We start from the raw sequence: 71,222 nt of genomic DNA, 5'->3' as shown, positions 1-71,222 counted from the left end.
TAGGGACACGCCTGTGTGACTCTATGACATGCCCGTGCTTCAGGCTGTGTCTTACCTTGTGTAACTCCTTGACTTACCTCACACGGCCAAGTCATACTGATAAACCGTAATTTATACATATTTTTACCCCATGTTTAACGCATTTTATGGATGATTTCCTATTAGAATTGGTGAATTCGATGCTCCTAATGCTTTAATTTCATGTTTATACTTAGGAGAGCATAGGAGAGCGAAAGGAATGAGAAATAGGCTAAAAACAGAGAAAATAGGCCAAAGTACGAAATCAACACGGGCTGGATTTCCTCACACGGGCAACCCACACGGCCTTGTCAATATGGTAGAATCGAAGCACGACTCACACGGGTGGACCACACGCCCGTGCCTATTTAACAGGCTTGATTGGCCCCTGAAGTAATCGCACACAGGCGTGTCCCTGCCAAGCCCAAGTTTAGTCCAAATCGGAAAAGGCCAATTTTGAGGGTTCTTAGGCATTCCAAAGCCTATAAATACACCCTAGAGGAGGAGAAAAGGTGACACACAGAATAGGGAGTAAGGAATTACTCCAAGGAAGCTGATTGATCCATCTCAGAAGCTAGATTCATCATCAAGACTAAAGATCTCTCCTCAATTTCCCTTCAAGAGTTTTGGGTTTTCTTTATGTTTTGTATTAGTTATTATTTTGAGATGTTTTCTTATTCAGTTATGAACTAAATTCCCTAAATACCTAAGGGGAATGAAACCTAAGACGAATCTTGTTATTATTTTCTGAATTGTATGATAAATATTTAACTTGTTCTTAATTATGTGTTCTTAATTCTTGTTTTGATATCCTAGGATACTGATTCAAGATAAGCTCTTATTCAGAGGAGGAATAGACCCTATCTAAGAGTACATTTTTCATAATTAAGCAGAGTTGATTGCGCGCCTAGACATAGGGTGACAAGATTTTGCTGGATTAGGGTGAAACCTAATAAGGGGATCCATAGATCGAGTTAATGAACCCTAGGGTGTTAATTCAATTATTCAATCTAGGGATTAGACGTTATTAGTCTTGAATAGGGATAATAACATAACTTAGGGATCTCTACGGAACAAGTTAAATGAATAAATCGTCCGATTCGGAGCCAGACTAACAAGTACATTCTAGGTGGATTTTTTCTTAGGTATTGTCTTAATTCAATCGATTTTCCTAAAAGCAATCCCTCAATTCTATTCTCTTGAGTTCTCAGTTTAGATAATTAGTTAGTTAAAACAAAACTCAATTATTCTTAGGCTAGATAATAAAAAGACAGTCATTACTAGTATTTTTAGTTCTTTTGGGTTTGACAATCCGGTCTTGCTAAAACTATACTACTGTTCGATAGGTACACTTGCCCACGTCGCGATAATAGTTAGTTTCAAGAACGATTAATTATAAATATTTAAAACCTATCACGAAATCACACGATCACACACACTCACGTGATTGGCTATGTGATCAATTTATTTTTTGAAAATTTAGTGCAAGTTTCACATGGCCAAGGAACATGCCCGTGTTCTAGGCCGTGTTCCTCACACGGTTGAAACACAGGCCCATGTCTCTACCCGTGTAGAGAATCATGGACATTCTATTTTGAAATTTTTTAAGTTGCAGGGGACACACAGCCTATCCACATGCCAATATGTAAGCCGTGTGTCTCACACGGCCTGGTCACATGCCTATGTGCTAAGCCATGTAAACTCAAAATGTGCCTCATACATCAAGTTTACCAACCCTGCAAAGCTTGAACAACAAGCAATTAAAAATCCAATTGTTCAACCAATCTAAAATACATTCAAATACCTCTAATACATGCCAAATTCATCAATCTAAGAACCTAATCAAGTACCCTCATAGTTATTTTACACATATTATTCAAACAATCCACTTAAACAACAATTAAGTTAATTCAAATGTTCATACCATTTCAATATTAAATTTTGCCTATGCCATACTCACTTATATACCAACTAAAACATTTCGTATCAAATCTCAATATCACATACATATGTTTACATATAAGTAGCTAGTACCATCTAATAACATCATAAACAATCATTTTTCAAAATGACATACATAGGACATCCTAGGTACATGCCATTTACCAAAGAGAAATGTACTTCAACACAATGAGTTCGGAATAGGCCTTGGATGTTGATTCAACGATCAAAATTTAACCTAACCTATGCACGAAAACAAACCGTACGCTGAGTATAAAACTTAGTGGTATTTCTATAATCCGAATACTTAAAACAAAATAATTAAACATGTACTTTTAATTCATTCAATTTTCAAATCCGTTCAATTAATCAATTCATATATATATATATATATATCAATATCATACATTTCAATTCTCATTAATAACTATCTCAATAGGTTTTCTCAACTTTGATTCTCACATTTATTTTTCAATGACAATTTCCATTTCATGAATTCCATGAATTCCATGATTCATGTTTTTCATTTGTGTAATTCAATTCATTATCCATTCCACTTCATATACAATGACATTCAATATCAAATTTATTATCAATTCATTCATTTACCCCTACTAACATGACTCAGACTTTGGCAGATACACGGATCTAACCAAAATACACTTATATGGCACCCAGTGCCTCATCGGATAATTCGAAGTAATAAATTGACACCCAGTGTCTCATCGACCTTGTCGAACTAAATTGATACTCGGTACCTCATCGAATTTATCTGAAGTAATAATATGACACTCAGTGTCTCTTCGACTCATGGTCGAAGTATCCCTGAACACTTCTAATCCTATGGCATGCCAACTATATTCGACTCAGCCCAATACAGTTAATAGGGTTTTCAATTCACTTTTCAATTTCCAATCAATATACATTTCAAATAATAACATATACTTACATAATCAATTCAATTCAAGTCAATATCTTAGTGTCAATACTTACCTCATTGCTTACCATAAGCATTAAATGTAAATTTAACAATTTAATAACTAGTTTTCGAATTATAGAAATACAAACTGTAATTCTCGAGTTACTCCTCGTTAATCTTGTCTTTTCCTTTCTTAGGCGAGGTCTCCGGCTCAATGTTAGCTATGGAATTAAAACAATTAAAAATTATCAATACAACACCAATTCACATCAGCTATTTAAATCATACTTAAATTTTGCCTAAATTCTAACTGAGTCCTTAAATCGAGACTAGCTTAATTTCTCCAAAACTAATTCCATATTTTCATTCAATTACCACTTAAAACTAAATTTAACTCTCTAATTTCACCATAAATCCCTAATTTTAAAATTCTCTCAATTTAGTCCCTATTACTCAAAACTTATGATTTGTTTTACAATTCAATCCTTATCTCAATTCTAACTTGAAATTCTATCAATTTAACCCTCAATACTTTAACGTATTCAACATGAATAACATTTAAAAATTCACTAACTTTCAAATTTTCAACATAAATCAAGTAATATTTTTTTCTATGATTCTAAAAACATAAAAATTTTAAGAAAAAAGGGACTAAATTGACTTACCAAATTAAGCTTGAACCTTAAATCCTAATTTTCCTTTCTTTTCTTTCTTTCTTTCCTTCTTTGTTTTCGTTTCAACTTCTTCTTTATTTTGTTTTATTTCTTTTATTTACTTTATGTTTATTATATTAATATAACATTATATTAACATAATAATTATTATTTCTTAAGTAATAAGTAAATACATATATGTATTACAAATGTATATATGTATTTATTACACATGTACATTATTATTACCATACAATTGTCACAATTTGGTTTATTTATTTATTTAGTCCTTCAACTTTTCTTTAATCTATAATTAAGCTTTCACACTTTATTCAATTTAATCCTTATACCTAACTAACCTTAATTCAAACTAATTCTCCTAACTAAAACCTAATTAACCACACAACTAATTTTGTAAATATTTTTAATAAATATTTACGAATTCGTTTCACGAAAACTGTGACCCGAAAATGCACTTTTCTGATACCCGTAAATTTTGGGTCGTCACAATTCCCAACTAGTCTCTCTGTCGAGTAATCCCTTCTCTCGAGACCTTTGCCTTGGCTTATGTCTTTTTCGTCACCTAACTTGAACTATTTCTCACTTTTGTACATCTCGATTACAAGAGGTCATCACTCTTAGTTGCCATATTGTGACTTACCTTGATTAGGATCCCTTTAATCCTCACAAATAAGCTTCGGCACACCCACATTGAACACTGAGTTAACCTTGAGTATTGTCACTAAATCTGGTTTGTAAGTTACTGGCTTACACGCTTTAGAACTCTAAAAGGGTCCCTATGTCTTTTCCCAGTCAATGGTAAGTCATAATGTAAAACACTAGGAAAGTGTTTGAGATGTACCTCGCTCGTCGCATTTACACTATTCAATTGCCCAGCTTCCATTAACACTTTTACCACAAAGTTTGATGCACAACCCATATCTTTTATAGGTGGTAGCTCAACTAATAACTCAAAAAGCTTGATATTGCTTTTCTGCACCTCTACCATTTCCAAAAGGGTTTTCATAGCACTCCAATCTACTGAGTCACTATTCCCACCACACGAAACATCCTTAGCTAGTTGGATTGCCGACAATGCCTTGGTTTCATCCCTTATGTCTCAGCTCATCGCAAGATTCATATACAATTGACAAAAGGAACCAAAATATCATTAATCTTGTTAAATAAAATCAAGCCAAGCACGAAGTTATAATCAAAATGAATTACTTTAAAGTCTTCATTTCCTTTCCACTTACCGATTTGTAGCTCAATTCTTTGTGCTACTCCCGCAGTTGGGACCTCTTCAGAATTTACTATCTTAATGTTTTTAGTCGATTTGCTAATTGAAAGACCAATTTTATCACAAATTTCTTGAATATGAATAAGTCTGATACCCCCGTATCAACAAGAGCACTCCTCCTTTGGCCTATTCAGTTTGTTGTTAGGCTTCCACCTCCTGTTATATGGTTTTCCATTACCACTATTCTTACCACTTCCCTTGTTCCTTTTTTAATTGCCCCTCTTCCTCATGGTCTCCCCCACCATTTCCCTTCTCTTTAACCTTGGAAGATTCGAACTTGTCTATTCTCAGACCAAGCACGACAAAGGACTTTATCTCGTCCATGGCTACGGTAAGTTTAATGATGCCTTATCGGTACAACTTCTATTTTAGTCATGGCTTCAACCCATCCTTGAACAAATAGATTATTTCTTTCTCACTCAAGTTAGAGATTTGAAACATCAATTCACTAAAGTATTTGACATGCTCCTAAATAGTGCCTTGTTGCATAAGTTGAAAAAACTTAGCTCGAGCCTCATTATCGGCATACCATGGGTAAAACTACTTTTTCAATTCTTTTTGGAACTTCTCCTAAGTCCCAATCATGATGCCACCTCGTTTCTCAATTGTGGACCTAGGACACCATCATAAGAGAGCAACATCAGTAAAATAAATTGTAACAATATTTACCTTAGTGGCATCATCCTCAATGCCTATCGCACGGAAGTATTGTTTCATCCCTTGGAGAAAATTGTCCACATCCCTCATGAATCTTGTCTCCTCCCCTTAAACTCTTTTGGCTTGAGGACATTCATCTTACGCTACTTAAAAAATAAAGCCTACACCCACAGCAATTCTACAAATAACGAGCTCTCCCTTTATCTACTCAATTTTTGACACCATGGCTTCAGTTTCTTCATTCAAAGCCATAACTATAACTTCGAGAGCATTATTCCTCTTAGCCAACTTATTGATCTAATCATCCATGGCGACATTGAGGGCTTTTTTCATCACATCTCGATTGGATCTGAGAGCCTCCGCTATATAGTCCCTGAGTTACTCTTTCATCGAGTTTAACTAACTGATGCATCCCTCAACTACCTCAAGTGTTTCCTTCACATCACCCTTGAATTTCTCAAGATTGACATTAGACTTTCCAAAGTCGACATAATATCACTCAATCTGCTATTTTTCCTACTCCTCCCATGGGTTTCCATTAAGACATTCTGGTCATTTATTGTTTTCGTCATCTCAACCGATGCCTTCGAACATTGGCGTTGATACCAACTATCATAGGGCTAGAACTTTCGTCTAACAAATCACGTGGGCTTAAGCGATTTATTTACTTCAAATCTATCTAAGTTAGCCTAACTCTTAAAAAAGAGAATTCATATAGGAAATTCTTTAAAGCACCAAAATAAAGCTAAAAATGAGAATTCATATAGGAAATTCTTTAAAGCACCAAAATAAAACGAAAGCGAACTCAAAAGTGAAGAAGCAACGAAAGAATTGAAAAGCCACACAAAGCAATACACACTAAATGTTTGAGTAAATGCTCTCAAAGTATATTTAATACTCTGAATGGGATGGGATGGAATGGTTACAAATAAGAGGGAATGACTCAACTTATAGTTGAGTTCCCCTAGATCTAATGGTACAATTTAAATTACACCGATGGTTAAATTAAATCCTATCTACAATATAAGAGTCCTAAGGAATTTAAACTCTAAACAATCTTATCCTTTAGGATTTTACAATATTCACCATGGTAACTCTAATTTTATTGGAGTGTTCCACTAGGCCACCAAGGCTTCAAATAGATGAACTTCTCTATATGTTCCACAAGTCGAGCCAGTTCAAGTGAGTCAAATGAGCCTCATTTAATTAGTTGACCTTCATGAGATGCTCTGTGTGCATTCGTCACGAGCTTTGATCCGCAACCCGTGACACTAGCATCCCATTCCTTCTATGCCATCTTAAAGTGATGTGATATGTGTTTATGCCCATTGATCTTATTAGCATTATTTCTTTATCTTTGTCTTTCACTTTAGTGAAGTCCCAACTAGCATATGTTTTTTTTTTTATTTGTTTAATGTATTCCTCTGCTTCCTAGATTATTGTGAAAGTTGGATTAACTTGTCCATAAAATTATTTTGTTTCTTTGCACCCTATTTTCCATAATATAGTTGCCAACCCGATAAGTTTCATGATTTGTAGGATCCATTCCTTCACTTAGCTTATACTAATCTCGCCGGTGCGAATCTTGTATTACATTCTCCAAAAAGAGGTTTTCCATCCTCTTCAATTTAACATTAAAATAAATAATTTGTAAGAATTTATTAATATTATTATTTAAATTATAATATATTAATATTAACATTCAAATCATGATGAATTTTTATATTATTTTAATATTAATTTTTTAAAATTAAATAACATTAATGTAACTAATTCTAAATTAATTAAATATTTTTAAAATATTTATAATTACATTATTTTTAATTTATTAAATATTTTTTGAAGAAATTTATTAAAAATTAAAAACCTAATATTATAATAATAATAAGTGCATTGTATATGAATACAAACTAGTTTGGACTTTAAATAAGTAACTCTATACCAAAAGGGACGACTAAGAATCAACAAAAGGAGAGAAATTTCCTAAACTTCCAAGTCCTCAAACAGAGAAAATAAGGCTCCGTTTGTTTTACTGAAAATGATTTCCAGAAAATGATTTATGGAAAATAATTTACTTTTCTAGAAAAGCAAATATTTTTTTGTGTTTGGATGAATTTGTGTAAAATATTTTCTATTGTTTAGTAGATTTCTTAAAAATATTTCATAAAAGTTGTTTTCAATTAAACAAACATAAAGTTGTTTTCAATTAAACAAACATACATTTGAGATTTTCTTATTTTTCAATGTTTAATTGAATTATTTTTATCTATAATTTTATATTTTACATTGTTTTTGCATATATTAAAAATTATGTTAAATTGATTCATTGCAACATCATTTTTTAATTACATGACTACTAAGTGAGTATTTTTATTTAAAAATGTGACATTAACAAAATTGACAAAAAATTTAATGATGTCAACAATTGGACTTAATTTTCAAATTTGAAAAGTAAAGGGATAAATTCTTGAAAATAAAAGTACAAAGACTAAATTACAAATCTGTAAGGTGTACATAAATTTATGACATATTTTAACCTTTATACTATAAAACATTTATTATTAATATATTTATAATTGTAATAAATATTTATTATTAAAATATTAATATTGAATATTTTCAATAATATGTGAATAATATTATTCAAATTTATTATTTTTAAAATTTATTATTAAAATAAAATTGAAATATTAAATAATTTATTAAAATAATAAAAATATTTATTATATTAATAATTTATTATATGACTAAATATAAATAATTAAATATGTATATTTAATAATATTGAAAAATATAATATTTTAAATATTTTTAAAAATAAAATAAAATTTATTATCAATATAAAAATATTAAGCTTGATTTAAGTTAATTTTTATATAAAAATAAAATTATCTATAGCTAAGCTTTTTTACGGAAAATGATTACGCTTTTCAAATGGTAAGTTATTTTACAAGAAAAATGACTTATTTTACCTTGACCTGTAAGTCTTTTTTTGTTGACCAAACTATTTTCTGAGAAACAAACACAGGAAAATGCAGAAAATATTTTTCGTAAAACCTTTTATATGTAACAAAGAATTAATCAAAGCTTGAGAACTAAACTCTAAACCTTAAACCCTAAACAAACGAAGTCTAAAGTGCAGGTTGAAAATTGAGCCAAACACTTAGTCAAGTTGTTTGCTCACGTGGAGCAGTTGACATTTATTTGTTTGTGGGATTAATTGCTTGCAAGGTTCATCTGTGTTTGGCATGTTTACAATCAGGTCTTTTTCTTCGTTTAGCACTTTTTTTTAAAAAAAAAATCTAGTTTCAAATTTAATTAATTTTGTTTATCTGGTATCTGCTTCATTATTCAATTGTTTATTTTATTTTTGTTAGAATTAAGTGACTCGAATTCTTATTTAATAAAATACGATGGAAAATAAAATAAAAGTAAAATCCATATAGAACTAGACTTCTTTTATTTTATTTTAGAATAAGGTTTTAAACCTTATTAAACTCTATCTATTTTATATTGATTAGGATAAGGTGTTTCAATCCTACTAGAATATAGCTTTACAAGCCTATAAATAGACATAGTCTATTCCTCTTGTATTGATTCAAATTTTTCGACATAGTGAATTTTCTTCTCCTCTGCCCGTGGTTTTTTCCCGAAAGGGTTTCCACATAAAATTTGTGGGTTTTTTTTTTCACAAATTGGTATCTGAGCTTCCAGGTTGTTCATCTCTATCACGGTAATGGCGTCTTTGAAGTATGAAATTCCGTTGTTGGATCGCAACACCAGATTTGCGTTGTGGCAAATTAAGATGCAAGCAGTTCTTGCACAGATGGATCTGGAGAATGCCCTACTGGGGATAGATAAGATGCCTTCGACATTAACAGATGAAGAGAAGAAGCGTAAGGATCGAAAGGCATTAACACAATTACATCTGCATTTGTCCAACGAAATTTTGCAGAATGTGATGAAAGAGAAATTGCCGCTGCATTATGGAAGAGGCTAGAACAATTATGTATGTCGAAAACTCTAACAAGCAAGTTACATATGAAGCAACGTATTTATGCTCATTATTTGGAAGAAGGTGCGTCTGTACACGAACACTTAACAGTGTTTAAAGAAATTCTCTCAAACTTGGAGGCCATAGAGGTTCAGTATGATAAGGAAGATCTAGGGTTGATTCTACTTTGTTCGTTGCCCCCGTCTTAGTCAACCTTTAGAGACACGATTTTATATAGCCGCGAGTCTCTCACAATTGATGAGGTTTATGATTCTTTGACCTTGTATGATAAGATGAAGCATCTTGTGGTTAAACTCGACTCTCAAGGAGAGGGTCTCATTGTTCGTGGAAGACAAGATCGGAATGCTGATAATGAACGTGGAAGGACACAGGAACGGAATCCTCACGGTAATTCTAAGGGTAGATTAAAGTCTTCAAAAAGAGGTAAAACTTGTAACTTCTGCAAGAAGAAAGGGCACATTAAATCTGAGTGCTACAAGCTACAGAATAATATTAAAAGGGAGGCTGCAAATCAAAAGGGAAAACAACCAGAAAATTCTGGTGAAGCTGATTTTTGTAGAAGACTACAGCGATGGTAAACTTCTAGTCGCTTCTGTCAATGATTCTAAAGTAAGCGAGGAGTGGATACTTGATTCAGGCTACACCTTCCACATGAGTCCCAATCGAGATTGGTTTACAACTTACGAAACAGTGTCTGAAGGTATTGTTTTGATGGGAAATAATGCTTCGTGTAAAATCGTAGGTGTTGGAACATTTAAAGTCAAGATGTTTGATGCAGTTATCAGAACACTTAGTGACGTACGACATGTTCCAGAATTGAAAAAAAAAATTAATTTCATTGAGTACTCTTAATTCAAAAGGGTACAGATACATAGCTGAAAGTGGGATTTTAAAGATTTCCAAAGGGTCCTTTGTTGTGACGAAAGGGCAGAGAAAGATTGCCAAGTTATATGTTTTGCAGGGTTCTACTGTTACTGGCGATGCAGCTGTCGCTTCCTCTTCCTTGTCAGATGATGATATTACTAAATTTTGGCATATGCACCTAGGGCATATGAGTAAGAATGGCATGGCAGAATTGAGCAAAAGAGGACTTCTTGATGGGCAAGGAATTTACAAACCTGAATTTCGTGAGCTTGTGTTTGGGGAAGCAAAAGAGAGTTCGATTCACCAGAGGAATCCATAACACGAAGGGAACGTTGGAGTATATTCATTCTGATCTGTGGAGGCCATCCAAAGTGCCTTCGAGAGGTGGAGCTAATTATATGCTAACCTTTATTGATTATTTTTCTAGAAAAGTTTGGGTGTTCTTTCTGAAGTAAAAAAAGCGATGTGTTTTTCGTATTTAAGTCTTGGAAAATTATGATTGAAAAACAGATGGGAAAACAAATAAAATATCACCGCACAGACAATGGCTTAGAGTTCTGTTCTGATGAGTTTAATAGATTGTGCAAGTCAGAAGGGATCGTGAGACACTTGACAGTTCGCCATACTCCACAGCAAAATGGCGTTGCAGAACGAATGAATAGAACGATCATGGAGAAGGCTCGATGTATGTTGTCAAATGCCAACTTACCAAAGTCATTTTGGGCAGAAGCAGCCTCTGCTACATGTTTTTTGATCAACCGATCTCCATCCGTTGCCATTTAAAAAAAGACTCCATAAGAGGTATGGTCTGGTAATCCTGCCAATTATTCTGATTTAAAGATCTTTGGGTGTCCTGCTGTAATACCCCTAACCCGTATCCGTCGTCGAAACAGGGTTTCAGAGCATTACTAGAATTTGCAAATCACCTAAAAAAATTAAATACTTACCGATTCAATGCATCATATAAATAAATATATTGCCATTCAATCAACAGCTTGGCACTTGTATAAGCATCAAACAACAACATTGTTAGTATACTAGTACATATTTCATCTAAATTCAACATTGATATACTTAATTTCTCGACGTGTCACACTTGAGTTTAATAATTGTTTTTACTTACATAATTTCCTTGTATCAACATATCAAAGATAATCATATGTACATGTCATGAAACATATCATTCTCTTACCGTTTCTTCATAAGTATATATCAATCATTTCATTATATCAATATTTCAGGCTTCATCATTTCCATATATTTTATGCATATTTATTCTGGTAAAGTTTATATCAAACTTAACACAAATTATATTCCATGTACTTATTCTTATTTCGTTTATCTATCTTCATAATTATTTCATTCAACTATTTTGTACATATATTTCCATATGACCAATTCTTGTAAACATTTCACAGAACCATTTCATATAACCATTCATCATCTGATACATATTACCTGAATATCAATTGTTCAACTGATGTCATAGCATCTCTCATCCACGGTCTTATTTATCTTCGACATGATGCCATAGTGTCTTTCAACTGTGGTCTTACTCATTTTCTGTCAGGTTGCCATGGTATCTTTCAACCATGGTCTTGTTCATTTCATGTTACATTGCCATGGTATCTTTCAACCATGGTCTTATTCATTCTCGTCATATTGCCATGGTATCTTTCAACCATGGTCTTACACATTTTATATCCTGTTGCCATGGTATCTTTCAACCATGGTCTTACACATTTCATATCATGTTGCCATGGTGTCTTTCAACCATGGTCTTACACATTTCATATCATGTTGCCATGGTATCTTTCAACCATGGTCTTATTCATTTCATGTCACGTTGCCATGGTATCTTTCAACCATGGTCTTACACATTTCATTTCGAATAAAGACACTCCATGAACCTCATCCTTACAGCGGGATTACCAATCCAGGCTAAATCCCCTGTAATATAAACTCATAGAGTATTGTCGGGATTACCAGTCTAGGCTAAATCCCCTGCAACGACAATTACTCTAATGAGTTTGGATCTGAATTATTAGTCCAGGCTAAATTCAGACCCTGATTCGGATTACCCGTCTGGGCTAAACCCATTTATACGTATTCTTCGGGAGGGCTTTATCAGGATAGGATCACCCGTCCGGGCTAGATCCTTTTTACCGTCAATTCCTTTTCCAATGATCCATCGAATTCCATTCCATTCTACCGGGATTTATTTTCAATTTATATCGAGTATTATCAATATTTCATCAATTATCATGAATGGAACAGTCAAATCATATTTTCATCACATAACCACATATTTCAAGTATTTAAAAATACAATTCAAGTTACACAAACTTACCTCATTGCTTGTTTGTGTTTATAATTTCATTAATCTGATATCTTTACTTTTCCACGATCAAGTCTCGTATTTGAGTCGTCCGGATCTTTATAAATAAATTTGATCATCATTTTCATTCATTTCATATTCTAATGCATTTAATTAATGCTCTAGGCAAAATTACCATTTTGCCCCTAAACTTTTAATTAATGACAATTTCATCCTTAGGGTCAGGAAAATAAAATTCTTACAATTAAATCCTTATTTCTAGCTATTATTCTCATACATATTGATAATAGTCCATGGATTCTATAAAATATCAAAATTTTCCATAATTTCAACTCTTTTCAATTTAATCCCTAAAACATGTTTTCCCCCGATCTTGAACTAAATTAATAATTTCATTCAATTTTATAATTTAAATAATAAAATAATCCATTTCATGCAATTTGGTCATTTTTGACATTTTTACAAAATTGTCCATAAAATTTTACTTTTATTCAATTTAGTCCCTGAGCCTAAAATATGCAAATTAGCCATGCTAGATGAATATTCATACATATTTTTCCTCCTGCTCCTCTCCATTCCACACCCTTAATGTATATACACACCTGTGCTTGTAAGTAACATTATCTATAATTTTTATTATTTACTTTTATGAATATTCAACTTGTCTATCTACATCATAATCACTAAATTATTTATATCTGGAGCTATAGAACTCCAAATTAAGATCCGTTAATTTTCTCTGAAACTATACTCATATATCTTCTATAAATAAAATTTTAAGAATTTTTGGTTTAGCCAATAAGTATAGTTTATTCTTTAAATTCACCCTTATTCTGCTGTCTGACAGTTCCGACCCTTGTTTACTAAAAATTAATTATCTCATTATACAGGGTTCGGTTGATTTTCTCATCTATTTATATTGAAAATAGACTCATTCATAATTTTAAACATATAACTTTAAGAGCCTAATTATCTTTCTTCAATTTTTGATGATTTTCCAAAGTCAGAATAGGGGAACCCGAAATCATTCTGACCTTATCTAACTAAATTTGTTATATCTCATAATTTACAATTTCATTTCTTACACCATTTCTTCTATGAAAAACTAGACTTAATAAAATTTAATTTCATATTTTATTCAACTTCTAATTCAATTTCCACAATTTTTATGATTTTTCAAAGTTAGACTACTGTTGTTGTCCAAAAGCTGTTTTAGTGCAAGATATTAATTACCATGTTTATAACACCCTTATTTTCTTTTTCTACACTATTTCTCATCACTTTATCTTATTTTCTCTTCACTAACATGACAAGAATATAAGACCATATATAAGAAAACTCTAAATTAACATCAATTCCATGCTTTTTCAACAATATTAAACTAAAAAATATATTGAAATCTTAATGTTCTTACCTTTTCTTATTGACTTCAATCTTTAACTTAATTTTTCTCTCTCCTCCAGCTTCTATTTTTTGAATCCAACTTGATATTTTAACCTCCCATAGCCTCCTTAACATTTTTCTCTCTTGGTAGCTATGGAAATTCTTTTGATTTTTGGGTAAAAATGGTGAATTTTTGGTAGAAGGACCAAATTGTAAAGAAAAGAAAGTTTCTTTCTTCCTTTTCTCTTCATATGTTGGGTGCATGGGAAAAAAGATGATGATTCTTCATCTTTCTTTCCTTATATATACTAAATAAAATAATAATAAAATAATAAAATATCATTTAAAATTAAATTAAATTATTAATAAACTAATATTTATTTATTTATTTAATCTAAAATATCTCCAACATCATCATTGCTTTCTAGATTTCTCTCTCTTCCAATTGACCATTTTTCCCTTTATTATCTTTTAAAATTTCATCCTTGAGTCATCATTTAATTTGATAAAATTATAATTTAGTCCCTCATAGTTCTTCACCTATTCAATTTGGTCCTAATTCATCCATTTTCCTTAGTTTCTAGATCATTCCACTCTTAAAATATTTACACTATTGGTCCTTCAAATTTTTCATTTTTACACTTAACCCCTCAAATTTTGAGTATTTACTCTTGTGCAACAAAACTTTTATCACTTTTACAATTTAGTCCTTTCTTGAATTAATATATCATAATATACTTCTCAATTTTGACATAACTCAAAATTTTCCTTTTTGTCACTTTATTTCCTTATTTTACTATATCAAGGATAATATCTTACTGTAAAAATTTTCAGGGTACTACACCTGCGTATGCTCATATTGATAATGGAAAATTGAAACCGAGATCCATTAAATGCGTTTTTCTTGGTTATAAAGCTGGTGTAAAAGGGTATAAGTTATGGTGTCCTGAAAATAGAAAAGTTGTGATTAGCAGAGATGTTGTTTTTGATGAAACTGCTATGCTACCTAACTTATCTCTTAAAGACTCTTCCAATAAAGAAAACCAAAAGCAGGTGGAGCATCAGATTAATACAAAGTCAACTCCTCAAGCCAGAACAAAAATTGAGAATAGAGTTGTTTCTTCACTACAATACTCTATCGCCAAGAATAGAACTAGAAGAGAAATTAAACCTCCAAAGAAGTATGCCGAGGCTGATCTAGTTGCTTATGCTTTAAATGTGGCTGAAGATATAGATGCGAATCAAGAGCCATCTAATTATTCTGAGGCGGTTAGCTGTGAAGACTCAGAAAAGTGGATGTTTGCTATGCAAGAAGTGATGGAATCACTCCACAAAAACAGAACATGGGACCTTGTGAAACTTCTTAAAGGCAAAAAGGCTGTTCGTTGTAAATGGGTGTTTAAAAAGAAAGAAGGGACTCCAGGAGTTGAAGAACCCAGATATAAAACAAGGCTTGTTGCAAAGGGTTACAGTCAAATTCAAAGAGTAGACTTCACAGATGTGTTCTCTCCAGTTGTTAAGCATAGTTCGATTCGAGCTTTGCTTAGTATTGTGGCCATGCATGATTTAGAGCTTAAGTAGTTAGATGTAAAAACTACATTTCTGCATGGAGAACTTGAGGAGGATATTTATATGCAACAACCAGAGGGTTTTATAGTCTCAGAAAAAAAGAGGACTATGTTTGCTTGCTGAGAAAGTCCCTTTACGGTTTGAAACAGTCACCAAGACAGTGGTATAAGAGGTTTGATTCCTTTATTACTTCTCATGATTTCAAAAGAAGTAGTTTAGACAGTTGTGTTTACTTTAAGAAAAACAGTGATGGTTTTTTTATGTATCTACTTCTTTATGTTGATGACATGTTAGTAGCAGCAAAAGATAAATGAGAGATAAGAAAGGTCAAAGCCCAACTAAGTGAAGCATTTGAGATGAAAGATTTAGGACCAGCAAAGAAGATACTTGGTATGGAGATTCTTAGAGATAGAGAAGCAAATAAATTGTACCTAAGTCAGAAGGGGTACATTGAGAAAGTTCTTTGCAGGTTCAATATGCAGAGGGCTAAGCCTGTTAGTACTCATTTAGCAACCCATTTCAGAATTTCATCGGCTTTGTCTCCACAATCAGGTGATGAGATTGAGTACATGTCACATGTTCCATACTCTAGTGCAGTGGGATCTCTCATTTATGCTATGGTTTGTTCACGTCCAGATTTATCATATGCGATCGGTCAGGTTAGCGAGATACATGGCAAATCCGGTAAAGAACATTGGAAAGCGATTCGGTGGATTTTAAGATACTTACGAGGCACTCTTGATGTTTGCTTACAGTTTGGAAGAACTAAAGATGGAGTCATAGGGTATGTTGATGTTGATTTTCTTTGGAGACCTTGATAGAAGAAGATCTCTCACGAGTTATGTCTTTACAATCGGAGGTTGTGCAATTAGTTGGAAAGCCACTTTGCAAACTACGATCGCTTTATGTCCGCCATCAAGTTGAGTACATGACGATTACGAGGCTTGTAAAGAAGCTATTTGGTTGAAGGGACTATTTAGTGAACTCAATGAAGACCTTCAAATCAAGATCAAGATTTTGTGACAGTCAGAGTGCCATCTTCCTTACAAAAGATCAAATATTTCATGAGAGAACAAAACACATTGATGTTCGGTGCCATTTTGTTCGTGATATTATTGCTCGTGGTGATATTGTTGTGAGTAAAATTAGTACTCATGAAAATCCTGCAGATATGATGACTAAGTCACTTCCTATAACCAAGTTTCAGCATTGCTTAAACTTGGTTGGTGTTCATTGTTGAAGTTAAACCCTTAAGGGGTTTTATGGAAGAGGTGGAGAACTTGTTCATTAAAAGTTCGCGATGAAGAACTTGTTCATTGAGAGTTTGTGTCAAGGTGGAGATTGTTAGAATTAAGTGACCCGAATTCTTATTTAATAAAATACGATGGAAAATAAAATAAAAGTAAAATCCATATAGAACTAGACTTCTTTTATTTTATTTTAGAATAAGGTTTTTAAACCTTATTAAACTCCATCTATTTTATATTGATTAGGATAAGGTGTTTCAATCCTACTAGAATATGGCTTTACAAGCCTATAAGTAGACATAGTCTATTCCTCTTGTATTGATTCAAATTTTTCGACATAGTGAATTTTCTTCTGCTCTATCCCTGGTTTTTTCCCAAAAAGATTTCCACATAAAATTTGTGTGTTCTTTATTTTATTTTTTTATTTTATTTTATTTTTCACAATTTCATTCTTGGTTAATTATTTTATCTTGATGAAATTTATATGTTACAGGGATTATTAATTGTTCATTAATGCCCAAGCATATTTAGCTTTGTTTTTTATTTGATATTTGGTTTTGAACCTTGTTTAATATCTGTGTTTATCTTTTGTCTGATTTCTTAATTGAAGTCATTAATTTACAAAACTTTGGTTAAATAACTTAGAAAGCCCTAATTTATGTTTTTTTTAACATTTTCTTTGCAATACTGAACTTCCAAACCAAACCCAGTATATCAAATCTATTTTTCTAGCTAACCACGACAGTGTTAAATTGGTGAGCGGTGATTTAGAACTTATTATGGGTTACGTCCGATTTGGCTCAGATCAATATAAAATTTTAAGCTTGATTATTAAGTTCGGGTTCAGCTCAACTCGAAAAATAGACTTAAAATTTCACCCAAACTCGATTCAAATTAAAAAGGCTAAATCTGAGCCTGACTCACCTGTATTAATTTTTTTAGATTATTTTTATATAAAATAAATTTTAAAAATATAATACATCAAATACATTAAAATATTAAAATAAATGTTTCTCAATAAATTGAAAACATATTAAAAAAGTTTATATTTAAATAGCATTAAAATAATTACAACGTAGCAAGTAATATCTTAAAAATAATAATAAAATTAACAATAAAATAAGAGTTATACAACATCCAAATAATAACAACAAAATAATAATAATATAATAATAAAATAGTAGTAAAACAAACAACGAATCAAAAATAAAACAGCTGATTCAGACACAAGCCAAAAAATTCTACTTGAGGCCTAGTCTATTTAAACCATTTTTATACTTATATTTTTTCTACTTTAATCCTAACGTTACATAGTTTACTTATATTTTCATATCTAACTTGTTCGGAACTTTTTCAAATCGTGATGACAATTACAATAATGATCTAGTCTTACAACAAAATCCTAAAATCCAAATTTTAGTTTTTGCCCTGAATTACTACTAGCTTAATGGAAGGCCGAATAATATGTGCAAATACAAAAAAATGAAACACGGAAAAGCAAAGCCCAGTATTAACCAAAGTCTTAAATGATCCGATCCACACAACAAGCCAACCCGAAATATAATTTTCTCTTTTTTGGGTATGTTTTTTTTTCTATTTCTTCGGTCGATTGAGCTGACGGCTTTTCTTTGTTTTCCTCTTCAGAATTCATATAGAGACAGAGAACCAAAGTTGAAAAAAAGAACATACACATCTAAATCTTTAAGGCCTCAGCTTCTCTTTCTCTGTTTCGACTCTGTGGAGTAAATTTGGGATCGATGGCGGCCTTGCAGTACCTAGACTCTCTTCGAAATGAGCATCCAGAGCTAGGCGACTGGTATAATTCTCTTGCAGATCTGTATCAAAAGAAGCTCTGGCACCAGCTCACTCTCAAGCTTGAGCAGTTCGTTGCTCTCACCGTTTTCCAGGTCTCTCTCTCTCTCTCTCTCTCTCTCTATATATATATATATATATAGTCCGTGTTGTTTGGGTTTAGAGTTCGTAGATCTCTTTTATATTATGGTTTTAAGAATTTAGGAGTTAGGGTTTTTGAATGGAGCTGGTTACTTTTTTCTTTTCTTTTCTTTTTTTCCCCTAGGGGTTTATAGTAGAATTTGGATCTCATTGTCGCGGATTTATTAGGGTTTTTAATACTACTCTTACCATTTTGTTTTTATTTTACTTTTTACTATTTAGTCTTAAATTTGAAACGAAATAAATAAGAATTGTTTATACTTTATTGCTTTGATGTTCAACAACTCGGAGCTTTTTAAAGAAAGTATACTCACTCGGGTTTTGCCTTTTATTTTTTTATTGTAATGTTTTTGCATAGAATTGTTGCTAACTTGCAGCAAAAAAAGAATTAGTGGAAATCTTCAGTTTTGCACGAATTGCAAGCAGGATAAAGTACATGAATAACAATAATTAGCATCTAAAGCTCTGGCATGTTTATTTTAGGGCAAAATTCTTCTCTGAATTGTAAAAATTGGAAGTGTGGCGAGGTTATGTAACTTAGAGATGGCAATGGATAATGCGGATTGGGATATTTGTGGACATCCAACTTGCTTTTTATAGATTCAAATATTTTGGATTCTGATAATATTCAGATTCAGAAATTCTAATTACTATCCCAGCTATTCAAAGCTGATGCAGATTTTAACATTCGGTATTCATGATCCGAATCCACTTTACTTTCACTGGTAATGGATGTGGATTTGGATAACAGTATGTGAATTTACTTTACGTATATGAATAACGATTAGGATATTCAAATCCATTATCCTTTTTACTTTTTGAAATTTTTATTTAAAAAACATTTTTGTACTTATTTAGCCAATTCTGTTATTTGACTAATAATTTAATTAATTTGATTTCAGATTTGGATAGTAATACTCATATTTAAGCTGCTTATAATCATTTGGATTTTAAAGCAGATTTGCGGCTTCGAATCCAAATTTTACAGAAATTACAGATATCTAACCTATTGCCATCCCTAGTTATGTTCCTTTACACCTCTTGTTTTCGTAGAGTACATCTGGAAATTTCAGTTGTGGTTTCCTACTGCTCTCGTGCCCCTCGGTGAATAATATATGGATAACTAATCTGAAGTGTGGTTTACTTGATCATTTTCATTTACAAGAAAGTTGGCTTTCTATTTGTTTTAGTGATTCATATGTACGTAAATAATATGGTAGCAAATGAACTAATTGCACCCCTTGTGCTAGATATTGGCTAGGTCATCTAACTTCCTATGGCACTTGTTTCTCGTAAATTTCAGGCTGGAGATGCGTTGATAAAGTTGTATCATAACTTTATCACTGACTTTGAGACGAAGATTAATCCTCTCAAGCTTGCACATTTCGCTGTTATAGTTTCTCAGCAGTACTCAGAGAAAGAGGCTGCTATTAGTTTCCTTGAAGGGGTGATTGAAAAGCTTCAGGCTACTAAAGAGCAGCGCATAGAAGAGCCAATTCTTTATATTAAGATGCAGATTTCCAAATTCAAGCTTGAGCAAGGTGATCAAAAGGAGTGCAAGAAACTTCTTGAAGATGGGAAGAGTACCCTTGACAGTATGACCGACATAGATCCATCTGTATATGCTACCTATTACTGGGTTTCATCTCAATACCATAAATTTCGCCAAGAATTTGCTGAGTTCTACAGAAGTGCTCTCCTTTATCTTGCGTACACATCAGTGGAGTCTCTCTCAGAATCTTTTAAGCTGGTATGTTTCTATGTGTTCTCTGCCAGTCCAATAGTACTGCCTTGTGATATTATTGGAGCTCATTAATTTTACTCACTTATCTGTTTTTTAATATATTTTAGGCTGTGTGGAGTTGAATATGGTTAGTTGAAGTCCAACACTGTACCAACAAGCCATTTTACTCATATCAAACTTTTATGTTACAAAGTTCTTGTTATTCAGAGTCCCCCTGCTTTTTTTTTTCTTGTAATTATCGTTTTATCAACAGCAGTGCCTCCGAAGTCTGATGGCTGATGTGCTTAAATATTCTGTTTTCCAGCCCCTAACGCCCTAATCATAAAATTGATGGAAATAAATGAACTAAAGAAATTGCGAGGAATATATTTGTCCATTGACTTGATTTTATTTAATTTTATTTGAACTCTTTTGATATAGGATTTGGCATTTGATCTGTCCCTTTCTGCTCTTTTGGGAGATAACATCTACAACTTTGGAGAACTCCTTGCTCATCCAATTGTAAGCACATATTTATCAAGTTTCTTAAATTCACTATATATTGCTGCTGGTCCAATTGTTATGGAGATGATCGATACAGTCTTGATTAAGAAAGTGCCTTTAAGTGCACAAAGAAAAGGTTCATAGGCCTCATTTATGATACTCATGCTAATGTATGTGGAGGTTTAATGAACTGAAAAGTGCCTTCTATTAAGAGCCTCTTTTCATTTTGCATTTCTTTTCATGCTATTGTAATTACATGAATACATTCTTATTTTTCTTTGTGTTAGATTGATTTAAAAGGGAGCTTGTAGGTTGTAGTTGTTTTTCTTTTTCTTTTTTTTCCCTTCTGAATTTCCTTGCTTTGATGTTTTTATTTTGTTATGTTTGAGATGATGACTGTTGGCATCATTTACAGATAAAGAGTCTTCTGGGGACCAAGGTGGAGTGGCTTTATTATATCCTCCAATCCTTTAACTCTGGGAATTTGGTTCGCTATGAAGAATTGTGTCGCGTGCACAATGCTGCACTGAGTGCTCAACCAGCCTTGGTTGAGAATGAAAAGAAGCTCTTGGAAAAAATTAATATTCTGTGCTTAATGGAGATTATCTTCAGGTGTGTATTGTTTTAGTGTACCCTAAGGGATCAGGTCAAAGTTGCTGATAATTGTATGTGGTTAAAAACTAAAGTACAATATGTTTCAATGCAGCCGCCCATCTGATGATCGAACTATTCCTTTAAAAGTTATTGCTGAGAGAACAAAATTGTCAATTGAGGATGTTGAGTATCTTCTTATGAAGAGCCTGTCTGTAAGTTAAAATATTCATAATATTGTTGTCATCTTTGTTTTTACACGTATTCATTTTCCTTTATCTTCAGTTTTTTCATGACACCTTAATAGGGAATGCAAACTATAAGGGGACACAAATAAATTTTGGATATATGCCGAGGAATATACAAATTATTATGAATAGTGAACATTTGTGGAAGTCCAAGTCTCAATTTTTCGTATGGACGATGCACCACTGTATACATTTGATCCGAGGCCTGCATGTAGCAACTAGCTATACTTCAGAGGGTTCAAAATTCTAAAGATAACTTTATAATCTTTTTGCAAATAATGACTGCAGGTTCGTCTGATTGAGGGTATAATCGATCAAGTTGAGGGAACAATTCATGTCTCTTGGGTGCAGCCAAGAGTTCTGGGGATTCCACAGATCAAATCCTTGCGTGACCGGTTGGATAATTGGATGGGCAAAGTACATAACGCTTGGTTATCAATTGAGGCTGAAACACCTGATCTCGTTGCATCATGAATTTTTTTCTCCAGTTCCTTTCTGCCATTGTAACAATTTCGTTATTTGAAAAGGGCAAGAAAAAGGGAAAGTGAAACGATGAGCAATGAGGATAGAGATAAGCGTTAGTCATTTGCGGGTAGGGCCATCTTTGTATGATTCCTTTAGTAGGTATTGCTCGATCCTTAAATCTTTGTTCTGAAAGGAGCGGCTCATGTATTAAACTTTTCACTTTTTGGCATTTGTTGGATCTACAATGGTACTGGAGTGCCTGAGGATACGGTTAAAACTGCAAACATCATCCTTATCTTTCATTTTGTATTGGGATTTTTCATTAGATACAATCAGATATGATCCATTTTTATGTGGATGAAAGTGCATTTTCATTTCAGATTAGATATTTTTCTGCATGATGTATATATTGTTTGGCTTCAATGCATTACTAGACGAGCTGCTACTTCTTGGTTATTTAACTACAAATATGTTGATTAGTTTTTACAATTTACCTGTGATGTGAATGAATCTTTAAGATGATTGCCAATCTTGAACAATTAAATCATTTGATTCATATACCACCAGGTTGGGTTTTTATAATATAGATAACAGTATATGATTTCATACTCGCAAGTGAGAAAACATAAGCTGCATATTTCTTCAAAATAAGCCCAGCTTTAATCTCATAGTTTGCAAGTTTTACATAATTATGAATCACATGGTACACTTAATGCCTCAGCATTACAAAGCAGTAATAAATCATGCATAACAAAGAATCAAACCTGGAACACGGCCAATATCATTGAATTGATATTCTGGGAAAATGAAATTACATGGCTAGCAGAATGCTCCCGCAGCTTTCTTTACATTTTAAGAATACAAGCAAATTCCAAATGCAGTCATTCTTGCCGCACAAACGGCGAGGAACTAACGTCTGTGCTGTAAAAGGAGTCTTCTCCTCCATAGTAGTTTTCGTCTTTCTCTTCTTCCCATTTGAGAACCTCTCTTGTATATTTAAATGCTTCATCAACGGTCACCCGATGGTCCCTTGCCCTAGTTTGTGACACAAAAAGTTTCCGTCCTGTAAGGGAAGTATAAAGATCCTTGAACTTCATCGCAACGTAAAAGTAAGCCTGTTGAGCCAGAGACTGGTGACTATGGACTGGTCTCTCCGAACTGAAATCATTGAACCATTCACAAGTGCTTAAAGGCACCCGATTCACTTTGTCCTCAAAGAGATCATACTTGTTTAGTATCAACACAAACGGGGTATCCTTAAAGCAAGGATGCCTTATCATTGTTTCAAATAACTCCTTGGTCTGCATCATCTTATTTTGAAATAGCGGTCCACTGCCACTGCTCTCTGGTGCTACCGACATCAGATCATAATCACTGAGGGCCGCGCAGAAGACTACAACTCGTACATCTTCAAACATTTCCACCCACTTGCATCCTTCATTAATCCCCTTCGCATTTACCCTTATGAGTTGATACCTATAAAAGCAAAAAGGCTAAATTAGCTTTACTGATTCAAGATCAAATCTCATTGTCATATGCCTTGGGGTTGAAGTATGTAAGAGCGAATACTGGGGAATAAGAAAAGGATGGGAAGTGAATGCATTTTCTGAAATGATTTTTCATATGAACGATACGATAAAGAAATTATTGCAAACATTGGTGAAGTAACTCTATGTGATGCAATTGCTTGCATCTATGGAACATTATTGAGGAAATCTTTCATAAGGCAACAACAGAATGTCAGGAAAGAATTACTTGGTTAATGGCTGTGAGGGAGCTTCCAAATTGTCTGTGTAGGTTTCAGACATTGGACTACGATCATCGAGCAAAAACTCTATGAAAGCCAAGCCATTCCCTTGGGTGACCCCTTCAGCATAAAGAATGTCACGATCAGTAGGTTCATATTCATTGCTCGACACCTCTACAGCCTGAAGGAAACAAAAGCATATCACGTGTTACAGATGGAAAAAATCAATAGAATCAACGCAAGAATCAAGTATGCAATCAAGATCTCACAAATTAAGGCAGGAATATAAAATAATATCAGTTAATTATTCTATAATATTCTAGTCTTATTTATGTCTTTTAGTCAAGTCCTATAACAAAGGGATTAGAATCCTTATGATGTACTACCTAAATTAGTCAGCCTAACCTTGTTATTTAAACAACAAATGGAATGAAAGAGCAAGCAGAAGATGATTCAATTTTGAGATAGGCAAATAACTCTCTTTAAGCTCCAAGATTGGTAGCCCGTTTTGGAGAGCTCCACCCTTTTTTTCACAATTCTCTCACCATTGGTTCTCATGGAAGACCCTAGCCAAATCGTCCTGTGACTAGATCCCTATCTAAGGCTTGCAACACAAGATATTGCTGTAATTTGAGTTCACTTATTTCTTGCCTTTTCTTTTTTTTTTTATTATTATTATTTTTTTTTTTTTTTGGGGGAATCTTCTTCGAGATGAATAACTTGACATATCAACAACCATCTAAATTTTGGCAATGATTAGGCCAACATCAGACATAAAAATAAGTTGACATACCCTGCTTAAGAAGTACTCCGCAACATCAGGAAGAAAGTGAAGCTCATCTTTTCTTCTATAAGTGTGCTGTATAGCTGGATCTTTCCACAACTCCTCAACTAATGGTGCATACTCACGCGTTGCTGCAGGGAAAAATGCATCCAAATCACCTGTGGCTATAATGTCCAGAAGCCAGTCAGCAAAATGCTTTAGCCTTGGGTTGATAGAATAGACACACTGGTTAGTTTCACCAGACTCGACCTCCCCACCTAACACAAGATTAAAATATTGATTACATGTTGAAAGAGTTGCAATGATGTTAATTTGTTTTTAGGCCAGCTTGGAGAGACATTAGAAGCATCATCATGCATAAAGCTTCTATAAACAAACAATTAAACACATCTAAGAAACAAGTCCATGTTCTACTTTAAAAGTTCAAAAGTATGTTCAAAAGCAGACAAGATTTTGGTGTTGGCAAACATTACCAGCATCATAGTTCTGATCATTGGCAGCTAGTTCTTGCATTCCAGACATTGCTTCCTCCTCAAACCGCTCCCGCCCATCTAATAATATGCTAACATATCTGTACATATTACTCTGGATCATCAACTTCAGATCCTGCAGTTCTTCTGCAGAAAACCCATTTCCATACAAAAATTTTGCCTGTTCAATAATGCGTAGTGAACATTAGATAAAATGGCATCAACAACATTTTTAGACTGTAAAAACTAGCTGTTTGTGCTGAATTGGGTAGATAACATAGCTCTAGATGATCCTAGCAACTGAATTTATCACTTAAGCACAATGGGAAATTAGCCACATCTTGATCATGTATACACCATATACCAATTGTTTCTAAACCAACAAAGCATAAAGAAAAGCAGAATTTGGATAAGTTGACTAATATGATCCCCACTACACACTCAGCCCATGCCATTGAAAGCATTGTAGAGGTTGAACTACATGCCAATCCACGATTTAAAGTTTCCTAATCATCTTAATTATTCCTCATCTACTAATAGATTGGAATGAAAGACATTCTTCATGCTCAAGCAAGATATTCTAGCTAACTTCCTTGTAGGTGTAAATTTTTGAAGTGGCTTTACTTTCATTTCCAATGCCACTTAAAGCAATTAGCATAGCAACACAAAGCATAATTGTTAAAAGAAAATAGTACATTAGCAACAAGATATTCCAAACCTGCTTGAAGATGGTGCTTGTTCCAGAGCCTTGAAGCCCAAGTAAAAGAAGCTTCAGGGTTCGTTTTTGCTCTAGGTAATTTGGAACAGTACTATAATTGCTGGCCTCCTCCTTCACTCCTTGAGGTTGACCATGGGGCACAGGCAAAGAAAACAAGGTACAGACAAAACGAGTTGTTGCCTGTCTCATAAAAACCAAAACCCACATCATATTACATATAATATCCATGATACAATTCAGGCTGTTAGAAGTTTATGTACCTTCTCCCAGATGTTTCCTCTAATGTTATTTTGACCTTCTTCCTCATAACGACCATCATCATAGACCCAAAAATGAGTGTCACGTGGACACTGCACATTTGCCAACTGAACACAATAAAAGGATATATCAATTATTATTTATTTGTTTATTTGTTTCAGCCCGAATGGAAGGATACATCATGATTAGTTATACAATATGAAAACATGCATTCGATAAATAGTTTATTCCCATTCACGTTCTTATCAAATGCTGAGGTTAAACATATATTACGATGCCTAAAAGAAAGGCATAATGCAGAAAACTAAGGTGTAATATAAAAGAAAGGCATAATGCAGAAAACTAAGGTGTTAAAAGAGTTTTGTAAAGGGAATCTGTTTCTTCTAACTGGTTATGATATAAAGTATAAAAGGAGGAGACAACTTAGCACCACAAGAACCTGAGATTGAGAATCCTAAATGTATGGAATCAAGCAGAAAAGAAAAAAAATGATCAAGAGCAATAAATAATAGATCCTATATTAACTTTTATTGTTGTTACCTTTAGCACCCTCAATTCAAGTTTTGTAATCTCCCTTCCATTGATATAGACTTCAGTATTGCCATTGCTTGCATCATGATTAAGCTTGCCAGTGAAATTTAGGTTTGAACTAATGATGCGATCAGGTTTTTCTCCTTCCTGCCAATTCAATAAGAAAAGATAGTCGAATCAAGTCCCCATATTCTAGATGTTCCTCTGCTTGCTTCTTCAAATAGAAAAACCAAGTGAAACATAAAATAGCATATCATATTAACTTACCTTTCCCCATAGACCAGATTCCTTGTCATACCAATATCTTCCAGGCTTCAACTTCCTAGGAGGTAAAGGGCATCCAAGTAATTCAGCCATCTCTTCGGGCTTCAGTGGATATGCATTCACAATTAGCTGCTCCGGCCGGAGCTGATTAGCAGAACATTCTTTCTCTGCTTTCATAATCTGCTTTACCTCCAATGGACTGAGTAGTCGAGACAAGAGCCTAGAATGTTTACCTAATCGTAAGCGCTTTGATTCATCAATTGGCTGGCGAATGCATGTCACACATTTTCGTCCTTCAGGCATCGACCCCATTGCCCTAAGCACACAATTGCTGCAATACTTAGCGTCACAAACCAGGCAAGATTCCTTTGTTTCCCACTTTCTCTTACCACATCGATAACAAACCCTTCTCTTCTTCTTCTTCTTTTCTGTTGAAATCCCAACATATTCAGGAAAGACTCTCTTTACCATATCCACATCTTTCCTATCCGACTTTTCAACAGTATTGAATGTAACAACTGGAACTCTCTTTCCTTCATTAACAACTTGTTTAGGAGGATTACTAGGAGGGTTGCCAACTGAGCCAGGCGATGCTGAAGGAGAAGCTGAAGAAAAATCAGGATTTTGCAGCACAGACACTAGGGACTCAGAGCTTGCCGAAACCCTTGGACTCCGAGTACGTGGACTTGTGACACTGGCAATATAAGACACTGGCAAGGGGATTGGCTCAATCAGCAGGGTCGCAGTATTAGCAACTAATCTTTGGGACTCTGACAGTGCTTCTGCAGTAGGGATGGCATGTGAATTTACATCCAGAGGCTCAACTCTAGGTACTTCATAAGCAACTGGAGGACCTTTATATTCTATTGCTATGGAGTAATCAAGCTCTAATGAATCTTCAGGAAGCGAGGCAGTGGGTGGAAGCATCTTCCCGACCAACTTTTTCCAACTCTCACCCTCCTTTTGCTCCATTTATTTGAATACAATACCAAAGTGCTATATGCTGGGCTAGAGCTTCAAGTTCAAATTACAACTCCTCAAGTATCACACATAGTTATCAAACTATGCTCCATAACATCCAGAGAAGTGCATGGATAAGCTCAAATTACCTGGAAAGTAATCGTCAGAACAGTGAGATTTTCCGGGTCCTTTATAATGCATGCTTGACAATGAAACCAGAAATAGTGACCAAGCAGCCAGACTTCAACATAAAATTGTCATCCTAAGAAAGCCTTCCAGTTTCAGAGGATATATTGGAAAAGATCAATCATTTGACCCTAATTAAATGAAATAAAAGAAAATTCAAATGTTCAAAAACCAAGCATGGGATTCAGGCATAATTTGAACAACAAAGTAGGCCCACGCGCATATAGCTTAAACTGAAATAATCGGCAGTCAGCCAACAGAAAAAGTAAAGGAAAAATCCATTTTGGTAACTCTATCCAAGAGAAGACTTCTACCTATAAATAATATCCTAAACCCATAGAAGATTGTTAAAATTGATAGTCAAATGGTAATGTAGGCTCATGTAGAATTTTTCGACTTTAAGAAAAGTACGATTGAATTCATTTATAGTCAAACAATAGACATTTCAAGCTTCATTCAAGCTTTGAGGCTAAACATGACTTTACATCTAAAAAGAACAAAATTGAATCAGTCTACAATGGAAACATTGGGATCACATTTTACCTACTGAAACTTCAAGAAACATTAAAAAAAAAAAAGGCAGTCATACCCATCCATACATAGAAAATCTTAGGGTCAATTAAACAAATACTGTATACAAAACCCAAAAAAGAAAAAAACCAAGAAGATACCTGAAAGAAAAGGACGAAAATGAAAGTGAATCTCAGAGAGGAGGAAGAAAAGGAAGAGAGGCTCTTTGCTTTCTGCGCTTCTTCGAATTGTTTCTTTTCTGTGCTTTGAAGAAATCCAAGAAAAGAAAACGAAATCCCAGACTCTGAGAGATGGGAAAAATAAAAAATAAAAATCTTCAAAAAGCCTCACTGCAAAACCAAAAAAGAGAGCCTGCACTACACACATCAGTCCATTTTTTTGTAAAGAATGATGAAAATGGTGAACACTACAGACAAAGAAGAGAGAGAAATGTGGGCCCCCAAGTTTCTTATTTTCTTTTTTCTTTTTTGGTTTAAGAACTTCATGAACAACAGTAGCAGCAGCAGCTGCAGGATTGTCTGAAGGAGTGGTTTTCATTGTCTGAAGGAGTGGTTTTCACTTTTTTAATGTTTGTTGTAGTTGAGTTGAGGACTGGGTGGGGGGATGAGCTGCCCCGAGGCCCGAGCTCCGTGGCATCGTGCGTGGGTACTGTTGGCGCCTCTGCTGGTGATGATGTGGAACCGTACGACCAAGATATTTGTGTTGGATCACGCGCCTTCTAAGGAGAGTGATAGATTCTCTCTTCTATGTCTGTTTGTTTGCTTTCCTTGTTGCGGGCGTGAAAAACGTGGATCAGGCATCACCAGAGGCCTGATCATAGTACTATGGGCCACGGCTCATTCCCACCAGGCCATCATCCATCATAATTTTATATTGGTTAATATATGTTGTTAGTCCCTCTACTTTGACGAAATTTGAAATTTATCTTTATATTTAAAAAGTTATAAATTAAGTCCTTTAATGTTTTTAATCTAAAAATATCATTCCAATCATTAAAATTGTAAGTATTTTATATTAAAATTTATTAATTTGGCATTCTGACTAAACTACTTGTTAACATTATGATTAATGGTAGACAATTTTAATGGCAAACAATCCAAGTGGTGCAAGTTTAGCACCCTAAAGTTGACTTTGAAAAAGTGGCATGGGATAATTTTTTTTTGGTCCTTGAGATAATGGGCTATTTATTGTTTGGTCCTTGAACCTCAACTATAAATAGACCTTCTCATTCTCATTTCAATTCATCCCAACCAATCTTTCTCTCTAGATTTCTCTCTTCTCCCATTTGAGAATTCTTAAGGAATTCTATTTGTTTGTAATATTTTGGAGATAGTAAAGTTATCATCGGTGTTAGTACCAGGGACGTAGGTATAATTTACCGAACCTCGTTAAAACTCTTGTGTTCTTTTTTGTCCTATTTTCTTTCAATATTTGAGGTATAATAGTAGTATTTAATTGTGCTATTAAATTACTATAAAGGGATATTCGACTAAGGAAAGACTTGGTATTTAAGAGATCCTTGTGATCCACCCTCTTCCACAGAATTGAACTTTGTGTGATTTTTAGTACAATAATTTACACGCTTCCAACCCTATTGGAACAACAAGTGGTATCAAGAGTCGAAGGTTAATCGTAGTATGCTCTGTGGTTGCGCTTAAACCGATCTTCCACATCGAAAAAGATTTCCTTAGGTATATTGAAAGATTATGGAAAAAACTATTGGTTTAGAAGCTTCAACATCGTCCATGTGGACAAGACCGACAATTGCAAATGCAAGATTGGTAGTGGAGATCTTTGATGGCACGGGCCATTTTGGTATGTGGCAAAGTGAGGTTCTAGATGCCCTTTTCAGCAGGTCTAGACATTGCCATTGATGAAGAGAAACCAGATGATGTATGGAGAAAGATTGGAAGGCGATCAATCGGTTGGCATGTGGCACAATTCGATCATGCCTTTCTCGAGAGCAGAGGTATGCTTTTTCAAAGGAGACTTCAGTAAATAAGTTGTGGGTGGCACTTGAAGAAAATTTTTGAAGAAAAACAGTCAAAATAAGCTCCACTTGAAGAAAAGACATTTCGCTTCACTTATGTCCCAGTACCACAATGAATGATCACATCACCAAATTTAATCAGTTAGTCACCGATTTGCTAAATATGGATGAGACATTCAAAGATGAAGATTTGGCTTTGATCTTTGTTGGGGTCACTTCGAGGAGTTTAAGTTCCTAGAAACTACTCTACTTCATGGCGGAGTGATATATCTCGGCGAAGTCATGCGGCCTTATACTGATTATGAGCAGAGAAAGAAGGACAAACAGAAAAACTCAATCGAGATCTGAAGCTTTAGTAGTCCGAGGTCGTTCATACACTCGGAAGAAAACTCGAAGGGAGATCAAAGTCAAAGTCCGGACTGGGAAAGATGAATGTGCCTTTTGTCATGAGAAAGGCCATTGGAAGAAAAATTGTCCAAAGTGAAGAATAAGGAAAAGTCTGCTGTAGATGCTTGTGTTGCAAAGTATGATACTAGTGACTCGAACTATCATTGGTTGCATCATCATCGTCATTCCATTCGGATGAGTGGATTTTGGATTCGAGTTGTACCTATCATATGTCCCTAACCGAGTGGTTCTCGATTTAGTAGAACTAAATGGAGGAGTTGTTTATATGGGCAATGATAATGCTCAGAAAGCTGTTGGGATAGGTTCAATCCAATTAAAGAATCAAGATGGATCAACGAGTTCGACCGATGTTCGGTATGTGCCCAGTTTGAAGAAAAATCTCATCTCATTGGGAGCCTTGGAATCCAATGGTTCATTGTTACTATGAGAGATGGGGTTTTGAAAGTGACATCTGGCGCACTTGTGATATTGAAGGGCATCAGGAAAAATAACTTGTATTACTACCAAGGTAGTACAGTTATTGGAACAGTCGCTGCAGCTTCCGGTAACAAAGACTTTGACTCAATGCAGTTGTGGCATATAAAGTTGGGACATGCCAGCGAAAAATCCTTGCAAATTCTGACAAAGCAAGGATTGTTGAAAGGTGCAAAGGCTTACAAATTAAAATTTTGCGAGCATTGTGTTCTGGGAAAGCAAAAGAGAGTGAAGTTCGGCACTGTTATCCATAATACAAAAGGTATTTTGGAATATATTCACTCAGATGTGTGGGGGCCTTCCAAAACACCTTCGTTGGGAGGAAAACACTACTTTGTTACTTTTGTTGATGACTTTTCCAGAAGAGTTTGGGTGTATACCATGAAAACTAAGGATGAAGTGCTTGGAGTTTTTCTTAAATGGAAAACTATGATCGAAAACCGACCGGCAAGAAAATCAAGCGGCTTAGAACGGACAATGGAGGCGAATATGAAGTGATCCGTTCTTCGATGTGTGCCAAGAGTATGGTATTGTTCGACACTTCACGTTAGGGATACACCACAACAGAATGGAGTGGCGAGCGTATGAATTGAACATTCTTTGGAGAAAGTTCGATGTATGTTGTCCAATCTTTGGGTTGGGCAAGCAATTTGGTCGAAGTTGTGACATACCGCCATCTTGTTAATCGTTTGCCATCATCTCGTATTAGAAAGAAAAACTCCTATGGAGGTATGGTCGGAAAACCGCCATGATTATGATTCCTTACATGTGTTTGGATCCACTTGCATATTACCATGTGAAGGAGTCAAAGTTAGATCCGAGGGCAAAGAAAGCTCTCTTTATGGAAATCACTTCTGGAGTGAAGGGATTTCATCTTTGGTGCTTAAGCACAAAGAAAATGATCTGTAGCAGAGATGTTACCTTTGATGAATCTGCCACATTGAAAAAGGTAGCAGATAAAGATATTCAGACGAGCGATACTCCACAGCAGGTGGAGTGTACTCCAAAACAGGTGGAGTTTGAGCAGATGGGGATTTGCCCAGTTAATAAGTCTAATTCTCCCGCCACAATGGAGGAATTAGAGGTTGAAGAGGTTCTGACCCAAGAACCGTTAAGTACACCAGAACCAGTTGCAGTTGCAAGGCCACGGAGAGAAATTCGTAGACCTGCTTGATTTACTGATATGGTGGCCTACGCCCTTCCCGTTGTTAATGATGATATTCCTATCACTTATCAAAAAGCAATGCAAAGCTTAGAAAGTGATAAATAGAAAAGCGCCATGGATGAAGAAATGCAGTCTCTCCGGAAGAACAATACTTGGGAGTTGGCGCAATTACCGAAAGGTAAAAGGGCAATCGGATGCAAGTGGGTATTCGCAAAAAAAGATGGATCTCCTAGCAAGAAGGATATTCTCTACAAGGCAAGATTGGTAGCTAAAGGCTACGCTCAGAAGGAGGGAATTGACTACAATGATGTATTTTCCCCTGTTGTGAAGCATTCCTCCATTAGAATTTTGTTGGCCTTGGTAGCACAGTTGAATTTGGAGCTAGCTCAACTTGATGTTAAGACGGCTTTCTTGCATGGTGAGTTAGAAGAGAGATCTATATGACTCACCGAAGGATACACAGATCTTTGGTGGTAGAAATTGGGTTTGTAATTTGAACAAATCGCTATATGGATTGAAGCAATCCCGAGGCAAATGGTACAAGCGATTTGATAACTTTATGAGAAGGCGTAATACACAAGAAGTAAATATGACAATTGTGTGTATTTGCGAAAGTTGATGACGGATCTTTCATTTATCTACTCTTGTATGTTGATGATATGTTAATCGCTCAAGAGCCAAAAGAGATAGATAAGATGAAGGCTCGGTTGAATCAAGAGTTCGAGATGAAAGATCTAGGTGAGGCCAAGAAGATTCTCGGTATGGAGATAAGTAGAGATGACAGAGAGGCAAGGTTTGTTTGAATCGAAGCAATATTTGAAAAGGTATTACAATGTTTTGGTGTAAATGAAAACACAAAACATGTAAGTACCCCACTTGCTTCTTATTTGAAACTTAGTGCTCAATTATCTCCGAAGACTAAAGAAGAAAGAGAATATATGGCAAAAGTCCCATATGCTAATGCAGTTGGGAGTTTGATGTATGCGATGGTGTGTATGCGCCCGACATTTCACAAGTTGTTGGAGTTGTGGCGGTATATGCATGATCCTGAAAAGGACATTGGCAAGATGTGAAATGGATTCTACGGTATCTTGAAAACCGTAGATGTTGGTTTAGTTTTTGAGCAGGATGAAGCACTTGGTCGGGTTTGTAGTTGGATATGTTGATTCCGACTTTCTGGTGATTTAGATAAACGTCGTTCAACTACGGGTATCTGTTTACTCTTGCTAAAGCCCCAGTGAGTTGGAAGTCTACCTTACGATCTCTGATGAGTCGTGTCTACTACTGAGGCGAATATATGGCGATTCTGAAGTCATTAAGGAGGCTATTTGGCTTAATGGATTGTTGAAAGACTTGGGAGTTGTTCAAAGTCACATTAGTCTATATTGTGACAACGGAGCGCTATTCATTTAGCGAAAAATCAAGTCTATCATTCGAGAACCAAGCATATCGACGTAAGATATCACTTTGTGTGGAAGTCTTTGAAAAGGAAAAATTCTACTTGAAGATTCCGATAGCAGATAATCCCGCAGATATGATGACCAAGGTGGTAACAACAATCAAGTTTAATCATTGTTTGAACTTGATTAACATCCTGAGAATTTGAACACCTTCAGGTGTATGGCGTTCGAGAGCACATTTGGAGGCATTACAAAAGATAACTTTATCGAATTTGGGGAGTTGAAGGAAGTGTTTGAAGATGTGATTATCCTAATCAAATCTTCAAGGTGGAGATTGTTAACATTATGATTAATGGTAGACAATTTTAATGGCAAACAATCCAAGTGGTGCAAGTTTAGCACCCTAAAGTTGACTTTGAAAAAGTGGCATGGGATAATTTTTTTTTGGTCCTTGAGATAATGGGCTATTTATTGTTTGGTCCTTGAACCTCAACTATAAATAGACCTTCTCATTTCTCATTTCAATTCATCCCAACCAATCTTTCTCTCTTAGATTTCTCTCTTCTCCCATTTGAGAATTCTTAAGGAATTCTATTTGTTTGTAATATTTTGGAGATAGTAAAGTTATCATCTGGTGTTAGTACCCGAGGACGTAGGTATAATTTACCGAACCTCGTTAAAACTCTTGTGTTCTTTTTTTTGTCCTATTTTTCTTTAAATATTTGAGGGTATAATAGTAGTATTTAATTGTGCTATTAAATTACTATAAAAGGGATATTCTGACTAAGGAAAGACTTGGTATTTAAGAGATCCTTGTGATCCACCCCTCTTCCCTGGGAATTGAACTTTGTGTGATTTTTTAGTACAATAATTTACACGCTTCCGACCCTATTGGAACAACACTACCCTCATATGATGTAGCATATATTTGACAAAAAATAAGCAGAAATAATTTTTTTTTAAATTGAAAAAATTTAAAGGGATTGAATCTTTATCTCTAAAAGTATAGGGATTAATAGCAGATTTTAACCTTTTATGGTATATCATAATTTAATGAAATTATTATAAGAGAAAAGGTGATGAAAATTCAACTCCCTTTTCCAGAAATTAACGAAAAATAGAAAAAAAATTGAATGTTGAGATGAGAGGAGAGAATAGTAATTAATGTCAAATGGGGACCATGGGATAAAAGATATAAACATTTTAATCTCAAAGTCCCAACAAACAAGACAGTCAATAAACCAAGGTTTTTATTATGGTTGGTTGTAACTATAATGGATTTTGTCTTTGAGAGTTGGGACATTATATTTTCACATTTTTAATTAGGATGAGGCATATCTAAATTTACATTTGTTTATACCTATAATGGGACATGGACTTAAATAATCCTCTAATTTTACAAATTAAAATATATTTTACCTCTCCTTCTATCAAATTATTTCAAAATAGATTATAAATTAACGTTTGTTAGTGTGGATTGCCACGTGTATGTCACATTAGAAATTAATTAATTTTTAAAAATTAAAAATATATATTTTAAAATATTAATTAATTGTTGACGTGGCATCAACAAAATTAACAAATGTTAATTTTTTCATCTATTTTAGCGATTTGGTAAACAATACAAACTCAATGACTAAAAGAGATAAAAAATTTTAAATAGATAACTAAAATGATATTTCTTGTAAAGTTAAAGGGCCAATGAAATCATTATAACTCACATATGATTTAGTTATAATTAGAGTTGAACTTATGATTTTAAAATTGGAGGGCTTTAACCTTATCATTAAGTTAAGGTCTCGTTGACATAAATTTATTTTCAAAATATTGTTATGAATTATAATTATAATTTGTTTTTATCTTTTTATTTTTATGCAAATACACATTAAATTTTTAAATTTAAATTATAATATAATATTAATTTTAAGATGAATTTTGTAATGTTTTAATCAATTTATTTTTCTTTCAAACCTTCTAACTAATTAACTTTACCTAAGTAATTTAATCAACTCGTTTCAAGGTTAATATATAATTCAATTGAATTGAATATAAATTTAAAATATTTAATTTTAATTGAACCTAATATAATTTTTATTAAATAAAAATTTTATTTAATTTTATGGGATTAAATAATATTTAGTTCTTAAATTTGGTAACTTTTCTCAATTTGATCTCTAAATTTTTTATCCCATGCAAGTCATTGAACTTGATAGTTTTTCTCAACTTAGTCCATGAACTTGGATTTTGTTAAGGTATGATGATGTGACACTTTGAAACTATGTCACATTATCATTTGAATTTTAAAATAAAATCTTCTAATTTCTTTATTTTTTGTGTTTTTAGAGTTTATATTTATATATATATATATATATATATATATATATATATATATATAATTTTCAGTGACGATGAAATACAATTTTAAAATGTTATGTAATTACTCTTGAACATAATTCAAATTCAATGATCAAATTAAGAAAAATTGTCAAATTCGATATATGGACAAAAAATTCAAGACCCATTAGGAAAAAGTTGTCAAATTAAAAGTCTAAATATTTTATATCCCTTAATTTTATATCACGTGATTAAAATGTTATTATTTTGTAATTAAAATAGAGAAATGAATAAATTAAATAAAAAATACATAGATAAACAATAATTTTAATAATTTATTTAGAATTTGTTTAACAAATAGATTTGGGTTTAAATTTTTTTCAAATATAAGGAACGTATAATAGATAAATATATTTTACACTAAACTCGAGAAAAATAAATTGTTTTCAATAATTACATTAAATCTGATTAAACTCAAAATATTTCCTAAAAATGAAGGGAGATCTCCCAATACTACTTTTGACAAGATTTGGTCTTTTATGTTTCCTATTTTTTTCCCTTTCGTCTAAAGTAATAGTGAAAGCACCAAACCATTTTTTTTAAAGCTTAAGACCTTTACCTAAACTAGTCCTTCTTCAACCATTCTTTTGCCCCATTTAAGTCAAACACTCTAAATATCTCATAAAGTAGTTGGTTTGAGTTGAGAATTCTATCATCTTTTTTCTTTTTGAATATAAGATTTATATCATTTTGTTTCACTATAAGTTTAGTTTAAAATCATAGTGATATTAATATATGGTGTTTTGTGGAGCTTAAAATAGTGGTTGATCAATTCTATATATTTAATTAATGCATCTTCTTGCTTTCTTTCTACGAAACATTAGCCTATAATACATTGTATCTATGGTTACTTTTCGAATATTACATATTGGGTTTTATTATTATTTATCTTAATGAGTATTTATATATATGCTTTCTTTTTAACATTATTTTTATTATAGATTTTTATCATATTTGTTTTTTATACAATATCTAGAATTACTTATAGTCTTTCCTTAACTCTTAAATAAGAGGATAATACACTTTAGCCCACTCAAACTCACATCTTCCTGCACTTATAACAATGTCAATATCAAATAAGCTAAAACTCAATCCATATATATATATATATATATATATATATATTATTGTTACAAATTTTGAGAAGATGATAAGTTGTCAAAGTTAGAATATTTGCTATTGATACTAATGAACAACCTTATCACTCCAACTATGACTTTGTTGATGAATTTAAATTTTTAGTGCCTAGTTTCAAAAACGATATAAATTATAAAATTAGAAGCCCTGAGTCCCAATATATTTTACATATATATGGGCTTGGGTTGGATTCCTAGAACCTCCTAGGATTTATCAAGTTCATCTGCCCTCATGTAAACTGGGCATAAAATCCTGGCCTTAGTGTGTATGGGCTCCAACACTAATATCCAATTATCTCCCAGGCTTTGGGGAGTTGATGATTTTTTTCATAAGGCTTAAGTGAGATGGATGTATATATGCACGAGTCATGTAGGACTTGTGGTTGTGGCTGCTGCTCTTGGTTTACTTGGCCCCTGGTTCTGAGATGGCAAGCTATGATAGGCCCTGTAAACTCGAAGAAGGAATCTAATGAAGCCAAGCTCTCCCTAAACATTATCCTATCCAGAATCTACTCCTCCCATAATCTGACCTTTGCTTTCCTGGCTGGGATTCTCTTCTCAATCTCATGGATCACATTCAAACTCCTCTTCTCTCACTACTTCCAAACCTCCTGCTCCCATTCCATTCTCCTTTCACTTTTCCTCTCATTTCACTCCTAGTACATACTATAGTCTCAAATTCTTTGACCTTTGTGCCAATCTCCTTACACACCCCAAAGGTCCATAGATTTCACCTTATGTCATATTATGTTTTCATGTTATTCCACATGGCATTACTTTAGATTGGTAAATCATGATGTGTAGATAAAACTATGGCTGGGACTTCAGTCCTTCAGCAGACCAACTTCTTTTCACCGCCTGCAGATCCACCACAATTCTCTGAGTTGAATTTGAGGTTGAAGGAGCAACAGTGCTTATCTCTCCTCAAGAGGTGCAAGAACTTGGAAGATTTCAAGCAAGCTCATGCCCAGATCGTCAAATGGGGTTTCTTTTGGAACTCCTTTTCTGCAAGCAATCTGGTGGCTGCATGTGCTCTTTCAGATTGGGGTAGCTTAGACTATGCCTGTTCCATTTTCCAACAAAACCATGAACCCGGTACTTTTGAATTCAATACCATGATTAGAGCACATGTCAAAGACATGAACTTTCAGGATGCTTTAGTTTTTTATTATGAGATGCTTGAAAGAGGAGTTGAGCCTGATAATTTCACTTATCCTGCACTTTTCAAGGCATGTGCCTGGTTAAAGGCAAAAGAGGAAGGAATGCAAATTCATGGGCATGTATTTAAGTTTGGGTTTGAAAGTGATCTTTATGTACAAAACAGTTTGATCAATATGTATGGCAAATGTGGGGAGATACAACATTCTTGGGCAGTTTTTGAGCAAATGGATGAAAAGAGTGTTGCTTCTTGGAGTGCTATTATTGCAGCAAATGCTAGTTTGGGAATGTGGTATGAATGTTTAATGGTATTTGGGAACATGAGTAGCGAGGGATGTTGGAGGCCTGAAGAAAGCACACTGGTTACTCTGCTCTCTGCTTGTACTCATTTGGGTGCTTTGGATTTGGGGAAATGCACACATGGGGCATTACTGAGGAACATTAGTGAACTCAATGTCATAGTTCAAACCTCATTGATAGACATGTATGTCAAATGCGGGTATTTGGAGAAAGGTTTATCACTCTTTAAGAAGATGACCAAAAGGAACCAAATGTCCTATACTGTAATGATTTCAGGGCTTGCCATGCAAGGACATGGTGAAGAAGCTCTAAGGATATACTCAATGATGCTAGAAGAAGGTCTGGACCCGGATGATGTGGTCTATGTGGGCGTATTAAGTGCTTGCAGTCATGCTGGCCTTGTTGATGAGGGCTTCAATTGCTTTGACAGAATGAAATCTGAGCATGGAATAGAACCAACAGCTCACCATTATGGTTGCATGGTAGACCTCATGGGAAAAGCTGGGATGATTAATGAAGCTCTTGAGTTCATCAACAGCATGCATATCAAGCCCAATGATGTGGTCTGGAGAAGCCTTCTTAGTGCTTGTAGAGTTCATTGTAACTTGGAAATCGGAGAGATTGCAGCCAAGCATCTATTCGAGTCAAACTCGCAGAACCCCGGTGACTATGTGATACTGTCAAATATGTATGCACGAGCTGAAAAGTGGGTGGAGGTGGCTAAAATTCGGACGGAAATGGCTAGAAAAGGTTTCAACCAAGTGCCGGGATTTAGCTTGGTTGAAGTTAGAAGAAGAATCCACAAGTTTGTCTCGCAAGATACATCTCATCCTCGATGCGGAAGTGTCTATGAGATGATTCACCAGATGGAATGGCAGTTAAAATTCGAGGGTTATTCCCCGGACACGTCTCAGGTATTGCTTGATGTTGACGAAGAAGAGAAGAGGCAGAGATTGAAAGGTCATAGTCAGAAGCTAGCCATCGCATTTGCACTCATCCATACGTCTAAAGGCACACCTATAAGAATAGCTAGAAACCTCAGGATGTGCAGTGACTGTCATACGTATACCAAACTAATATCCATCATCTATGAACGTGAAATTACCGTAAGAGATCGTAACCAGTTCCACCATTTTAAAAATGGAACTTGTTCTTGTAGGGATTACTGGTGAAGCGATAAACTTTCCATTATCAGGATTTTGATTCTTTCATCTGCCATGAATTGCTATTTCCTTCTGCATTAAACTCTATACATGGATAGTTGTTTTACAACAACAAAAAAAGAAGTTATTTTAATCAAATTTTCTCTTGCAAACAATTGTATTTCTGGAAAAAATGGAGCCAAGATCGGTGCAGAACTCACATGGTGAGGAATGCAGCCATAAATCAAATGATTTTCAATCATGTATTAAGAAGAAAGTTGCCAATCCATATGAAAATAATTCTAAAAATTGATGAAGTATTGTACATCGGTCGGAATCGAAGTTTTCCTCTCTGCGCTTTTCTTTCAAATTCAATGGTCTTCCATGGGCCTTAAACGTTCAAGATGAAAACTCAAACCAGTTTAACAAGAGTTTTACAGAAAAATTAAATCAGAATGGTTTCGCCTTAGGGCTTTACATGTTCCCTGATAAACTTTTCTACCTGTGCTACTTCCCCATTCAAACCTGAAGCATCTGCAACGGTAACCGCATTTCTACACTGAGTGAATGAAAATACTTCTCCAGATACTCCGAGAGTGAAATCATTTGAAATATCAGCTGCTGATATTGCACTTCTTGATGCCCGCAGTTTCTCACTATAAAAATGGTAAAAACAGACAAATTAAGTATAAATGACATGCAAAATATAATTACAGAAATATAGAACATGATAGAGAGAAACGAACTAGTGATCGTACATTTCCTTTTCTATTTGCTTTCTGATGAACACCTTGGTATGTGCAGTCACTTTGTCGGATTTATTGCAACAGATGAGAACTGGAATTTTCTTCTTAACCACACTGGCCTTGGTCAGAATATCATACAGATATCTGTTATACAAAAGCAAAAATCGTATCTAACATTCTTCTTGGTAATCAGAAAGCAAAAGGAAGAGAATTGCAAGTGTAGCATATGCATTATCGTAGCTATTCTTACTCCGAAACTGAAGGGCAACTTGGTAAGAACTCCACAGCATCCACAACAAACACAATGCCAGCTGCTTGAGGCAAGAATTCGTCCAGTTTGGGCCGAAGACGAGAATGACCAGGAACATCAACAAGATGAACCGGCTTAATTTTGCCCTTCTATTAAACAATAGATTTATTAGAAGTGAGGGAGAGAGAGAGGATGTGGAGTCAGTTAAATACGGGACAATGATCCAAAAGTAGCAATCAATGACAACAGAATGAAATAAGATGCCATATGCCACATAGGGAAACAGAAAGCATAAACTAACTTCAGAAATGCAAGTTAAGATGAATTACCTTATTACTTTCGGAGTTTAGCACGAAAGTGCCCTCATTTGGTTCCATGGATGTGACAGTACCCTGATGTGAGGAACCATCACGAAGCTGAAATGGGAATAATGTCAGGAAAGTTATGAGTTGCGACAATATCACATTGCTAAGCATTTCAACTATGCTAAAAACTTAGGACATCAGAATACCTATCTAATAGTATATTGTACATTTCACAGCCATACAAGACATCACTAGAAGAATTTAATATTTCAGATTTTAAGAGTTTGGAAAGGAACAAAGCAAATAATGGAGCTGCGTACCACATAGAAAAGAACTGTTTTACCGCTCCCACTAAGGCCTGTGAGTACTATGGTATTTGATTTAGTGCGCTTGAACAAGCGGACTGCAAGACAAAGAGTGAGGAAAAGGTAAGTAAATATAACTCAAACTCCAAACGGGAAACTGATTATATCACAATATTGCCTAAAAAGGAAATCTCATAGAATGCTAAATCATTACCTTAAGCCATTTCACCCTAATAGGGTTTAAACTAACGTCTTTTTTCAATGGGAATTCATTAAATTAAAAGCATGATAAGAAACTTCAAGGTAATATATCTTGTATATTTATATCAGTCTAAATAGGTTTTAATCAAGATGATAATCTAAATGCTTATGCATTGAGCAACTGACCAAATCCAACAACCATTTGTTAGATAAATAATCAATTATTAACTTCAAAAATCTAACAATTCACACAAGAAATAAAATTTAGAAAAATCCATACATATTTTAAAAAAAAAATAGAAAGGGGTTTAATCACTTTTGCTACTATAAAAGATGACATTTCAAATTCTTAAATGCATAAACCAAGAAGAAATATGAAAACTAAGGAAAATACTACTGCCTAATTCTTGAAGGAACAAAAAATAAACAGAATTTCTATTCCAAGATCATTATTAATAATCAATGAGGATTTACTGGAGAAAAGCAAGAGGGTAGATATGAACAAGACAGCAATAGCAGCATAGAGTTGAATTGGGGGTATTTGATCCAAATATTCAATTGCTTGATGCAACCACTGCTCCAGTTGAATCTTCCATGGCTCCAATTGAATCTTCAACTGCTCTAATTGATCCTTCCACTGCTCAATCCCTTCCATCGCTTGAGTTTCAGGTTATATGGGATATGAAAACCTAGAAAACGCAAAACCCAGATTCAAAAATTAATTCTTTTTCTGAATCCTGAATTAAGAGGTTTCTAAAAGGCAAGGAAGTTTGTCTGGTTCAAGGCTAGACATTGTCTTTTCTCTTGGTAAAAAGCTTAGTTTTTCTTTAGAGCAAGACAGATTCAAAGTTTTAACATTCGAAAGTTGAAAATTTTTGGGTCATATTCTCTTATACTCTACTAGAAATTGAAAGCAACAAAAAAAGTAGAAACCATTATAACCAAAGTTTTTGATTCAGTAGGAAAAGGATTAGCCAAATTGTGATTCAAAATATTTTTAAAGAAGTGAGAAAAAGAAACCAAATCTCTAATGAGAAAAAAATTCGATTAAGATTAGAGAAAAATCCCAACTTTAAGTATCAACTCACAATTTCATTCAAATGGAATTTAGATATCAAAGTTGTAAAAGAAAAAGAAAATACATACCTCTATCGTATTTCTCTTCTCGCAGAGAAAAAAGAAAAATAAAATGTTTTCTTTGCTCTTTCTTCAGCTAATGGAAAAATTGAAGTACGAGTGAACCGAGGGCAAAACAAAAATTAATCGCAGTATCAAATTTAACGGCTCGAAATCAAAGTACCAAATCTGACGGTCAAAAATGACTGAGCTAAAGAAACAAGTTAAAAAATTCCCCTTTAATACACGGTGTAAAAACCTTGACCGCTGAAGAAATTTCGACCTCGAAGCTGAAAACTCTCCCCTCCATCATGTTTAATTTGAGAATTCATTTCAATCCAAAGCAAAACAGGCTGTTTCTTTTATTCTATGGATCCTGTTGGACTGAAAAAACAGATCTCTAATTCCATTATCAGCTTTGTTTATTTATTTATTTTTACCATTTTTATTTAACTAACAGGCATTACATCATTAACATTTCAGGGGGTCTTTTCCCCTTTATTTTACACATCGTAAGGTGTTGGATACGGCTCCCTACCACATTTGTAGCGGCTAACTGTTGTATGGTATCTCCATGTTATGCTTTCTCTGGTTATTGGATCTTTTTTTTTTTTTTTACCAATGTATATCGCTTTGTTCCATTTGGATCAATGTAAAATCCTGCAATAAGCATTGGATATCTGGGGAACTCTTCCAGCTTGTCCTTCATTTTCCTTTAAATGATGTTCCACCATCATCTCTCCCTGTTTATCAGCCTACAATTCCGAATCCCTTAGACATGAGATGAACTAATAAGATCCTTGCTTGTAGCTCAGATCCGGCATGAAATTTTTTACAAATCATAACCCTATTGGCAACTAATGTACCAAAAATAATGAAAACTCGTCGACTTGGCTTCATGAAGATTTTATTCAAAGTTACGGGAACCCCAGCTGCAGTAATGGGGAATCCTTCTCAAGCTGGATGTAGAACAGAAATCATTTGCATGAAGACGCTTGAAGTAGCTATCTTCTGCCCAACAAAGTGCTTGTGCAGGTCATTGCATCCTTCTTTCATGCCAAGGCCAAATTGGGAGTGTAGGGAGTCATTAATTCTTATTTAATTTCTATCTACGGGGTTCAAATTAAAAGGATGGATTCAACAAGGTCATCGCTAGTCCCATGGCAATGACATTCTAGCCTGTAGGATTTCTATTGCAATCAGCTTAAAGACCTTTGAGCATTGATACGTGAAGTTGAATCGTGAAAAGCAACTTACAGTCATCCATTGTCCAAAATAAAAGATTATCAATACAAATGTATATCACTGCACTGCACTACTACAGCTATCCTCTACTTATCACAAAACAGATGCCTGCTTAACCATGTTAAAAAGTCATGAGTCGGTGGCAGTATTCACAGGTTATTTCTTCCTAGTAAGACCGATGGCAGTAGCTATTAATATATCTTGAAGAAATTATAAAGCAGCTAAAAAATTCATGTTTATCTGCAGGGTACTTGCATCATAATGGATCCTCCACACTATAGGTAAGCAAAATCAGGTTTCTAAAATACGTATCATCTTTCGCAGCCAATAGCAAGATCGGGAGGGAGTGAAGCAGGATCAAGTTCCCAGCAGTCTTTCAAAAGATCAGGGACATCATCACCAGAAAGCTTCCGTGCAGGAATCTGATGTGAAAACAACCTAATGTCCTCCTTTTCAAGCCATCTAATAGCCTGACATCCAATCTCCTGTCTCTTAAATACCGTCTTGAATCCATCAACTTTCTCAAGATATGCCATGCTCAATCCATGAGTTTCACTATAAGTCGTTAAAAGCACAACTATATCATAGCAGTGTTTATCTCTAACTGAACGATTTCTTCCTGCTGCACCTAATTTAGCTTCATTATAAAGAACCCAAACTGAGCCCTTCCTCGGATAAATCCTATAAAATTCCTTTGCTGCCCTTTCACATTCTACCATGTGCGAAAAGACATTCACAGAGTTAATTGAACTCTTCCTGGCGACCTTAAATCTCCCACAGGATACATGAAATCCCATTTCCTCCCAACTAACTAACTTGTCATCCCCATTATTCTGAGAGTCCAACCAACTCATCTTCACTTCAAATGGATTTACCGAAAACACTTCCTCAATCAAACCATAATGCCTAGGCATTCCATCATCATCATATATAGCCCACACTTGCCCTTTCTTAAAATTCCTCTCAGATCTATCTTTATAAAAATCATAGAAATCCAAATCCTCCAAATCCACAATTTCCATGTCCCTACTCCTGGAACTACGGCGCTTCTCGATGTCTGAATTCACTCTCTTCCTAGAAGTCCCTTGCTTGGTGAGCTCTGAATTTTGATTCTTCTTCCCATTCTCTTGAGTCTTAGCTTCAAAATCTACACTTCTTTTCTTAGTTGAACGTGTCATAATCCCCAAATTTACACTTGCCTCTGAAGGCCCCTGATTCTCAATCTCAAAATCCTTACTCTTCTCAGATGCCTTTGGTTTCTCATTCTTTGAAAGACTGCTTTGTTTAGGTTCATCTCTCTCACTTTCCTTCTCCTTTTCACCTGCATCTTTCACCTTTTCTTTTTTATTCAACTTTTCCCTTCTTTGATTAGCCTTTTGCTTCATTTCCAACTGCATTTCCGCAAGTGTCATTGTCTCCTCTGCAACTTTTACCCTCTTTGACTTTGAGCTCTCCTCCATCTCATCATCTCCCACCTTCCCACCTACAGACCTTGCCAATATCTGCCCAACAGTACTCATCCTCCTTGAGCCTCTGCTCCTCAACCTCCCCACACCCCACTCACCACCATCCACTTCCTTCCCCACATCACCACTCTCTTCCTCCTTCAAATTCTCACCACTAGCTTGCCTCTTTGAGCCTACACTTCTAGTTGTCTCACCAGTACCCTTTCCCCACTCCAACCCAACACCTTTGGGACCATCCATCTTCCTCTTCAACCTCTCACCTGGTTTAGAAGCCAAGACATCCTCCTTTCCCGTACTTTCACCATGACCATCATCTTCTCCATCAACCTCCACAGCCAAAAAGCTCTTCTTACAACTTGGGCAGACCAAATTATGCCCCAAATACATCTTTTCAAACTTATGCAACAACCTACAGCGCGAACAGGCAGTCCAAAATGTCTCACCAACAACACCATTATTCCCTTCCAATCCATCAAGCCTTTCCTCCTGAATCCTAATCCTAAGCTTCATATCATATTCTTTCCTCCTGATCTTATCAGAAAACATCCTAAACCCTTCACCCACTAGCTTAAACGCTTCTTCACATCCTAAAAAAGGGTTCTTGTCAGGATGCAAAATCAAAGCTAGTTTTCTATACTGTTTCTTGATGGAGTTAAAGTGGGAAAAGGGTTCTACCTGGAGAATTTTATACCAATCGGGAGCATGGTTGGATTTGGAAGCCGCCCGGAGAATCTTAAAGGCAGTGAGCATGGAGGAGATGCCTTCGAGGTTAGGACAAAGACGGTGGGCTTTCTTGGCATGTTTGAGAGCGGATTGGAGGTTTGAATTCTTGTATTTGGTTTCAGCTAGTGCTTTCAAGCGTTGTGCTTCTTGCTCTGCATCTGAGTGAGTCGTCATCTCTGAGACAACGAGGAGAAGAGTTCCCTGTCGGTAGAGAATAAATTTTTTAGGTTAGGGGGTGGCTTAACCACAAAGTTGTGTTTTTGTGTGTTTCGCCGGTTTGAGTTCTGTAATAAGGAATCGTAATGCCCCCTTTCTTTACTTTTTGATTTCCGATTTTTCCTGTTGGACAATAAGAAAAACAAGCCAAAAATCAGCTAACCACTTCCTCTCTCCTTTTCTTTTTTCTATTAAAGAATCAGCTGAAAATTTTAGCTTTTTAAATGAGTAAAACTGTTTTCTAGAGCCAAAATTTTTAAGCAAGGCCTGTTTGTTGAGCATAGCTTTAAAGATAAAAATGTTTTTTAAGCTAAAATTGCTTTGAAAAAATTATTAGTACTTTTGAAAGATTAAATAGATAAAAATAATTTAATATAATTGGTTGTTAATATTTTCATATATGAAAATAAATTTTAAATATTTTTAAGCAATTCATCAAATAAAGGAAAGTATCATATGTTGAGAAGGGATGATATAAAACTGTTTTAAGAGAGAAAAGTTAAAATTTTAACTTTCCCATTTAGAAAAAATACTTTTAAAAAGTCAAAATTTCTTTCAAAAATTATTTGTTTAGCATTATTTTTACTTGAAGTATTTTTAATGTAAAAATGCTTCTAAAAGCACTAGCCTAAGTTAATTTTAATAACTTTTTATAAAAAAGTATTGAGGAATCCTTTTAGTTTCACAAAATATAATTTACTAAAAATATTTTTATTTGTATTTATTTTAATAGAAAATAACTTGATTAATGGAAAATAATTTATATATCAATAAAAATAATTTTTTCCATTAAAATAATTTACCCTCTTGAAAAACAAAAGTCATTCCTTTATAAGCAATTTTATTATATTACTAATAAATTTTAATTGTAAAATTATTAATATCAAATATTATAATTTCAATATTATTAAACATACATATTTAATTATTTATATTTAATAATATAATAATTTATTAAAATTTTATTTTAATAATAAATTTTAAAAATAATAATTTTAAGTTTTAAATAATATTTTTCATATATTATTGAAAAATATTTATTAATATTTCTATAATAAATATATGTTATAAATATAAGTATGTTGGTAATAAATATTTTATAGCATAAAGATTAAAATATTTATAAGTCCATGTACTCTTAAAAATTTAGAATTTAGTCCTCTAATTTTATTTTCAGAATTTAGTTCCTCTAGTTTTTAAATTTAAAATTAGGTCCAATTATTAACACTATTAAATTTTTGTCAATTTTGTTGACGTAACATTTTAAAATAAAAATACCCACGTGGTAGTCATCTAACTAAAAATGATGTTATATTGAACTTGAATTTAATAAAATATTTTTAATAGTGTTAACAGTTGAACTTGAATTTTGAAATCTAAAATGACTAAATTCTCAAAAATAAAAGTATAATGACTAAGTTTCAAATTTACAAAGAGTACATAGACTTATGACATATTATAACCTCATATAAAATATGAATATTTTAATTATATAAATATGAGTATTTGTTTAAATAATGATTAATTTCTTTTATATCTTACAACTCTAATGTGTTAATATATAATCTCATATATGTAATATAATATATGTAATTTGAATTAAGTTTCAATTAGGCATTATTTATTATTAAGTTTATACATGCTATTGATTATTACGAATGTTATCTTATTATAAAATATATTTCGATTGTCAAAAGGAAATTGTACTATAATATTTTGTAACATATTTATTTATGTCATTTCAATTAACAAAGAACAACAATTAGAAAACAAGTTTAGGAAAACTTGCTAAACAACGAAAAATATTTTACGCAAAATCATCTAAACACCAGAAATATCAGCTTTTCCAAAAAACCAATTCATTTTCTAGAAGTCATTTTTCGGAAGTTATTTTCTATGAAATAAACGCAACTATAGTTACAGGAGTTGGATTGAATTTTGCTCTATCTACTTAAAAAAAAAAAGAGGGGTTAAATTAGTTATGGTAGATTGGATAAAAAGCAAACTAGTTCCCTTATTAAAAAATTCATTCATTTGTACTATTAAAAACTTATTCATATACCAAAATGAAGCACATGTAGCACGTCACATTCACTATTTAGTTATTCCACTAATCATGCTAGTTTTTAATAATAAATAGATAATTTTTTTAACAAAATGACCAATTTGCTCTTTGATCTAATGTATAAGGATTAATTTATCTATTTTTTTAGTAAAGAGGGCAAAATGCAATCTAACTCTTAATACAGAGACCTTTATGGTACTTTTACTGTTAAATTTTTCATTTATAATCATATATCTATACTTCTATTTAAGCTCTGTCTAAGTTGATGTCACGAGTTAGCCAACACCAACTTAGTTAAGAAAATTACTAAAATGTCCTTTAATATTTAAAATAGGTTATATTATCCAATAGTACTTTGATCTTTTTAATTTTAAAAAACAATGAAAATATAGATATGATGGGATGTGAACCTAAGCTAATTGCGTAGTAAAACTTTAAATTTACCACTCAACAAAAGCTTTACTTTAATTTTAATTTTAATTATTCATTTGTGTTCTACATACATGATTTCTACACGCATACATGTATGATGAAATTTCTAGTTATATTATATTATGTGTCACAGTTAATAGACACAAATTAAATTAAAAATTCAATTAAATTTTTCAAGGAAATTGAAAATTTATTAAAATATTCATTTTTACAAAATAATAATTATAATTATATGGGATAGTGGCAAAAGTCCATTATAGTTTAATAAAAAAATTAATTTGATACTTGTAGTTTTTTTTTTTTGTGATAAAAACAAAACAAAGATTATATCAAATTAAATTGATCGAAAGTACTCCTAGCTTTATCTTGATGTAGAACTCCTAATACATCATGAGGGACTTCATCATAAACCTATAAGCTTGTTTTCCATCCTAAACTCAACTTAGCCAAACATTCAACAACTCGGTTATCTTTTTTAGGGACATGTCTAATCAACTATTGTCCTTCAGTTCTCATAATTCCTTGAACCCTCCTAAACACCGTAATGCCCAACTCTACCAACATATTATCCTATAGGGCTCAAACCACCTCCAAGTTGTCATCATGAATCATAACTCTATTAAATCCTTACTAAGTAAAATAAGCATGCCATCTAAAATACCCCATAATTCAACCTTAAAGACTATACATTTTCCGAGGTAGTGGTTATAACCTAAGATCCAATCTCTATTTTGATCTCGCAATACTCTACTAGTAGAAGTAGTTCCAGACCCTTTATTCACCGCACCATCAGTGAATAAGTGCGCTTGATTACCTGACAAGAATGTTCAAATACCAAATGCATGATCGCTTAGCTTGGCTCTATTATGGATTAATTCATATTATTGTGCCTAACTGTAGGAAACTTTAACAATCTCAAGAGTGCTCCAAGTTATGCCTTGAAAAATAAATAGATCCATATTCTTCCAGATACGCCAAGCAAGTAACCTAAAAAGACAAGACCAAGATGTCCCTCCTCTTGGCAACCTCGTGGAAAAATGAAGATTGGAAGCTAACCAATCTTATAAATCTTCGAAAAAGAACCTGTTCTGTTGGTCAATTAGGATTATTTGCATCCACACTTCCTTTGTTGTCAAACAATCTCGTAGCACATGAAAAGTATTATCTATTTCATGTCCATATAGTGAGTACGAGTTGTTATGCCCAATTCCTCGCCGTGTTCACTCCATATTAGTAGGCAAACTTTGTTTAAAGATAAGCCAAAGAAAGAATCTAAATCTTTGTTTCCCCTAATACTTCCACGTAATCTTCTAGAAACTGTCTCTAGGATTACAATAATTTTCTTCTAAAGACCAAAAAGGCACTTTATGTAACAGCCCGTTTTTAGTCAAATCGGAACAGTGATTTCAGAACCACAAATCTAAGGTCAAAATATTTATTTTATTATTTTAATAAGGTCTAAGGCATGATATATTAATTACGTGAAATATTCGTAAAGAGATTTGACTTTTTGAATGATTAATTCAGTAAAAAGGACTAAATCGCGTAAAGCGTAAAACTTGAGTTCTAATAGTTAAAAGTATTAAATAGCTATGAAATTAAATTTTGGGAGTCCTTATGTAGAAATTAGACCATGGTTAAAGTTAGTGGACATTTATGTCCATGGTTTATGTGATATATTAAGGTTTTTTTAAAGGTTAATATAGTAATTATAAAATAATTTAAGTTAAAAATGATAAAAACAATTTGTCTTCATCTTCATAAAACACCACCACTGAATTTAGGGCTTGAAAAACACCATTTGAGAGCTTGGACATTTAGCTATGGTGTCTTGAACATGTAAGTCTATTTTTAGCTCTGTTTTTAATGATTTTTATGATTTTAAGATTGTTGCTTCGTATTCTAGCTAGCCCGTACCTTAGATTTCAAAACTGTTAAAAATTTAACATGATGCCATTGTTGAATGTTTGAATAAATTGATATTGATGATAGACTATAAAGGTTTATTGATAGATTTATTAGTTTTGTAAAGTGATTTTTGACAAAAATGTCAAAAAGGGATTAAATTGTGAAAACGTAAAATTATGTGGGTAAAAGTGTAAATAAATTGAAAATATGGGCTTCTAGTAACATGTAGTAAATTTAGCTAATCATGGGTTTGTACTAAATTGCATGAATTTACAATTTTATGTGATAAAGACTAAATTGAGAAAATGTGAAACATTAGGGGCAAATGTGTAAATTTGTCAAATTGTAAATTATAGGCTAAATTGAATAGAATGAATGCTGAATGTGCTAATTTTGAAATATATATAGATCAAGATAAGTCGAGATTGGGATTAGAGCGGGGGAAGGGAAAAATGGACAAATAGTCGATAATTTCCATCCGAGCAACTCGATGTAAGTTTTATAATTAGAATTGAACTTTTAAATACTTGTAATTATTTGAAATAAATGTATATAATTGAGTAATTGATCTACTTGAAATACGAATGCCTTATTGATATAGTCTGACGGTTACCGAGCCCTGTTTAAACCATAGGAATTCGTAGGATACGAGTGACATGTCACTAGGGTTACCATTTTGGTCGAGATCTTGCATGTGTTGTGGACTCACCACAGCTCATATGAGCTTACCGATATATCAGCTCGTAAGAGCTTACTGTTTTCAGCTCGTCAGAGCTTGCCGTTTCAGCTCAATAGAGCTTACTGTCCATCAGCTCAAGAGAAACTTACTGATCATAACTCGAAAGAGCAGAAATGATAATGAATCGATGAATTACTGATTTATATGTAAGGTATATCCCCCGAGTATCCCTCAATATTCTAATAGGTTCAACGGGCATAAATTTTGTTATTGGTTATGTGAAAAAGCTATGTGTTATACAGATGAATTACTGTTCTATGAATGAAGCACTATTTAAACGGATGAGTTACTGTTATCGAATGAATTATTGTTTATATGATTAAAAGCGAAATTTTACAAATGATGTATATGATATATGAATTTGATATGATACAATGTATTGAGTATTAAATTGAGATAATAGATGGTTACGTGCATGTATGTGACTAACTTGTTGATGAATGCTTGTGTATAAGCATTTGGCAAGTGAATTTGATATACTTTGTTTAATTGTTTGGTTATGTATAAATGGTAAGTTAAATTCTGAATTATACGGGTTTACTAAGTTATAAAGCTTACTCTGTTTCTTTTCCATGTTTTATAGAGGTTCGATAGCTCGCTCGATTCAGATAAGTCGAAGTTACACACCACACTATCCAGTTGCCGATTGGTACTTTTGAACTTATGGATATATGTAACTATGGCATTTATAGGCTAGATATAAAGATGATAGTTATGATTACTTGAGATAGTGATTTTGGTACATGTTGTGGTATAAGTTAAAGCTATGTGATTTTGCTTAACTTGGTATAATGTTTTGGTTGTGTATAAGTATTCAAATATGGTGTGTTTTGGCAAGTAGTAGATGGAGTGGAATTATGCAAATGTTGTCTTGGTATGTAGTAGGCATATGAATGGAAAATGCATGATATTAATTAGGTATTTGAATACTATTTCGAATTGGTATAAAATATGTATGAAATGTTGTGGATTGGTTGCCTAATGAGTTATAAATGTTGCAATTTATGCTTGTACAGGTATGTAAAAATAGGGTCACAAAAATGGCTTTGCAAATAGCCTATTTTTGTCCATACGGGCAGAGACACGGGTGTGTGTCTCGACCGTGTGTGACACACGGTCATGTTACATGGTCGTGTGTCCATTGGTGTTGAAATTAAAATGAAATCAGTATGCCCCACATAGTCTCACACACTGGTGTGTGATCGGCCGTGTGATACAAGTCAGTATACCCCTTAATTTGCACACGGTGTAGCATACGGGCGTGTGACTTAGCCGTGTTGCATAAGTTAGTATACCCTACAGGATTGGAACATCCTAGCACATGGCCTAGCACACGGGTGTGTGTGGCCATTTCAAATGGGTACACGAGGACACACGGGCGTGTGGTTGGTTGTGTGACCCAAGTCAGTATGTACCCCTTATTTTCACACGATAGGAGACACGGGTGTGTCTGATGTCACACAGCCTGGTCACACGGGCATGTGCCCCCTGTATGAAGCAAAACTTTCTAAGTTTCCCAAATTTGTTCTGAATTATCTATTTAGTCCCAAACTATTTTTAAAGCATGTTTAAGGCCTCGTAGACTATTTGTAAGGGACAAATTGAATGGTGATTATATGAATTATTTGAATGCAAAAGAAAAGTACGGTTATATGTGTTATAAGTTTGATAATGCTCCGTATCCCTATTCCGACGTTGAATACAGATGAGGGGTGTTACACTTTAAACATAAAAGAATCTTGTCATTGTACGTGTCCAAATAATCTTATCCAACCCCGATGAAGAGTGAGGGGGAGGAATACTTGCTATACGCCTGACAACATCCTTTGCCAGCCAAACATGAAAAAGATCAAGATTCTGAGTTTCATCCTGTGAAACCATCTCACTAAGGGGGCAATCTAAAGAAAGATTAGCATAGACAAGAATATACCTTACCAAAGGACCTACTGTCGAAATCCATGAGTCCTTCCAATAGCAAATGCTATTGCCATTTCTTACTGGCCAAGCTAAATTATCATAAAACAAGGCTAAACCTTAAAAAGAGCCCTCCAAATATAAGAACAGTTACTTCGGGCAATGCTATCTAGTAGTTGCTCTTTCAAACCATACTTCGCTCAAAGGATTTGTACCCAGAAGCCACTATCCTTGGATACCAAATTAAACCCAATATTCAGCAAAAACGACGTATTTTGATCTCTCAAATATTGTAACCCAAGGCTACCACGAGACCAAGGTTGATAAATAGACTCTCACCCAACTAATGCCATCTTTTTTTGCCCTAATGAATAACCCAAAATAAATTGTCTAACCATTCGTTCAGTTTTTGCACAAACTCCCTTGGTATCATCATAGACTACATGAAGTAGTTAGGAATTGAAAGAAGGACAGATTGAGCCAAAGTAACTCTACCAGCTAAGGACAGCTTCCTAGTATCCCAACCTTGTAACTTGCATTGTACATTTTCCACCAAAAAACTCAAAGTACTATTGGTGACCCTTTGATGGAAGAAAGGCACCCCCAAATAAGAGCCAACATTCTGTACTTTATGAAACGCAAGCAACTCACTAATCTTGTTGCTTAAGTCATCATTCACTCCTCTAGAAAAGAAAATATTACTTTTTCAAGCACTGATCCTATGTCTAGAATACCCATAAAAGTGCTCTAAGATACTCTGAGAAAGCGTGCTTGCTCCAACTTCGCTATGCAAAAAATAACCACATCATTTGCAGAGAAAAAGTGAGATAAAGTAGGTCATGATCTTAATAATCGAATAGGAAACCAGTTACTAAAACTTATTTCAGAATGAATGTTGTATCCTATCCATTTCATGCATAACACAAAAAGATACGGGGATAGAGTACATCCATGTCTAATCCCTCTAGCTGGCCTAAATTTCTGAGTAAGGACTACACTCCATAGAATATGCATAGTGGAAGAAGAAGTAGCAGACATAATCACTTTCCAGAGAAAATCTGGTATACCTGCAGCCTGAAAGGAAGCATCGATAAACTCACATCTCACTTTATCGTAAACTTTTTCCAAATCAATTTTAATCCTCATCCATTTCCTACCATTGCATTTTCCTTTCATGGAGTGAATAACTTTCTGCGCTACAAGTATATTATTTATGATATTTCATCCAACAATAACCCCTCTTTCTCTTAAAAAATAAAATTAGGAAAAACTAACTTAAAACGATTAGCAATTTTCATGAAAAATTTGTAAAGGACAGAGCAGAGACTAATTGATCAAAATTGGGTAAAACTTTTAGGATTCGCTAACTTAGGGATGAGAACAATCAAAGTACTATTCAACTTCGGATCAATAGCTTTACCTGTAAACACCCCTTTAACCTACTCACAAACATCATTACCAACAACATCCCACTGAATTTGAAAGAATGGGGCATGAAAGGCATCATTGCCCAGAGCCTTCAATGGTGCCATGTCAAACAATGTCATCTTAATCTTTTTATTTGTGACAACCTTATAAAAAAATCAAAAAAGTTAAGACGAAGAAAAATGACAAACGAGATTCTTTTCATCCTGATCAAAAGAACACTCATTGTTACCAAATTGTAGAGTAATAATATGATTAAGGTTTCTCTTCTGAATCATACGACTTTGGAAAAAGTTAGCATTACGATTACCTAGATTAAGCCAGTCACACTTAGCTTTTTGCTTCCACATTAACTCCTCGTTACTAAGAACATTCTTCAGATCTTCCTATACTTCCATTTCGAGCTGAGATAATCAATCAGAATTTGACTATTTCATCGCCCTTTGAATATTCGAAAATGATTTCGTTAACTAATTTTTTTAGGTACCAATATATTCATAAGTAGACTCATTCCAATTCTTAATACAAGAGGTAAAATGAGATAAAAACTCAATCGTATTACCTGAATAACTCCACTTACTTTTCACGAAAGTAGCGAAATTATGATGCTTCATCCACCCAGTTAGAAATCGAAAAGGTCTACCTCAGGAAAAGTTTTGTTTAGGCCTCATAGAAAGGATAAGAGGCTTATGATCATATTTAAGCCTTAGAAGATGCAACTAAACAATTTGAAAAGGCTGACACACAAGGATCATTAGCTAGCGCCCTATCTAACCTCTCAAATGTCTTACCTCTATACTAAGTGAATGATGGTCTCGTGAACTCCAAATCATGCAACTTCGTAGATTAAACAAACTTACCAAAAATAAGGCACCTCCTCCCAACAGAACGACCATTTCTTTTGTCAATATGTGAAAGAATGACATTAAAATCACTAATAGCCACCCCGGGTTATGACCCCTAAGGTAGAAATTTCAACTCATCCCAAAGAAGCCTCAGCTTTTGCTTGTCTGGGCTACCATACACAAAGAAAATATAAACCGATTTGGAAGAGACATTACAAAGCACTCGAATAAGAATGAACTGAGAATGATTCTGAATTACCTTAACCTAAATTGAATTCTTCCAACCAAGCCACATACCCCTTGATAAACCAATAACTTCAACGCGATTAGAACAATGAAGACCTAAATTAGCAACAACATTATCCGCTTTTTACCATTGATTCTAGGCTCCAGTAGACACACGATACCCAGTCTATATTCCAAATTATACTCCCGAAAAACTCAAGATAATTTGGTATTGGCACATCTTTGACAGTTTCATAAGAAAATGGTTACGTTTAAATCCATAATAAAAAATTAAGAGAGAGAAAGAAGAACCTCATTGTCTAAGAATTTCCAAGCCACCCTATTGCTCTTCCACCCCGATTGAGTTACCTACACTAACATCCACAGCAAGCTAAGAGGTGATAAATTCATCCATAGTATTCAAAGACTTAGACAAAGGAATGCGCGAGCTATCAGACATCTTAAAAACAACTCCCTCGATAATGAATTGTTTTATTTAACTTCCTCCCATTCTGACCAAGCCTCAATTTTCCCCAGAATTTTGCCCAGAACTTTGAAAAGAATCCCTGCCTAAGCCCACCACCAAATCTCTATTTGCCGGTTTACAAGAATTTTTATTTTTTATTTTCCTTAAAGGTGACTATTGTATGTTTCCGAGGTTAATACTACCCTCTAACATTAAAATCACATACTCTATTGGCCCTTCTAAAATAGGATTAAAATGGGTTGTCGCCAATTGAATACTAGTAATCAAACAGGAACCAGCTCTCACCACCGCAGTAATACCAATCGTATCGGGAAATTCTTCACCAACGATTTCATCAACATCAACTAGTTGGGCATGATGACTCCTATCGACCTCCACAACTTGATTCAACAAATATGGGTTCACTCCCTTAATAGCATTATTCGGTTCAGAGCTTTGGGCTGATTGTTTGGCCAATAAAAACTTCATTGATTCATTACCCTGTAATGTTTATTTACCCCGATTATTCATTAAAGTTACAACCCCCTTTGATCCTAAAAACCCGATTATAACAAGGCTTCCTTTTTCCAATTGGCCTGATGGGCCAACATTACCCTTAAGACCTAACTTATTATGTTACCCAATCTGGGCCTCACGACCCACAATGCCCATTTAACCCAAATTTATAACATCTCTTTGTGAATCTTCTGCTAAGGTTTTTTTCCCTTTACTAGTTGTGCCCTCCAAATTCTTATCTTCATCACCAAGCTCATCCATATCCTTACCTAAGTAAATCAAAGCATTAAATAGGGAACCTTCAAATTTTCTCACCAAATTTCCCACTCCAATCACCCTGAGCTCCCTCGATTTACGTCATGAATTCCTCTTTACAAGCATCCAAGGCCTATAGGACCCACTTACCTGCCTTTTGCCTTCATTGGCCAATCATCGAATCCACCAGCATCGAAATAGACGGCAGAGTCTCCTTTTCAATATTAGGGTCAAATGCTTTATTCAGGAAAGCCTCCTTCACATGCCTATACCTCCCACATCCAAAAAAACTGTTGACAAAAACTCATATTCGACTTGCTAAAGGGTATCGTTGATCAAAACTTGGAAGACCAGAAGCTTGTCCAAATTGACATATACGGCCATGCGAGCAAAATGCCCTATTACACTACTATCAGTATTCATATCTAGTTTTACAACTGTCCCAACCATTCCCTCAATTTCTAATTGTATCTTTATTTTGTACATATAACACATAAACAAGGAAACCTAATCCATAACATCACCGTACTAAAAAAAGGTTATGTAGGGTTGAAACTCATCGTCCAAGGCTGCACCGATAAATACTACCCGTAAATAATCCAGGGGCCTTTAGAGAGCACTTTATTAGAATTACTCTTACTTTGAAATCTAGTAAAAAAATACTCGTTTTCAATATCCATAAATTGAAATGGTGAAGAAGGTTTCTAATGGCTATAGATTTTGTTCTGCAACATCGAATACCCTATATTACATCCTAAGATTTTTAAAACCACTCCTTAATCAAAATTTGGTGATCAATCCACTAGCATAGCCTTACTCAAGCCCTCAGATTTGCTCGTAAAATGAACTTTCTTGGTAATCAATCCTTCCGCAGAGGAATATTCAGACCCAACACCTTCGCAGAGAGAACTAGCCATTGATACTTATATTTTTAATTTGTTTTATTTGATACTTGTATTTTTTCTCATCTAACTTTCTGATACTTCAGTCTAATAGTGTTAAATTATGTTTAAATGGACACGTGGACAATTGAAAAGGTGCGTGGGCAGTGTGTGGGCCATATCTTAAAAGCTAAACAGGCATGAAAAAGGTATTTGCAAAAAAAAAATCGTTTCCTTTTTTAGTCAAAAATATTAAATATTTTTTTTCCTTTTATCCTACTATAACATTTTTTTTCCTTTTTATACCTTTTCTTTTACAAATTTGGAGAAACAGGTTAAAAAGTTTTCATAAGCTAATGTTGTCACTCCACTATACTTTTACATTTCTTAGACCAATGACAACAACAAACAATAACCTACTTTCTCCTCTTCAACTTTTATGGTTAAGATTTTTTAAATCACCTTTTAAAATTCCCAAAACTTGAACCAATGCCTTGACTCCTTTTTCACTGATCTCGTAGCTTCGGCATTGGATGGTCGTGAGTTTGAGGCATGTTTTTCGTCTCACCATAGGTTGACTTAACACCGTTGGGATCGTGGATCTAAGGGTCAAAACGTAAAGAACCCGTAAATGGAAGGTGATGGTTTCTTCCTTCTGTGATTTTTCTACTTTTTTATGGTTTTGACTCAGTCTAGGAAATCTAACTTCAAATCCACAATTAGGACACTAAGAAGATAGTGCTTTCCATCAATGATGATGGTTTTTTAGGTATGGTTCAAAGTTGATTTTAAAATATTTAAAAAAAAAAGTTGAGTTCAAAAGGGGAAAGGGTTTCTAAACATTAAAGTTCAAAATTAGAATTTAGGGTTTGAAATTCCTTATTTTAAATAGTGTATATTTCAAAATTTGGATTCAAGTTTGAAGAAGGTATTAAATTAGTACAAATATTTTACAAATTAATTCTAGTTTTGGATTTGTTTGCTTTGCTTCGATTCTGTACTTATTCTATAAAACTTAGTTGACTTTGGATTTTTAATTAATAATTTTATTTTTGGATTTGATTATTTCACTATGAATGATATTTTTAGTTTAAGAATATTTCTTCTATTAATTAAAAGAATGGTAAAGTACACCAACAATCATTTAACCTTGATTTCACTAACAAAACAATCACTCAACTTTCAACTTAGTCACTCAACTTTAGAAAAATAACAAATCAGTCACACACTAACATTTTATACTATAGGCCTAACGAAATAGGTAACATGGTCGGTAAAGTAGCTAACGTGGCTAATTAACTTGTCACGTTGGACATGAGGAGCAAAAGGGTCTTCTTTTTTTTTTTTCTCCTCTTCTTATTCTTCAGCTAACCATAAAAAAGTAGAAAATTTCCAAACAAAACCTATGGCATTTTTAAGGTCGCTGACCCCCATTATTGCCATACCTCTGCCTGCCACCTTTGTTTTCTCTTATTCTTCTTCCTCCTCTTCTCATAATTATTTTCATTTCCCTAAGCAACCAACAACCTAATTTCCTTTTCATTTATGCTCAATAATCATTTCTATTTCCTTCCATTTTCTTTCATTTTCCAAGAAACTAATCAAACTAAAAAAAGAAAATCATAAGAAAAATAATTAAAACAGAAGAAACAAATCAATTTATATCGAAAACAAATGAAACTCACCATCAATGGTGGTGTTCTAAGTCTCACAAATAACAAGTCTAACTCAACATGGATCTTGAATTACCGATCTAGTTGATTGAGTCAGTGACGTCGACCTAGTTTTAATCTTGAGACCACGAAATTCTAAAAATCTAACGCATGTTCTCTGATCAGAAAGAAAAGAAGGGGTAGAGACAACAACATCGACTGAAACCGTGGAGGAAGCCATGGGAAGAAAAAATATTCAGAAGAAAAAGGTGGAGATTTCAAAGAGAGTGAGGGATTGGATTATAGTTAATAAAGGAAAGATTTTTGGATGATGCGAAAGGAGAAGACAAGAAAACGTGGACGACGACAATTGGTTTCTAAGAGTGAGGGATTGGATGGCATTTCTATTTCTTCTCTTCTTTCTTCTTCTTCTTCTTCTTCTTCTTATATTTCTATTGTCCAGCTAGGATTCTTAAATTGGGGTCGTCTAAATGACAACAAGCACTCTAACGTTGTGGTTAAATGACAAGTCAACTCTCCATTATGTCTATAACGGAAAATGGTTACTATGACTGATTTGTTATTTTTCTAAAGTTGAGTGATTGAGTTGAAATTTGAGTGATTATTTTATTATTGAAATCAAAGTTAAGTGACTGTTAGTGTACTTTACCCTTAAAAGAACCGTGAGAGCATGAGAGTAGAAATGAGGTTCTTTTTTATTTATGTTTTTAAATAATTTTGACTAAAAATAAAAGGTAAAACTTTTATCAAGTGTCTGTTTCCTATCTGTTTTGCTTTTTTAGTGTGGCCTACAGTGTCATGTGTCGCTCTTTTAGTAAGCCATGTGTCTTATTATGTCATAATTTAACATTGTTACAATAGAATACCAACAAGTTAGAAGAAACAAAAACATATATCAAATCGAAGAATTAAAACTACAAGTACCACATTGAAAATTTTATAAAATATATGAGATTTTTTTACCATTATCCTTAAATATAATTGTAAGGATATTTTATTTTTTGTATTAAATAAATCTAAAAAATAATTACATATTATGATATTTGAACATGAAAACCATGAACATCATAACCTTAATTTTACTATTTTAATCAAAACAATTTTTATTTTTATTTTTCTTTTATAAATATATGTTATATAATAATCTAGTTTTGTATGAAACCTCTCAAAATGTTTGTCAAGACACATAAATGCTCACTTGGTAGAGGCTTGCAATTTTAAACTTGTTTTCATATCACAAATTTTTAATTCTCCACATATTTTGTATTTAGAAGGATCATTTTGTTATCAACTAAGTATTTGTCTTGTAACAACTCAATTTTCAATAGTAACGAAAAATACAGCTTGTAAACTCATTTTCGTAAAATGAATCGTAAATATTAAATAAGAATATTTACAGAGTTAATATGAAAATATATTAAAGATTTGTCTAGTATTTTTTTGAATTAATAGTTAATTAAGGTTTAGAGATTAAATTGTAAAAATCAATCGGTATAAGTTCTTAATTAACCAATGGCTTAAGGATTTAAATAGCAATTAGTCAAAGATACAAAATGACAATTAAACCATTTTTAATTGAAAGATAGTGGAAGTTTCCTTAAAGTTTGATTAGTGAATGATTAAGCAAAATAAATAAGATTTAATTAATTAAGTTAGAGTAATTAACTTTTAAATCAGGTATAAAAGCCAAAGTTAGTGGCAAAAAAAAATGCACATTTTCTTCTCCATTCACCGTCTACCATAGTTGAAGCAAGAATAAAACCCTTTCAAGTTTTGAAAACATTCGACTATCAATTAAGTGGTAAATTCAAGTCATTTTCTTGTAATTTTTATAGATTTAAGGTCATGAGAGCTTGATTTAGTTAACCAATGTACTAATTTGAAAAACCGTTAAAGTTTTAGAAAGTTTTCATTGTTGATTTCTTGAATAATTAGTCTTGTAATTGATAGATTTTAAATTTAAAATATGAAAAAGATTAGATTTTAGAGTTAATTTAGCTTATTGTAACTTTGTAACATTAGAGGCCAAATTGAATAAATGCAAAACTTCTCATGAAATTATTTAGAAATAGAAAATATAAGATTCCTAATGAGAATGTATAAAATTATATTTTAATTTGAAGCTAGAAACTGAAAGTTATGCTTATTCCGATTTTAGAGACTAAATTGAATAAAATATAAAATATGAGGGAATAAAAAATAGAATTATATAAAATCATGCATATCATGGTATAGTGTGAAAATGTTTATTTTATGGTGTATGTGATTTTGTGTTTGATTTTACATAATAAATAGTTAGATATAATTAGAATTCTATTGAATTTGGCATGTATGGCTAATTATGGATTGAATTGAAATGACATGTGAATATTGGTTAATATGCAATAGTTCAAGGTACAAATATGAAAATTGATTAATTACAGGACATGCAAATGAATTATGTGATCTGGTACAAAGATTGGTAATGATGTATATATGGAAATGATGTTCGTGTGAACTTAGTAAAATGTTATAATACGTTTGGCATTCTAATAGGATTATACACGCCCTTGATCGAGGATATTTTAGGTTATAACGAGGTCTAACATTTTTATAGATTCTTGGGTTATATGTGATCTAGGTTTATCTTGGACGGGTAACCTAATATAAGTCAACTTGTGTGAGCAACTAATTACCTATGTATCCAAGTCAGTTTTACTATAGTTCTAGAGGATGATAATCAATTAAATTGAAATAGAAAACTTGAAAATGAATTGGAAATGAAATAATATATACTCATAGCTTGACACATGACATGTGATTTCCTTAATGTTAGTAATATTACTCATGATATATAAAGATGACTAACATACTTGATTGGTTATGTTGATATGTGTCTAGTTATGCTAATATGTGCCAAGGATACCCAAGTTGAATGTCAAAATGATTAGTGGATATCATACTTTTATTGACCAAGGTAAGTATGATAATTCCATTTTGAACTTATTAAGCATTGGTATGCTTACTCTAGTTGTTTTTCTTCCCTTATAGATTGACATATTGTGGAACTTGTTGAGCTAGATCAACAGAGGAATACACACTATCAAAATACAGTAGATATATATTCATTCTGAGTCTAGACATTGTGACATGTACATAATGATCTTTGTTGTTCAAATGATCAATTTGAGTTAATGACTTTGTGTTAATGTGATAATGGTTAAACTAGTGAAATAGTTTTAATATGTGGTCTAAATGATGCATGTCTTGGACTTGTGTGATGCTAGAAGGTGTAATAACCTTAATTTGTATGGTTTTACATATTAAAGATTGCAATTATGATAGTTGGAATGGCTAAGTTGCTAAATGACTTGAGAAATGATATAATTGAATGATAAGTATGAGATGTAATTGAATGTAAGTTTTGTGTGCTTCATGTTGTAACCATTTAAGTGTTGAACTTTCAAATTGTACTAATATGACAGTGTTTGAATTAGCAAATGGTTTGCTTTAGATATGTATAGTTGATATGGAATTGATCATGCCTTAAGTTTGAAAGGTTGAACTTTATAATGTTGAGTGGTTGGTTTAGGTAATTATATGCTTGAATTGAGTTTGTTTGATATGGTTGAAAAGTATAATATTTGTAATAGGTTGAAAGAAGTCATTTGTGTGTATAAATAGATACCAAAATGTTAAATTGTCAAAATAGGAGCAAAGTCGTGACCTCAAAAATAACTTTTAGTGTTAGAGTGTTAAAAGTTTACAACTCTTTCCAGTTTTACAAGATTATATTTTGTAAATTTTAAATTTTAACTAAACATTGGTTGTTATTAAGTACTATTATAATATAAATTTTCGTTGCCAATAATAAATCTAATTTTTATTGTATTTTTCTTGAAAATAACTTTCAAAACATCTTATTGAATCAAAGCAACATAAAAAAAAAAACCAAATATTTTTCAAAAATAATTTTGCAAGAGCTGTTTTCACGTTTCAGTTAAACAAATCCAAGTGAAAAACGCCACATTAACTGCTTGAAGGACAAAACAGAAATTTCGCTGGGTCAGGAAAAATAGAGAGGAGAAATAGACTACAGTACGGCGAGTTACAGAATTACTCCGTGAACCTTTCTCCCTTTTCGATTCCATTTCCACCCCCAAAATACAATTTAACAATCCCTAAAATCAAACCCCAACCTTTACATTTTCCCATCGGGATAAAAGAAGAAAGAAACACGGGCAAATTAGACTTTTAGTCTCCCAATCGTGCCCTAATTATTTTCCCCCAAATTGACATCTGTGCCTTTCTCCCCCACCCATCTTAATTCAATTTCAACCTCCTTAGCTTCCGAAATTTTGCATCTATTCAGTGGATCAGGCTTGGGTTTCATTTCAATTTGGTTTGTTCTTCGAGTGGTAATTCAAAATTTAAATTTATTACCTTTTTGTTTGTTTAATTATTTTGTAAACTAGTCAACAGCAAATTTATTTATTTTTTAAATGTTTGTTTCTGTTTTCTGCTGGATACATGTTACCTCTTTCTCTTTAATGATATTTGCTTGTTTACTGAAAAAATACAGGAAAAAAAGAGATGATATTTGAACATAGTTGTTTTTAACCATTTAATTGTTTGTAATGCGAATGGGGGAAATTTCTTGCTGCAATCGAGAGATTTGAGCGAACTTCTGAATCAGCTAGAATCCACAAAATGAGCTGTTTGGTTGCCGAGAAAATGACTTGAGAGAATTTCTGTGTAATATTCATTAAGTTATGAAAATGAAGTAGACTGTAACATATATACAAGCAGAAATTAGTTCCAGCTAAGCTAACCTACCAGCTAACAACTTAGCTCACCAACTAACTCTAACTAACTGCTTCATAGCAGACTAAGCTACTGTATAAACCGTAATATTTGTGATTGGGGCTAAAGAAATCACTATGTGCATTTTATAGGTTTTTTAAATGCAAAGCTTCAGTGTTAATATTCGTTATAATTTTTTGCTAAAATTAGTTTAGGGTTAAATAAATTGCATTGTTTTGAATGAATATACTATATAGTGACGAAAAAGGTGCATACTGCCGTATTGTTATTGAAGTATGTATTTTAGTTGTAGGATGGTTTGAGGGGCTTTTAGAAGTTGGTTGCTGGATATAGAGAATGGGAAGCAGTGAGATGGATAAAGCTGCAAAAGAGAAGGAGCCAAAGACGCCGCCTGCTATTACCACGCAGGTATAATTTTATTGTTGTTTGAAAGTTTTGGTTTTTTTCCCCTGTACCTTTTAATGATTTTCTTGTTTTTCAGGAGCCGTCATCGACCACTAACTCGGGTTCAGTAAATGCCGATTGGTCTGGGTTTCAGGTTTGTTAGATAAGATCTTTAGTTTCATTGCTTTATTAAGTTTCACATGTAATTCAAATAATTACGTGTGGATTGTTGTTTCCTAACAGGCATATTCTCCCATTCCTCCACATGGGTTCTTGGCGTCAAGTCCCCAAGCTCCCCCATATATGTGGGGAGTTCAGGTACTTATGATTTCTCTTAGAATGATTCATTGTTGTGATAGTTAAACTTTCTCTCTTTCATTTGTTAAGAGCTTTAAGATCTGGTGGCATGATTAGCTCTATTAAGATTTAATGACTTAATGTACTGGTTTGTAAAGCTTTAATGTAATTCTTTCTTTGTTGCAGCATATTATGCCTCCATATGGTACCCCACCACATCCTTATGTTGCAATGTATCCTCACGGTGGAATATATGCTCATCCATCCCTTCCTCCAGTATGTTTTTTTCCAATGTTCTTAGATTTTATTTCTAATGTCACAATATCTCCAGACTTGGAGCCATCTTTTTGACATGTTCTAATCTTTGACAGGGATCTTATCCTTTTAGTCCTTTTGCTATGCCTTCTCCTAATGGCATTGCTGAGGCTTCAGTAAGCAGTTCATCTTACTTTGTCTTATGATTAGTTTTCTGGAAAGGTTTGCCTTTATGTCCATGCTTCCAAAGGATTGACTCTAGAGATTTTATGCAGGGAAATACTCCCGGGAGCATGGAAATGGATGGCAAACCTCCTGAAGTGAAAGAAAAGTTGCCAATTAAAAGATCAAAAGGGAGTTTAGGCAGTTTGAACATGATTACCGGAAAGAACAATAATCTTGGTAAAACATCAGGAGCTTCTGCTAATGGAGGTTACTCTAAAAGGTATGCAGCAAAGAAACGGTCTTGCAGTTATTGTATAGTTTTTGGTCGTTAGTTTGTGCTATTGCTAGTTACAAGGACTATTTCTCACATCAATTGCTTGGGGAGGGGGTTATTCTTGACCTGCATATATAGTCTTATGGAGAAATTTAATAGAACTGAGTAATATAAAAAAGGGCCTATGAAACAAAGCAATTGCAATTGGGTTCATTGAGAAGTCAAGACAGTCCTTTATTGAAGAAGCTCTCTCCTTTAGCTCCATCCTCAATAAATCTCCCATGTTTCTCTCTTCATTTATGGTGTATGAAGTGTTAGAAAGTTTAGAAAGGCGTTTGTAAAAGAAATATTTATCATCCAAGGCATGAATCAACGTATTGTTCTGTTTGTTTTGTGGCTTGAAAGGTTCATGTTTTAAGATGATTGAGTAGGCCGATGTTATTTGTTCTTGCTTTGAGCCTTTTAGTTGGTATCAGAGGTCATATCCGGATTTTTAAATGCATCAATTCATCTGAGCATACACTATTTGCTTGTGCTTGCTATCAAAATTATTGCCCTACTTAATTTAGCTGACAGTGGAATAAATGTTATGCATGTGTAGTGCTGACAGTGGAAGTGAAGGTACAAGCGAAGGCAGTGATGCAAACTCCCAGAACGTGAGTGCAAGGCCTCTTACCTCATTTATTAGTTTATTGTTTTGAACTGACCTTCTCCTTTTATTAGTTTATTATTTTGAACATGATTTGCTCATGTATTTCTTCTATATTGGAGGTTGTGAACACCCTGCCAGAATGGTAGGATTTCAGGACAGGAGTTTGCAATTTCTTGACTTTCTGCCCCAACTCAGCTATTAATTTACCCTACAGTCTGGATATGTATACTCTAGGTTTTGAAGTGGATGTGAAGATTGTTGTTTCAATTGATCAGCCTTGCCTTGAATCCCTCTTTTTCTATTAAATAACCCGATTTAATAATGTTGATCGCCTGGGAAAGGGAATAATCCTCAACATAAGTTGTTTTGGATGGAACTGTATCCAGGGTTCCTTCTTTCTCTCTCCGGAAGTCACAGTACTCTTGTAGCTTCTCAATTATGCTGTTCATAGCAACTAGGAGTTAACCTGCCTGCTGATCAGATTTATTTCTTTTATCTGTTACATGGGAAACAAAGTTTAATGAGCCTTCTGTATGTCCTAAGAAAAACATTTTGGAGTAAGGTTATTGAAGAAATGCTAAAGCTGTATTCTATAATCATCTCAATTACAACTCCTCATGTGCTGCAGCTTCTTTTGGAACTCTTCCAAGGATGAGAAAACTTTAAATGTTTCATTTTTATTCAAATTCAGCCATTCACCTATATTGCCTTTAATTTCCTTTTTTCAGGTCAATATTATGCTATAAAATGTTATTTTCTTCTTTTTTAGGATTCGCAATTGCAGTCTGGAGACGGAAAAGATTCTGGAGAAGGTTAGTGTTATTGACATGACATGACATGACATCTTTTTGCACTGTATTGTTGCCATTTGTGTTTGTTCTGACTTCTGAGGGAATGTCTACAATGGTTCTTATACAGGTGAAGCATCTCAGAACGGACGCTCAGCTCATGGTCCTCAGAATGGAGGTCCTAATTCAGCCCATTCAGTGGCAAATACAGCACTGGCCATTGTACCTATATCAACTACTGGGGCTGCCACAGCTGTTCCTGGTCCAACTACTAACTTACATATTGGGATGGACTACTGGGGAACACCTGCTTCATCTAATGTTCCTGCAATGCATGCGAAGGTTCCTTCAACCCCAGTTGCAGGAGGAATTGTAACCCCTGGATCACGGGACAATGTCCAGTCTCAGCTTTGGTTACAGGTTTTCTCTCTCTGAACAATATAGTGAAATTCAAGATCTCCTTAGAGTCAGTTAATTTTCTTTTGGATGTGGTGCTATGCTTTTTTCCATGAAATGTCAAATTTCAAACTAAATATATTGGATTATAATTAAGGTTTTTCTCCTCCAAGAAGCTGCTACATACTTTCCTTGCTGATATTCTAAGAATGTGTTTTTGTATTGCTTTTTCTTTTGGTGTTGTATGTAACTGGAACTATTTCTGGTTTTATGAATTTAGGATGAAAGAGAGCTTAAAAGACAGAGAAGGAAGCAATCAAACAGAGAGTCTGCTCGGCGATCAAGGTTGCGTAAGCAGGTAATGAAGTAGCCTTCAGAAATTGCAGATTTTATTATGGTTATCTTCCATTAGAGGCTCACAAATGAGTTGTTTATCTAAGATTCTAAATGCTTACTATTGAATCAGGCGGAATGTGATGAGCTGGCTCAACGTGCTGAAGCCTTAAAGGAAGAAAATGCTAACCTTAGATCAGAAGTTAGTCGTCTCAAGAGCGAGTATGAGCAGCTTCATGCTGAGAATGCCTCTCTCAAGGTCATAATTTACTCTTGCTTTGTTTTGCAAAATATTAAAACTTGTTAGTATGTTTCTATATTTTGAACTGTAGTCTGCCTTGTCCAAAGGCCTATTTGCATAGAATTGCTTTCTAATATCAGTTAGATAATTGCAGGAGAGGCTAGGGGAAATCCCTGGGCACGAGGATCTGAAGTCTGGTAGGAATGACCAACATAGAAATGAAGATGAAGAAACAGAGAGTGTGCAGGGTAGTCACTAGGTTTCATATACCCTGTTTCGTGCCTCATCCAGGAGCACAACCTAACCAAATTAGCTACAGAAGGTTTTTATTTTGCATAGCATGTTTAAATTTTATCAAAGCTGACCTTGATAGTTTTTAGGCCCCTTTATCCCCTTATAATCCATCACCAGTGATTTGGCTTGTCTTTACAATGAAAGTCTTAGGATGTTATGTAGGGTCAATATCCTGTCATACCTTTCCCTATTGAAAGAAGGGTACAGTTTAACTTTTCAAGCTTGTTTTATGTTAAAATATGATTGATGAATGTTTTAACTGTGGGAAGTAATGAACTCTGATTCGTTAATACTTTGGTGCTGCCAATTCATTTGTTATTCCCTTTCAATTGTCTTGAATTTGTTGTGTATGGTCCATGTTTGCTACTATTGAGCTATTCTTACAGCAAATGGCACAAAAGCGTATAAACAGCAACCCTTACAATGCTTATGATTCATGTACCAGAAAATTGATAAACATATGGGTGGCAAAGATCTGAGAACAATACAACAAAACAAAAGATACTGTCACAGACTGGTCATTCAATGAATTTAGACATCCTTATTGCTACTCTTTCCTTTTGTCATAAGCAGCTATATTTTGGGATTCACATTCAGGGCTGAATAGGCGAACCAACAAAGCAGATGCTGAGCTGACAGACACAGCTCCACAGGCAGCCCACCGAAGACTTCTTGGAACAGTAATTCTAGGGCCTGCACATTACCATTAAAAAAAAAAATGAAGTTTATGATGAAATAAAAACTCGGGATACATGAACAGCAAGAAACTAACATTGAACTTATGTACATCATAAGCAGACACCCAAAGTGACGAACATATTTAATATTTTGGAAGGCTAGTGAAGAGAGAACAGACCGTAATGCAATCTACAGAGAACCCAAAATCCTAGAGCTCCTCCGACAGTAAAAATGCCAGCCGTCTGTCTCATTAACCTGGAACAAGGCTTTGCATCTGATCTCATCAATTCACCATCCGACCAGCCAAGCGCACGCCTCAACGCCATCTCTCAACGCTTGTTCGATGTTATGCTATCGAACCCACACAAAATCGTCTTCTTTGCTTACTCTGTCTTCGCCTTCGTTACCCGGACTCGGCAATTAGGGGTGCCGTACCCGTGTCGACGCGATCCAACCACCGGACACGCGTCAGATCCGGAAAAAACCAGCGGACACGGCGGTGGGTGAGAACTGAGATGAGAAGAGAATAAAAAGAAAAATAAACTGATTTGCAGAGACGAGAGAGAGAAAAGATGCACGATGGTAGGAGGAAGATGTTGGTATATAAATGAGTGAAAAATTAGGGTGTAATAAATGCAGTATCTGTATTTATATTATGTTTAAATATCCCAAAAGTCCTTATACTTTTAAAATTTAAAATTTAATTTTATATTTTAATTTTGACACATTGAGTCCCGTTTTTTTTTAATTTTTCTTTCTAATTTTCCGTTAAAGTTAAATGATGGGGCTGTTATAAAAGGAAAATGACCTTTTAACCTTCAACAATTTTATCAATTTAATCTTTATCCTTAAAAGTACATAAAAATTAAAAGGAAAATCATATATTAAATAAAATAAAAAATTAAAAGGTTTAATATATATTTAAAAATATGAAATAAATAAAAACTTTTTAAAATTTAAAAATAATTTTAAAATATAAAAAATATAAAAATTAAATGTTATCTAAACTAGACTGAGCCGACCAACCAAACCGAGAACTGACTGAGGAATCGGTTCAATGAGAGGTGAACCAATTGAACCAAACTATAAAATTTAATTGAAATTGAATCGATTTTTATAAAATTTTAATATTTTTATTTTATTTTTAATAGCTTATTTATTTTGAATTGGTCGAACCGGTCAACCAATTGGCTCTCAAGTTGAATGGTTCGACAATTGGTCTTGTTTCAAAAATATTGCCTAATTTTCAAAAAATAAAATATTTATTCCTTGAATAAAAGGTATTCATGGGCTTTGTAACCCACTTAGCCTAATTAGTTCGACTCATTTTGAGATGATTTG

At 33.8% G+C, this 71,222-nt stretch overlaps 7 protein-coding genes across 13 annotated transcripts; 3 read left to right on the top strand and 4 right to left on the bottom strand.

Annotated features, from left to right (window-relative positions):
- The first annotated feature begins 18,248 nt into the window (after positions 1–18,248).
- LOC108469609 (26S proteasome non-ATPase regulatory subunit 13 homolog B-like) lies at positions 18,249–22,751 on the top strand. Its single transcript, XM_017770539.2, has 6 exons — positions 18,249–18,811; positions 20,161–20,607; positions 21,022–21,102; positions 21,500–21,696; positions 21,791–21,890; positions 22,212–22,751. The coding sequence occupies exons 1-6, from the start codon at positions 18,662–18,664 to the stop codon at positions 22,395–22,397; spliced, it is 1,161 nt and encodes a 386-aa protein (XP_017626028.1). The 5' UTR covers positions 18,249–18,661; the 3' UTR covers positions 22,398–22,751.
- A 274-nt stretch (positions 22,752–23,025) lies between these two features.
- Positions 23,026–29,594, bottom strand: LOC108469608 (extra-large guanine nucleotide-binding protein 3-like). 4 transcript variants are annotated; one of them, XM_017770535.2, is made up of 9 exons: positions 28,978–29,594; positions 27,164–28,269; positions 26,906–27,043; positions 26,368–26,472; positions 26,108–26,287; positions 25,393–25,570; positions 24,929–25,176; positions 24,144–24,316; positions 23,026–23,864 (listed from the first exon to the last, which is right to left on the bottom strand). In XM_017770535.2, the coding sequence occupies exons 2-9, from the start codon at positions 28,130–28,132 to the stop codon at positions 23,270–23,272; spliced, it is 2,586 nt and encodes an 861-aa protein (XP_017626024.1). In that variant the 5' UTR covers positions 28,133–28,269; positions 28,978–29,594; the 3' UTR covers positions 23,026–23,269. The 4 variants fall into 4 exon arrangements, with proteins under 4 accessions (XP_017626024.1, XP_017626027.1, XP_017626025.1 ...); XM_017770538.2 differs by having other exon boundaries at positions 24,929–25,083; positions 28,978–29,593; XM_017770536.2 differs by lacking the exon at positions 28,978–29,594 and having other exon boundaries at positions 27,164–28,605.
- Positions 29,595–38,193: 8,599 nt separating this feature from the next.
- On the top strand, positions 38,194–40,563 carry LOC108469664 (pentatricopeptide repeat-containing protein At1g31920). The gene has a single exon (XM_017770641.2). It carries the CDS (start codon positions 38,617–38,619, stop codon positions 40,432–40,434), a length of 1,818 nt encoding a protein of 605 aa, XP_017626130.1. The 5' UTR covers positions 38,194–38,616; the 3' UTR covers positions 40,435–40,563.
- Positions 40,564–40,762: 199 nt separating this feature from the next.
- On the bottom strand, positions 40,763–43,721 carry LOC108469665 (uncharacterized). The gene is made up of 7 exons (XM_017770642.2): positions 43,358–43,721; positions 42,686–42,900; positions 42,026–42,108; positions 41,730–41,816; positions 41,401–41,549; positions 41,163–41,294; positions 40,763–41,060 (listed from the first exon to the last, which is right to left on the bottom strand). The coding sequence occupies exons 2-7, from the start codon at positions 42,864–42,866 to the stop codon at positions 40,871–40,873; spliced, it is 822 nt and encodes a 273-aa protein (XP_017626131.1). The 5' UTR covers positions 42,867–42,900; positions 43,358–43,721; the 3' UTR covers positions 40,763–40,870.
- Positions 43,722–44,514: 793 nt separating this feature from the next.
- LOC108469663 (uncharacterized) lies at positions 44,515–47,247 on the bottom strand. Of its 2 annotated transcripts, XM_017770639.2 has the most exons (2): positions 46,714–47,247; positions 44,515–46,625 (listed from the first exon to the last, which is right to left on the bottom strand). In XM_017770639.2, the coding sequence occupies exon 2, from the start codon at positions 46,582–46,584 to the stop codon at positions 44,884–44,886; it is 1,701 nt and encodes a 566-aa protein (XP_017626128.1). In that variant the 5' UTR covers positions 46,585–46,625; positions 46,714–47,247; the 3' UTR covers positions 44,515–44,883. The 2 variants fall into 2 exon arrangements, with proteins under 2 accessions (XP_017626128.1, XP_017626127.1); XM_017770638.2 differs by having other exon boundaries at positions 44,515–47,247.
- A 17,082-nt stretch (positions 47,248–64,329) lies between these two features.
- LOC108469942 (bZIP transcription factor 16) lies at positions 64,330–69,493 on the top strand. Of its 3 annotated transcripts, none has more exons than XM_053031945.1 (13): positions 64,330–64,702; positions 65,411–65,532; positions 65,606–65,662; positions 65,752–65,826; positions 65,992–66,081; positions 66,177–66,236; positions 66,336–66,505; positions 67,101–67,155; positions 67,921–67,963; positions 68,070–68,359; positions 68,616–68,693; positions 68,802–68,927; positions 69,064–69,493. In XM_053031945.1, exons 2-13 carry the CDS (start codon positions 65,461–65,463, stop codon positions 69,166–69,168), a joined length of 1,221 nt encoding a protein of 406 aa, XP_052887905.1. In that variant the 5' UTR covers positions 64,330–64,702; positions 65,411–65,460; the 3' UTR covers positions 69,169–69,493. The 3 variants fall into 3 exon arrangements, with proteins under 3 accessions (XP_052887905.1, XP_017626563.1, XP_017626562.1); XM_017771074.2 differs by having other exon boundaries at positions 64,330–64,718; positions 65,417–65,532; XM_017771073.2 differs by having other exon boundaries at positions 64,330–64,718.
- An 87-nt stretch (positions 69,494–69,580) lies between these two features.
- LOC108469943 (uncharacterized) lies at positions 69,581–70,501 on the bottom strand. The gene is made up of 2 exons (XM_017771075.2): positions 70,060–70,501; positions 69,581–69,896 (listed from the first exon to the last, which is right to left on the bottom strand). The coding sequence occupies exons 1-2, from the start codon at positions 70,205–70,207 to the stop codon at positions 69,751–69,753; spliced, it is 294 nt and encodes a 97-aa protein (XP_017626564.1). The 5' UTR covers positions 70,208–70,501; the 3' UTR covers positions 69,581–69,750.
- Between the last annotated feature and the right edge of the window lie 721 nt (positions 70,502–71,222).

This window comes from Gossypium arboreum, chromosome 8 (genome assembly GCF_025698485.1).
Source record: "Gossypium arboreum isolate Shixiya-1 chromosome 8, ASM2569848v2, whole genome shotgun sequence".
Taxonomy (NCBI): domain Eukaryota; kingdom Viridiplantae; phylum Streptophyta; class Magnoliopsida; order Malvales; family Malvaceae; genus Gossypium; species Gossypium arboreum.
This window is presented reverse-complemented; position numbering and strand designations above follow the sequence as displayed.

Bases quoted from the DNA above. Each gene is read 5' to 3' on its own strand.
- LOC108469609 (XM_017770539.2), top strand. From the start codon at position 18,662: ATGGCGGCCTTGCAGTACCTAGACTCTCTTCGAAATGAGCATCCAGAG. The intron at 20,608-21,021 runs GTATGTTTCTAT...CTTTTGATATAG, and splicing joins TCTCAGAATCTTTTAAGCTG to GATTTGGCATTTGATCTGTC. The intron at 21,891-22,211 runs GTAAGTTAAAAT...TAATGACTGCAG, and splicing joins TTCTTATGAAGAGCCTGTCT to GTTCGTCTGATTGAGGGTAT.
- LOC108469608 (XM_017770535.2), bottom strand. From the start codon at position 28,132: ATGGAGCAAAAGGAGGGTGAGAGTTGGAAAAAGTTGGTCGGGAAGATG. The intron at 27,044-27,163 runs GTAAGTTAATAT...TTGAATTGGCAG, and splicing joins AATCTGGTCTATGGGGAAAG to GAAGGAGAAAAACCTGATCG. The intron at 26,473-26,905 runs GTAACAACAATA...TATTGTGTTCAG, and splicing joins TTGAATTGAGGGTGCTAAAG to TTGGCAAATGTGCAGTGTCC.
- LOC108469664 (XM_017770641.2), top strand. From the start codon at position 38,617: ATGGCTGGGACTTCAGTCCTTCAGCAGACCAACTTCTTTTCACCGCCT.
- LOC108469665 (XM_017770642.2), bottom strand. From the start codon at position 42,866: ATGGAAGGGATTGAGCAGTGGAAGGATCAATTAGAGCAGTTGAAGATT. The intron at 42,109-42,685 runs GTAAATCCTCAT...TTTGTCTTGCAG, and splicing joins TACCCTCTTGCTTTTCTCCA to TCCGCTTGTTCAAGCGCACT. The intron at 41,550-41,729 runs GTAATTCATCTT...ATTGTTTAATAG, and splicing joins TAAACTCCGAAAGTAATAAG to AAGGGCAAAATTAAGCCGGT.
- LOC108469663 (XM_017770638.2), bottom strand. From the start codon at position 46,935: ATGACGACTCACTCAGATGCAGAGCAAGAAGCACAACGCTTGAAAGCA.
- LOC108469942 (XM_053031945.1), top strand. From the start codon at position 65,461: ATGGGAAGCAGTGAGATGGATAAAGCTGCAAAAGAGAAGGAGCCAAAG. The intron at 67,156-67,920 runs GTGAGTGCAAGG...CTTCTTTTTTAG, and splicing joins GTGATGCAAACTCCCAGAAC to GATTCGCAATTGCAGTCTGG. The intron at 67,964-68,069 runs GTTAGTGTTATT...GTTCTTATACAG, and splicing joins CGGAAAAGATTCTGGAGAAG to GTGAAGCATCTCAGAACGGA.
- LOC108469943 (XM_017771075.2), bottom strand. From the start codon at position 70,207: ATGGCGTTGAGGCGTGCGCTTGGCTGGTCGGATGGTGAATTGATGAGA. The intron at 69,897-70,059 runs GTCTGTTCTCTC...GGTAATGTGCAG, and splicing joins TCTCTGTAGATTGCATTACG to GCCCTAGAATTACTGTTCCA.